The sequence below is a fragment of the Haemaphysalis longicornis genome, unplaced genomic scaffold (genome assembly GCF_048455015.1).
Source record: "Haemaphysalis longicornis isolate Haplotype H1 unplaced genomic scaffold, Haemaphysalis longicornis Haplotype H1 scaffold_7, whole genome shotgun sequence".
NCBI lineage: Eukaryota > Metazoa > Arthropoda > Arachnida > Ixodida > Ixodidae > Haemaphysalis > Haemaphysalis longicornis.
The window spans coordinates 32,345,113-32,415,923 of NW_027526422.1; the positions used below are offsets into that span (position 1 = coordinate 32,345,113).

The 70,811-nt window shown below is 47.6% G+C and overlaps 2 protein-coding genes and 1 long non-coding RNA gene across 6 annotated transcripts; 2 read left to right on the plus strand and 1 right to left on the minus strand.

Moving 5' to 3' along the window:
* Positions 1 to 3,414: 3,414 nt before the first annotated feature.
* Positions 3,415 to 7,586, minus strand: LOC144145123 (inhibitor of Bruton tyrosine kinase). Its single transcript, XM_077676628.1, has one exon. The coding sequence runs from the start codon at positions 7,159 to 7,161 to the stop codon at positions 3,634 to 3,636; it is 3,528 nt and encodes a 1,175-aa protein (XP_077532754.1). The 5' UTR covers positions 7,162 to 7,586; the 3' UTR covers positions 3,415 to 3,633.
* Positions 7,587 to 7,793: 207 nt separating this feature from the next.
* LOC144145125 (BCAS3 microtubule associated cell migration factor-like) lies at positions 7,794 to 52,561 on the plus strand. Its single transcript, XM_077676631.1, has 22 exons — positions 7,794 to 7,995; positions 8,655 to 8,709; positions 15,521 to 15,596; positions 17,075 to 17,160; positions 18,316 to 18,394; positions 19,526 to 19,589; positions 20,642 to 20,749; positions 22,430 to 22,506; positions 22,625 to 22,701; positions 23,452 to 23,535; positions 24,045 to 24,512; positions 25,344 to 25,437; positions 25,941 to 26,087; positions 26,186 to 26,455; positions 27,402 to 27,558; positions 34,231 to 34,334; positions 34,428 to 34,501; positions 38,195 to 38,379; positions 39,172 to 39,269; positions 45,459 to 45,629; positions 45,787 to 45,916; positions 52,122 to 52,561. The coding sequence occupies exons 1-21, from the start codon at positions 7,925 to 7,927 to the stop codon at positions 45,906 to 45,908; spliced, it is 2,667 nt and encodes an 888-aa protein (XP_077532757.1). The 5' UTR covers positions 7,794 to 7,924; the 3' UTR covers positions 45,909 to 45,916; positions 52,122 to 52,561.
* An 11,465-nt stretch (positions 52,562 to 64,026) lies between these two features.
* Positions 64,027 to 66,321, plus strand: LOC144147393 (uncharacterized). Of its 4 annotated transcripts, none has more exons than XR_013317913.1 (3): positions 64,027 to 64,244; positions 64,499 to 64,675; positions 66,139 to 66,321. It is a non-coding gene; the product is annotated as an uncharacterized LOC144147393 (long non-coding RNA). The 4 variants fall into 4 exon arrangements; XR_013317912.1 differs by having other exon boundaries at positions 64,031 to 64,244; positions 64,499 to 64,659; positions 66,139 to 66,316; XR_013317914.1 differs by having other exon boundaries at positions 64,033 to 64,287; positions 64,499 to 64,659; positions 66,139 to 66,309.
* The last annotated feature ends 4,490 nt before the right edge of the window (positions 66,322 to 70,811 follow it).

Here is a 70,811-nt window from a genome sequence, read left to right on the forward strand (position 1 = left end):
GCCGTAAAGAACTCGCACTCCAGACAAGCGGCATAAGAATGCTATGCACAATTCTCTGAATTTCTGCAGTTTTTTTTTTTTTTTTTGAAGCGAAAGCTTTCTTAGTGGGACCGATATGGCCGATGGCATGTGGTGGTGGTGGTTGCTGTATGGGATCAGATAGGGTTAGCCTGGCTGGATATGCCGGCAATTGCTCCGCCCGAGCTCATCCTAATTAGCCAATATAAGGGTCCTTTCACCCCGAGTTTGCCAGTTCTGTCTCCTGAGGGACGCTTAGTAGAAGCTTGGGTGCGACACGTCTCGGCGCAGCACCGATGGCGTTCTGTCAAAAACTAATGCACTTCACCACAGACAGGTCGGTCGACGAAAAGCGCTGATAAGATCTCTGGACACATGGCGCGTGCGTTAAACTGGGCTTCCATTGTGTCAAAACGGTGAATTGAAAATCACGAGAAAGGAACGGTTCTTTAAGAAAATACACGCATCTATCATGAAGAAGGCTTCAATCTCACAAACTACGTATCGGTGTACGTTTAGATCGTTCGAGATGCTTTTACTCGGTGCATGAAAAATCGCCGCTTGGCTTCGTTCTTCGTTTGCGATTTTCAGTGAAGGTTAACACACTTTTTAGCTTTAACGCTGCTCTCAACTTTCTCTAGACAGGGATAGTCAATTTTAAAATGTAAAAATCATTTACAGACGCTGGCAGCTGATATTCGCGAGGTCTTGGTTATGTAGGGAACATGGCAAGGTCGCTGAAAGGTTGTTAAAGGTCAGTGCAAAATAATTCATAGTTGTCTCTCCGGAGGGTGCCTGTTATTGGTGAGGCGTCAGTGCTTGAGGATACACGTACGTTACAGTGCTGGTAGTGATGCCACATCAAGCAATGTCATCGCTGTGATGTCAACGTCGCGCACTACAGGGAAGCAGGAGTGGGTTCCGAACTAATGTTACCCTGCAGTTGAAGAGACTGCGTGCACATAAGCACGCTGCCACAAAACATTTTGAAATGAAGATAAAGAACTGGGGGATTCAAGTAGGGGACAGTCTTAAATGTTCTTGCAGTTGGTCACAGAGGTGAAATACAGGCTGTGGTGCAAAACACGGGCTCCAGAGAAATCGTATCCTTTGAAGTCGGCAATTTGGCTGCATGCACATTAGGATCTGCATTTTGGATGCGCAGGCCGTGTGCTTGTATGCTTCAACCTAGCAATGCAATGCTTGCCATGGTTTCTTTTTGGTTCCAGCATGACTGTAGTCAAGGGATCGACAGAAGCCCACCTTGTAGGGAAGAACACGTTTCTTTTGGTCGGCGTTTGTTGTTTACTTGCAACTTTGATGTACCATGGTTGCCAAGCATTTTTTAGATGCGAAGCATCTCATGGTCGGGGCTATGTCCCTCCCTTGTCGTTGTTGCGCCGTCCACATCCCCACTGCGCATGCTCGGCTTGCTGAACGCCCGGTGGTGTCTTACCCTTCTATGGCTCTTGGAGCGACAGTGTTGCCGGTGTCTTCCTGGCCGGCACGAGACGAGCGCACTTCACGCGCCTTCGACGTTTCATCGTCGTCGGCAGCGGCGTGCGTCAGGGAGTCCCGGCGGGCCGCGATTACAGGCAGCCCACAACCATCCGGGGAACGTGCAGTGACCTCATCTTCGGCAACTTTAGGGTTCATCCACTACAACAGCCCTTGAATTTACATTTCATAGACCATAAGGCGGTCATAATCAAAGCAGAACACCAACCACAGCTCGACGTCACCTACGTTGATCATGATGATAATGCCTAAATAAAGACAAACTCATACCACGTACGTCTCTCTCTCTCTCCCTCTCTTTAATGCCTCTCCACTGTAACACCCCCAACCCCTCTCCAATAAAATTACACCATCTTCCCGTAGGGGAACCCTGAGTAGTATGCGAAACAGCCATGGGGTCAACGCAATTTCCCATTTCGTAGTTCCGGAAAGTGAAAAGTGTGGAAACCAAACGGTAAATGTAACGGTAGCTACGTACCTCAACCTCACGGAAATGACGAACTGAAAACTAATGGGCACTTGAATCGACCCCATGCCTGCTTCGCATACTACTCAGGGTTTTCCTACGGGAAGATAGTGTAATTTTTCCCATTTACTTCTGAAATGGAAAAGTCCGTTAGAAATGCACCGGCCTGTTGCAGTAATTCGAGCACAGTCGCAGCTTGCACTAGTCTGCGACCTTTTTGGTGCGTCTAGGCAACCCGATCCATGATCCATAGCGTCACCTTGTTTGGGTCACCTGTATGTAGCACTGACTGCTGTGTTTGCCTTCTTTCTTTCGTTTGTTTTGTGCCTTCTTACTCTTTTTCCCTTTCTCTTTGCTTTCTTTCTACCATCCAGCGTAGCAAGCCAGTGCAACAACTTGGCTAACCTCGCTGGTCTTCATTAGGGTTTCTCTCTCTCTCTCTCCAAACCATTTGGAAGCATGACAAAGGAGCCCTGCATGTTTTTTGCAAAGATGTCAGCCATCCCTGCTGATGCCTATATCTTGTTTGTGCCACATTTCACCAACACTGTACAGCACAGTGGAAACTGTGAGGTGTAAAGTACCGACAATGGCCACAAAAAAATACTTTTGAGACACGTCCTCTGCTTCGTGTTCATGGAAAAGCATGGCAGTAGTACAGGCACAGCGGAGGGCAGAATGTATTGATTCATCTGTTCTCCTCATAGCTTCCCAAAAATGAGTAATAACACAGTGAGCACACGATACCATCGGGCCTACTTTTCAGCATTTCTCCTGTCAGTAAAATTTCTCTCTTGTCAAACAGCACACATGCTTTGTAATCGTTGACTGCATCACTGAAGACACGGCCGTCATGTTTGTCTTAGCTCTGCCAATACATCCTGCAGTACTCTCCTTGGTCAAATCACTGACCACTGCCTGGGTCATCGCTTCATGGACTTCACTGCCATTGCCTAATGAACCAAACTTTCATAATTTGGACGTGAATTGCACTTAATCAAGTTGTCTCTTTCAATAAGCAACCTTCATATTTTTGTCTCAAAGTCTGCCCGTATGAGCTGAACAGTAGAGGTATGCTAGACAACTGTAAATAACACGAAGGAAACAAAAACAAGGTAGAAGTGTAAATACAGCTTCCACGTTGTTTATTGGATCCCACAGCCTGCACATGCAGTGTAGTGGAAAAGAGATGCACTGTGGAGGCCTTTTAGGGCCCGGCGAAGCTTTTTAAGTTACGAAAGCATCTTATTCTAGCTTGGAATTCGACATAGTTCGGAAGTTGTAGCAGAACATTCAGCTACAACTGCCGCACCTGGAGAGAATACACTCTCGCATGTCCTTCACCAAACCCATAGCTCTTTTCACAGACTCATGTTCTGCATTAGCTCCAGAAACAAACACACACAGAAGCATTTACTCTTTTTTAAAGCTTTACCCACAAAAAAGAAAGAAGAAATCTGCACGCATAAAGGTGTGCTTTTAAAGTCCACCTGTAAAATAGCATTACTAGCAGACATTTTGCCTGCTCAGTCCCAATCATGCAGGGTGTAGGAGTGAGCAGCTTGTTCGGGGCTGTTCTTCAAACAAAGCACAATTTTCTGCTTCTTACGAGCCTCTTGTGCTCATAAAATTCACTGTTTCTTCTTCCACACCGGGGCAGCGTAAGTATCTGGCAAGATTCTGAAAGCGGTAATCCTCTCCTCTGGGTTGTCTTCAGCATTGTACAACTTCAGCAGCTCCTCAATCGCTTTGTCTTCCACGTTTATGATGTGAAGTGCCTTGGGCTTCACCTTCACAAGATTTTGAATTTTTTGTTCTTCAAACCTGAGTATGTCAATCATCCTTGGCGTGTCTTCGGGTGGCGAAGATGGGCCTGGGAAGCTGTCTTCATTAAAGCATAGGCCAGGAGGGGATGAAGCCGGGGCCATCTGCGATGCATTTTGAAACCAGGGGCAGTTGGACGGAGGCACCTTGGGTGCCGGTATGATGGCCGGGGAAGTGACCTTCAGTTGCTTTCTCTGCTTCTGGGACAACTTCACCATTGGCCGCACAGCTTCGGTGGGTTTGCCGTCCTTGGACAGTTTGCAATCGCCTGCCATAACTTCGTTGAGACTCGGAAACGTGAAGGCTGACACAGCTGGAGGAGACACAGCACCTTCGGAAACCGTTCTCGTTTTTTTCTCCGCCAGTTTAATGGGGGAATCGTTCCCGGATGGCAAACGTTGGCGGGGCTCTGGTGAAGCTCCCACCTTGACAGCAGCATTACCACTTGGCTTTGCAGAATCACCGGAACCAGAAAGGGAAGCCCGAACTTCTTCGACGGGTTTAGTTGGCGATGTAGCAAGGCCATTAGGTGCAGAGCCTTCAGAGGTCCTCCTTGGCGTAATTTTTCGCCTCGCTTTGCTTTTTGCATCAGGTGCAGTGCAGGCAAAGAACTCAGTGTGATCGAACAAAGCACCGTAGTCACCTTGGATCTTTTCAATGTCTTCCTTGCTGGGGCCGTTCATGTACGGTGTTATGACACGCCTCGACATGGCAGGCACCATCTCCTTGTAGCTTGACGCAAGGTCTTCAGCCGCAGCATCGCTGAGGGAATCCAAGGAGCACTCCAGTATGGCCGGGAGATTGATGCACATGAACTGCACACACAGCGTTTTCAGCTGGTCTGCATTATACATGCAGCCTATTTCCAAAAGGTCGGCGGCATTCTTCAGGGTCACCATGTCCGCAAGAGTAGCTTCACACATCTCTTTCAGCCGCGTTGCCAGCAGCTGGTCAGCACACACCAGCACTTGGCAGAGGAATTCAACGTCCCTCGAGTGCTTGAGCCTGGAGACATCATCAGTGTACAAATACTCCAGGATAACCTCGAGGACTTTCGACGATATGGGTAGAGACAGCTTGCGGCTTGAAAACTCCGCCCAGCCAAAAGAGAGCATGCTGTGGAAGTACTCCAGTCTGGCCACCAGGATGCAGCGGTGGCAGGGGAAGCTCACATTGTCGCTAGACACCAAAGTGACATCACACAACGTCTCGAACTTGTTCCGGAAAAAACGGTACTTTGCCATCGGCGGCGCACTTCCCAGCTCCACACTGTTGTTCTTGATGCTCGCCTTGTTGAGACAATCTCTGAGGGCGTGGACTCCGAGCTTCTTGCTTGCATCCAGCACCTCTTTTAGAAATGCATTGGTAATTCTCTTGTTCAGACTGTACCTATTTGACAGTCCTACGACAACGTGATTGCTTTCGCATTCAAGGATGTTGCAGCTGTTAGTATACATGAAGCACAGGATCTCTTCAAATGCCTTCGTCGTTACATTGTCAATAATGTGTACCCCTGAAGACTCTTGCTCGCTCACAACTTTGCAGAAGTAGTCGCTCCGAGACGCCAATACGTAACGATGCAAGTGGTACAAGTTGCCTTTCACTTTGACTACAATGTCGTGTGCGACGTCTCCAGCATCCGCTGACTCCAGAAGCTGCATCATGTGTTTCTGAAACTCCGAGTACCCAATGCTTGGCTCGTACAACAGCCCCACCTTGGGGTGGCTTTGGAGCACGGCAAAGCTCTCTCCACCCGAGCTGCAAGTGATTTTCGTTGCCCTATTAACTGAGTGAAGTCTCTTCAAATTGACCAGCTCACAGTCCTTCCTCTCCAGCAGCTTGACCAAGCTGGAGGCATTGGGAGACGGCAGGGTTGTTTTCTTTGTTGGGGGAGTGCTTTCGGGTGCTTTCTTCACTTCCTTCTTGTTCGCAACCGTTCCCAGAAACCCTTCGCCGCTCTTCGAAACAAGACCCATGCTTCTTGTGCTTAGACAGACGTCCACAATTGTGGGCTGCAGCTGAACATTGAAGAGGCAGCGCGTGAGAGAGAGGCTGGACGACTGCCACAGATACAGCTTTCCAGATTTGGTCAGCATCGCCACCTTGAGTGTCTGCTTCTCCCCTTCCGCACTGCCAACGGCTTCACTGGGGTCATCGATTGTTCCGCCGACAACGCAGAGCTGTTTGATTTCAAGCTGCTTGGAAGCTATCTTGCGGCATTTGTACTCCTGGCAGACAAATATGTCGCCCTTTTTTGTAGCACAGACGATAGCGCCATCAGAAGACACAACGTGGCTGAACCTTATGTCGGGGTGGCTAAAGGTGGAGATCTGTCTCGGTGTTGTCTGCAGTCGCTCTCCTTTTGGATGCCCCAGCTGCCCAGCATTGAGACCAAAAGTGTACAAGCCGTCTTCCGTGTAAATGACGCTGTGGTACTTGGCTGCGCAGACTCCCACGGCCTTTTTGTCCTTGAGGAATTTCATTGAAATCGCCCTGGGAGACAGCACCTGGGGAGGTGGCGGGATGAGGCCCAGTTGGTGGTGAGTGTTCAACCCACACGTCAGGACTTGCCCGTCTTCCATGAGCACTACTGTGTGGTCTTGCCCGGAAGCTATATCGACACACCTCGTCTTGTTCAACTTCGAAAGTGGAAGCTGTGTGACACTCAACGTGGTCTTCTCCGAATTAAGACCAAGCCGGCCTCCCAGTCCGTGCCCGCAAACGTAGACGTCGCCAGCGTTTGTCAGAAAAACGGAGTGAAACTTCTGCATCTCGACCTTCTGAACGGCGATGCCGTCGCGGCGAAACGATTCCAAGATTTCTGGATCCTTCGGCGACTGTTCGCTGGCGAGCCCCAAGGTGAAGTTTTTGTTAGAGCCCCATACGTAGACCTCGCATGGATCAGAAGGCGCGTACTCGATGTAGGGAAGTCTGTCACGCACCGCCAGGTCCAGAGCTGTCAAGCCCTCGAAGTCTGACACGGTGACACTGGCGCCGTGCTGAAGTAGGGCTTTGGCACACTGCAGGTGTCCGTAGAAGACAGCCCGGTGCAAAGCCGTCCATCCGGACTCGCGATCGCGCGAGTCGACGTCGGCGTGACATTGCTCAAGCAACCAATTGACGAGTTCCACCTTGCCCACCGACGCGGCTACGTGGAGCGCTGTCCGCCCGATTGGGTCAGTGACAGCCCAGAAGTTGTGGCACAGGTAACGGCAGTACGTTTGAACCTCGGGGACAGTCCCTTTGGTGATGGATGCAAGGACAAGGTCAGCGTGCACCGACGACCTGCACCGCGCAGTGCAGTCGGGTGCGAACTGCAGGATGACGCCATCCATGGCTGTTTTTTCAGCGCTGCTACGATCGTCTTGCGACACAAGACAGCACTTCACTGGCGCTAGTTCAAAGGTGGTGGAAGAGGGGGCTTCATGCAGGCGAGCGATCACACCACAACGTCCATCGTCCTACAGGGCCCCCCCACCACACACAGCACCCATAATGGTTGAATCTACGTGGCTATTCCATGTTGAAGGGCTCGACGGTATCGACGAACAGGGAGGACGACAGCTGCTGGCAGGCAAAAGCAGGCGTCACACCACCGAATGCAGACATGATGGTTATCTCAAATGCTTCAGCATGCAACAAACGGTATCACCTTCCACTTCTGCAAACAGAAACGAAAAAATAGCAGCGCAGCCGAAAAACCTCGCGAGCCTGCGATACCAGCGATACGCCAATCAGACGAAGGCGTAGGCCCTAAACCTGCTAAGCCTTTCGTAGCGCTGCAGGCCGGATTCAAAATGAACAATTTAGAAAACGTAACTATGTTTATTTAAAAGTGGAATAATAATAAATATATGCGGGTAGAAAAATAAAATTTATGAATGGATGTTAACAATTTTGAACGCGTTTTTTAGCTGTTGCTAAACGCCCTTTTTCAGGCCTACACAGCTGCTGGGAGATAGGTGTGACGTCAGTGTTCAGCTGATGTTTGTAAACAAGATGGAGACATCTGTGCGGAAGATCATTTGATATTTCTTCTGATTTTGTGCGAACAACTAGCCAGTCGTATGACAAAATTGGATCTCATTTGCCAGCGACATGGCAGCGGAGTCTCACAGGCGCGGTGTCAAGCCGTGCGGTCTTGTGGTGCGGCCACAAGCCGTGATCAAGTACGTACTCTTGAGAACAATACACCGAAATACGCAGTACTCGCTCTTGACAGTGAAATCAGGTGCATGTGCGCGTTTTCCTGGGGAAAAGAGGTTTAAAATATATTTCGAAGCCCTTTCACGTTGCATTTACACCATAGCAAAGCCAGAAACCTGACCTTGCGCCCGATTACTTAGTACTGTTCTCAAGCTCACTTTGTCTGCTTTGCCTTTTATGCAACATCCGGTAATGCCTAACCCTAAAAACTGTGAAGCATTTAATGAGAAGACTGGAGCCTGTGCTGCATCTGTTTTAGTAACGCCGTGCAAAACCATATCCGAAAAGCCCTGGAAGAGGTTCTCTGGCAGCAGTGATCGTGAAACGGCGCTTGACTTTCGTTGTTTCCGGGGCCCCATTCAAACGAAAACTTGACCTTCGTTTGCATGCATCGTCTGCGGCTGAGCACCTTAACAACAACAAACACGCTTGTGTCTATTCGCGTTTGCGTTAAACATCGCTGTAAATCATCGTGCCTAGCGAGACTGATTTATTTCTGGTAATAAAGAGCCCAGGAATTACAAATTGTGTTTCGGTGGCGACGCTTAGTCACCCTTGGTAACACCCTTACGTCGCACGGAGCGAACGATTTTTAATTGGTTTGCGTTAATTTGCTTTGCAGTGACAAGTCCTACATGGGCAGTGTCGTTGATCTGATCAATGAAGTCATTCCTCAAGTAAGTGAAAGAGCATAAATCACGCGTTGTGGGAATTAATTGACACCGACCGAAAAGTGCATTGCGACATACCCCTCTTCTGCAAAAGTTTTGTGCTTTTTTTTATTTTGTGCCTTGAGCTTTATTACGTCACGCCTTCAACTTAAAAGAGCTTTCAAACCATGGTTTGCTTTATTTTTGTATTCGCTCTCCTGCATTATACCTTTAATTGGCATTAAAAAAAGTGCACGCGAAGTACGCATTTTCCACTCGGCTGTTTTCACAATTCGGTCATACGACCCAGAACAATGCCAGTTCAGGAAGTCACATGAAGGGTTAATTATGTGTCTTGTATAGGCACACATCCTTATGTAAGAAAAGCGAGGTGCTGTTATAGATAACGTTGTGTGTTGAGCGATAAGGCATGTTCGTGCTTGCACAATGGTTAGCGTCCGTTATTAGCTTTGAGGCTGATCCTTGCTTTGTTTTATGCAGAAAAATACCACAACATCAGAAAGTACTGAAATGTACCTGGCTGTATAACGGTGCTTTTTTTTTTTTATTTCATCCGAAAAAAGTATTTGCTAGCACCAATAAAAGCATGACCGAATCTTTGTGAAAAACCCGATTTGAAGATGCTGATGATGGCATTTCATTACTTCATTAGTGTGCAGTGCTAGAAAAATCTATGTGACACTGTAGCTTATTTGGTATTGGTAATTTTTGTTTTGCTCTTGGCACCTACTGGGTACACCGAAAAGCTGTTTCACATGGAAGTATTATTACTAGATATTGTTGACATGACTTGGGGTTCTGTAAATACTGCTAGATCCATCTGCGTGTGTTGCAGTAGACCCTGATGACACCCTGCTAACTATTGATTGATTGTATGGTATTAACACGCCGACACAATGCAGGCGATGAGGCGCACCGTAGTGGAGGGCTGTGGATTAATTTCGACAACCTGGGGATCTTTAAAATGCGCCAAAATCTCGTACACACAGGCATTTTTGCTTTTCACCTCCATCAGAAAAGTGGCCGCCGCTACCCTGCTAAATAGTTTACGCAGAAAGGCATGTCTGAAGATAAAATCCCAGTACTGCTTAAACTGGCTACAAGCGTTCATATACAGTGTGTCTGACCTAAGATCATGTTTTAAAATAATGAGCGAAAACAAAAAAAAAAAAACATAACTCTGAAGATGCCGAGTACTATGTCTGTATTTTTTCTTTGTAGTTTGTAATATTATTTTTTTGTTTCTTCATTTTTGTGAAAGGTACGCTGAAGTGTTCAAACAAATCGGTATATGTCGGCAGATTCGAGTGTCACCAATATATATATTCCACTTGCAGCAGCGGCAGCAATTGCTTATTAATGCAGGAAATGCCAGATGCAGAATAACGGTTATCGTCACCTCATACATTTCCTGCACTACTATTTGCAGCATCACAAATCGCGAGTGGTGAAACAGCAATTGTAGAGCTTGTCTCTACGTTTTTCTGAAACAAACACTTTGACAGGGACATGTAAACGTAAAATATATGTATAGGTGGCCCTTTGTGGAGCATGTGCTTTTTGAGAGAGACAGACCTCAGGTTACAGACATTATGAAATGGGTGCCTCAACATAAATGAAAGGGTTTCTGTCAGTCACAATTTCATTAAAACGTTTCTTTTTTGCGGTACTCAGTGCAGTCAAAGGTGCTTGCGGGTTAATGGAAGAGCCTATTGTACCTACCTGCCACTAGTACCACTTATATACAAATACAATGTCCAGCGGAAAAAGTAAGGAATTAGCTTATCTGGCTATGCTGCTGGAAATCAACGCCCGCATGCGTTTTCTACACCTTTTCCCAAGGGGCAGTACCTCAGTGGAAAGTTTTTTCAGCAAAGCTTGGAAGTGGGCAAGTTATTTTTTGGGTATATTGAAGCGTAACGTGTGCTGCGCTACACAAAATGTACGACAGATAGAAAGGACAAAAACAGACGAAGTCGAGTTCAAACTATCAACTTTTTATTATCATGAAAGGAAGGATTATATATGACATAAAACGAAATAAAACACACACAAAAGAAAACCTTCTTGATAAATTCAAGACGGGACAGGACATCAACTCATGGTATATGAAGCGCCGAAAGGCGGATGGAATAGGCGCTAACACACTCTCTCCCATAGGGTTGCATCAAGGGGTGTGTCTTGATGGCTGACACACACACAAAAAAAATCCTTTCTGATGGGCTCCCAATCCTTGTGGCAAAAATGAAAGGCAACCAGAACAGGCTTTCAAGCAATGCTGATGCTTGAGTGAAGTTGAGAAAAAAGCCCTGGCTCACTTTGTGCACATTGTGACGGGCTCTTTAATGGCAGCTTTAGTGATTTAGTTTCCAGCAAACGTGTTATCGTTGGCCATCAAACAAAGGCCGGGTTAGCCATGAAATGCGTGATCTAATTTTATTTAAAACAAGTTATTTAGCCTTTAGTGTCCCTTTAAGTAATAAGCAAGCATTAAAGTTGGCTTTTTGTGTTTACAGATTGAGAGTTGTAAATTTTGCGTGCACAAAATTTGAATGGGTTCAGACCAAACCTCCTTAGTTCAGACAAACACCTGATGCAGCAGTTTCCTCAAAAATTTATTTTATGCTGATGTCTTTAGGAGATTTCACTATGATGCCAGAAATCTAGCACCACAATATTCCCTAGTTCAAGATATCATTACAAAGTCTTTTTTAATTGTTCATGCTTTTTCTTTATATTTTGAAATCCTGCAAATCTAGAAAGCTGGCTCCGGTTTGCATGGGTTAATTATCTTATCTACACTAATTAATTGATAAAAACAGTAAATACATGAGGTGCTGCACCCATCAATGAATGGTTGTCGGTTATGCTGCTGCAAAAAGGTGAAATTGTGCGCATTAAATGGGAAATTTATTTTCCCTTTTACTTAGGTAAGGCATTGGGTACACAGATCTGTTACCAGCTGGGAAAAACCAGAAATTATGAGGGAAGCGGTCGTAAAGTTGACGAAGTTGAGGGGATCAACGAGAATGACCTAGTGAGCTGGCATTTATGGGAGTACTGACGTTGACAAACATGACGTGCCGTTGCTAAACGAGGTCAGGAAGCCTCTTACGTGGCTGCTGCTCTTTTATTTCTAACTATTTATATTTTCCCCTCCTTTATGTCACAACAACGCAGGAAACTTTTAGGAATTGGACATCATTTAAAGCAGCTCTTCATGGTTGGCTGGTTTGAAGCAGCAGAGGCAGTCACAAACAAAAATATTTCAAAAATATCAGGTTCCTGAATGTGTGCCAGAAACCATGGCAACGCCAGAGTCCTTCAATAGACTCTGGTAACGCCTAAAGTTAATGTCGTTTACAAAAAAAAGAAAAAAAAAACATACCACCAATATGCTACACAGAGGCGTATAGAAGCGCAGCAAAGACAAGGACAGGAACACAGACAACGACACACAGGGCGCTAACTTCCAACTTTAATGACACAAATAACCCAACCACCACATATGTTGTCTTTGCTGCGCTTCTATGTGCCGCTATGTACCAATTCGCCCAAACCAATACTCTCATGCTACACAGAGCAGTTTGATTCAGTTTTGGTATACGTGTGCTGTGTTCAGTGGCTATCTAATTATTACAACTGCAGTAGCCGCATTTATTGGAGGAGCCAATGTTTGAAGTTCTTCGAATGGGTTGCCAGTGCTTACTTATTTGTGTGCATAGAAAGCCCTCATTGCTTGCGACAAGTGGCAAAACAATCACATTCCGGGAAGAACATTGCTTGTTGCATGTATTTTACTGTCAAGCACAGCGAGCAAGGGATACTCGTCAGTTGTACTAGCACCTCATGACTTAAGTCACCTGATTGACTACACACCAACCGTTTATGTATACCCTGTTGAACCCTTAGTGACAAAATGCTTGAGAAAGGTATAAATTTCTTCGTTTTGGTCAGTGTCTAAATGTACTGGGAGATGAGTCTAGCCTATTGTCCTCCCAGCAGTGTCAAGATCAGTGACTTTGTCATGGTGTGCCCAGTGAGCCATTAAACAAACATTCGTGAGTGTATGTAACCGGCTGTGGATGAGCAATGAGGGATGCGGCCAGTAGCAGTTTGGTTATTCAGTGTTTATGCGTCTGTCAAAAAGCAAAATTCGTTAGCAGTGGAAAAAACGCACTCCAAGATGACATGCTCCAACTTAACATGTGCACACCAGCTACCTTGCAAAAGAGCTGTGCACTCAGGCCGCATGCAACCGTCTTTTTACAATTTGCATACATATATACACACATACATGCATACAAGAGGGAGAGAGAGAAATTTAAAAGGAAGGAAAAAAAGAAAAGAACTAGGAAAGAAAAACACCCATAAATAGTCATGATGGTGCTTAGGCGTGCTTCGGACAGTACTAATAACTGAAAAGGGCTGGAACACGTGGAACAGTGTTGCACAAGCTGAGAGTGAGCATGGGACGACAGTACGGTGCTCATGTTTTACCCTAAGTGCGTGGAAAACATTGACCAATGGCAGCTGATCTTTGCTGAAGGATGCAACGGTGGGCTGTAGATGTAGCCAACGCATTGACAGCACAGAAATGCAGTACAAAAGGCGGTGCCGATTCAAAGTAGGCACAGGAAATGAGTCGCCTATTGTGCTGTGTACAGGCCCAGTAACATGGGAGCATTATAATAGCGCCGTACTCGCGCATTGACGTCAGCACATGTAGTATGCACTGTCGTGCACTATAGCGGAGAGAGTGATTAACCCCCTGGCAGCCACCGTAATCATGGCGTCTGCCGTACATCCCAGGCCTAACCCCACAGGACTGGCTTCAAACAAGGCTTGCCTTCACTATTCCTGACCATTAAATTGGATACAAACAACGATTGGCAAAGCCAGTACTGTTTTTTTTTTTTTTTTTGCATGAAAACCCATTTTTCAACCTGGCAAGAAACATGTAGGAAATACATCGAGCTTCGTTCTTACTACCACCTCTATCAACCAACCAGTTGTTCGTTTGTACGCGTGGGAGGAACTGGTTTCTGCGCACAGTGATTTGATTGGCACAGACTTCGGTGTAACAAGCGCATAGCACTGCATGCAGCATACACCGTAGTACATACTGTATTTACTTGCGTAATAATCGCGCTTTTCTTTTTCTTTATTTTTTTCAAATAATTTTATGCAAATTTAGGGGTGCGTTCATTACGCAGGGTAAATTTTTCGCAGTGTTTTCATGAATTAATGAAATGCAGTGTTTTCATGAATTGGGGAACGCATCGGAACGAGTTTGCTTTGAGATAAGAACAGTTCGACCAATAAGTGGCTGCCACTGTCACAGTGCAGGACATCAAAACAGACATGGCTTCCCATGCAGCAACCTGAGTGCGTTTTTTTCTTTGTCTTGTGAGTACATTCTGTGCATTTAGTGAGAGAAATTTCTTCCTCATCAATATTAAACGCATACTGGCCGATATCACTAATAACGGCAAGTCTGCCACAATAACGTAGCCAGGTCATCTTCGAAAGGGAAGGAAACAGAGTTACACACGACCATCATCAGGTAGACTTGGCACACATACGACATACTGCTGCGGCTAATTCAGGGTGTGCTCGCTGCGCGGGACAATAAAAAGAAATTGAACTTTGACGACAAACTTCAGGGATGCAATCATTACGCGAGTGCAATCTTTATGCAAGTAAATACAGTAAATTTTACGCATGCTTACGCTGAGCTACGTCGATGCGTGCGTCATCGATTTTACGCGTCCATGTGGTTCGGCCTTAATTGTGAGCTTGTGTTTGTATTCAGCTGAGGTGACCTTGGCCATATGATCTCATATGACTGTGTGAGTTTATTTATTGTCTTCATATCATGCTTCATTGTCCCTTTTTGGGTACATGGCTCAGAACTTACGCAGGGACTGGCAGTGTCACATTAATAAGGGGGCATTGCCATGACCTAGGCAAAACATTTTGCTGATTCTCCTACATAAAACAGCCGGGGTACACACAACAATTCTGTTTTCAGTCTTCTCTTGTTTAGCACATTTTGGATGTATGCATTGTCAATAATTTTGTGCCCATTGGCCACTCATGGGTCATAGCCTCTGGGGCATGCTGTCCATTAACTCAGCGATGCGGTGATGTTACCCTCTTAGTAAAATGTTTAAGACATATTAAGTGCGGAGCACTTTAGGGGCTCGCCTTGTCGTCTTAGCTCGCTCGCTGGACCGAAGTAGATCTGCACACGGTGTTCTGTCGTCACGGCGTAACCGAGACGCTTTGAAAGCCAAGCAGTTTATGTAGTCCTGAGCGTTCGAAACTCGTGAACCGCTGGCACTTGTCATACATCTCCCCGTTGTTCAGCTCAAAGAAAAATGTAGGTACATTTGAGGTAAATTATATGTGAACACAGGCAGTACTTGCGTTCATTTAGTTAGGAACACTCGTTGGGTTGGTTTTTGCCATAGTAAGCAAAAAAAAGTGGCAGTGCAACGTGGGCACGTGCGGAAGGAAAAGCAAGCACAAAAATAAGGGTTGGTTTTTGCAATAGTAAGCAAAAAAAAAAAAGTGGCAGTGCAACGCCGGCACATGCAGGAGGAAAAGCAAGCACAAAAAGAACAGAACTCCCGCCGACGCAGTTTCAGGCAGGGGGCACGCGAGCACTGCGAAGGCAGGAAACTTGAAATGCATTGGGCGGTAGCAGTGAGCGGATGGCTGCACCACAGCCCATTGTGGCGATTCACTGGTCTGCACTTCCGACAGCTTTCACATTGAGTGAAATGGCTTTAATTTTTTCTTTTCATTTCAGGCATATACACAAACATCAAAAGCGGAAGAAAAAGAAGCTGTTCAATGGGTGCGATTTGCATATACAGAAGTAAACGGTAAGTGCTAAGTAAAAAGAGTGATACCCCTGTCAAACGTGCCTATTTAAGTGCACTTCCGCCGAGTGCACTCGGGCTTCCCAACTGACAGTTAGGCTGCGCGCTGCTAAACGAAGAAATAAAGTGCCCTTGGCCGTGATGTCAGTGACGATAGCCGGCGTAAATATTACGCAAAATTACTTGAAATTCCCCTCTTTATCACGTGAGAAATAATGTAAACATTTCATTGTGTTTGCATTGTTAAAAATCGCAATCGGCGAAACAGAGTCGGGACGGCGACTGAGCACCAGCGCTGATATCTTCACTGTTATTCACTGCGCAGTGAATGACAGCAGCATTATTGTTTGGAGGAAATTATCTGAAAGCGTTGAATACAACAGAAATAGGCTGAAGCACGAACACAATCACAGGGCCACAAGAAACCACCTAGGAGAACGGCTGCCATGGAGCAAAACACCCACCAGGCGGCGCTAGCACGTTGTTGAGAGAGAGGTTATTTTCTTATTTTTCGTCGCTGCTTCAATTTTTGTAAAAGTAAATAAGCAATTTATCCCTAATTAACTTTTAACGTTACTTATTATCATCTAAACGCTCACGGTTTTATGTTAATTTTTCAGATTTTCGGACTTCTGTTCACGAGATTACTTGCTCGGCGAGCTGATCCCGGTAAAGTGTGTTTGGGGACCACACTCAGCTTAAAGTGCGTTCCTTGTAAAGTGTCATTCGCGTTTGCCGTTTAGCTGCTCCTGAATGACATTTTAGCTGAGTGCACTCTGTGTAAGTGCACTTAAATAGGCACGTTTGACAGGGGTATGACATACTGCCTTTATGCAAATTGCACAGAAATTTTGATAGCAGCTTTCACCATGGGGCTCCTGTCAGACAAAGTGGTCTCATTATGAGAATGCAGCGGACTTCCGGTAAAAATTGTCCGATGGAAATTCATTTATGGTGTGTTTTCAGCTGTATTGGGTAGTTCAGCCAGTGTGAGCCTTTACTCCATTGTTTAGTGCAACACTTAGTTTATTCACAGCATGTTGTTATTGCCACCTCTGCCGTGATTTTTCGTCACTGTTGTCTAGCAGAAGAATACTTCTCTCCCTGGAATTTGTACCAAATTTCACTGTGTACTTACGAGGTTAAGATGGGCCCTAGTGGAAACGTGCTTGTTCTTGGCATTCAGGGCCGACATTAGCATTCTATGTTTAGCAAATGCGGATTCAGTACTGAAAACTTGTGGGTTATCATAATACGGTGAGAATTTTCAAGTGGTCTGCTATTGTTGTACTACAGCACTCACCATGGGTTAATATTTAAGAAATGGGTTAATATCTAAGAAAAGACTTGTTATCATGTCTGTGGGAATTACTTCATGCGATAGGCTTGGTGGTGGTTTCTGCTGCATGTCAGTGGTGAAATGAGGGGAGCCTGAAAAGCAACACTGTGACTGATGGGTCCTTTTTTTTTATTATTTGTAGATGGCAGCAGAGACTGCAGTGGAACGGCCGCACCACTTCTACTTGTGGTTGGTTATATGAATGGAGTCCAGGTGTGGTGTGTGTCGGTACGTAACAACCTGTGTATGTGGCAGACTGTTCTTTGGGCAAGAATGCTCTATCGGGGTTGATCGTGTGAGGGGCACAATGTGTGTTAATGTTGACGGAAAGTTTCCAAATTGGTTTTGCCACACCTGTTCTGCCATTCCGTGCATTTTCAGAGCAGTGTTGCATTTGCCTGCCTGTTTTCAGCTCTGCAGTTTTTAAGTCATATGTTGGGTCCGTGATGATGCATATTCGTGGCTAGTTTGGCCTTAAAAGGATGGTGGTGGAGGCTTTGATGAGCAAACTGTGCGACACTTCATTTTCTTTGCACAATTGTAACGGCTCTGTCGCGTTTTGCCTTCGACTTCACTTAAAGGCCAACTGCACTCAAAATTTCAACATCTTAAAGGCACTATTTTTGTATATTCTGCTGAAAAAGAAAGCAAGATGCAAAATACAACAGCTGAAATATGCGCGTGGACGCCACAAGTGGTCAGTGAAAATCGGCGATTTTGAAACCGAAATCGAGGGGAGCGCGGCCATTAAAGTGACGTTGCAGCCATCCAGCGAGCTGCCGGACGGTTAGCAGCTCAGGAGCAAGCCTGCGCACAAGCTGCACGCACGCACTAGGCAGAAATTGGGTGAAGCATGTGCAGCACAGCTCAACCGGCTGTCCAGCTGCGTGGCCGGCCAGATGAACAAGCCCTGAACAGCCGGAGTGTCACATACATGTCATGGCTGTTTACGCCATCCGCTGGCAGGTGCAGCGTCGTCTGTGGCTGAGCTTTTTTGAAATGCTTTTGACTGCTTAACGGGTCATTTAACGGGGCTACCACTCGTGTCCCAGCTGATTTGGTGGTACTTACTAAGCAATAAAAATAAATTTGGTCGAGGTGAAATTCGAGTGCAGTAGGCCCTTAACACAATCATGTTACCCTGTGTCCCTTATTTTTAGGTTGTTTCAATCGAAGGCTGAATTGGTCTAGATGAAATTTAGTGGCACAAGGTACAGAAGTACTTTATTAGCTGCATTATTGAATGCTGTCTATCGGTCTCTTCACAAATTATATGCAACTTCAAAATCCAGTGCTTTTTTTTCTGTGCATGGGATTTTTATCGTATTTAAGACTTCTTCAGAAAAAGCTTACAGGTCTGCCAAACACGCTCTTTTGTTGCAGGCTAATGGTGAAGCACAGGAAGTTTTGTCTTGGAGGCAGGGGCCTGTGAGAGCACTGAACATTCTGCCAGCACCTGACAGTAAGTCGTGTGAACACCTAGGAAAAATCCCGTTAGATTTTTTCTGAGGCTCATGCTGTTCTCTTTACAAATAGAAAATAAATTCCTTTTATCCTTAAGCTACACAGCAAGGAATGCTCAAGGTGGGATGCTTTTTGGGTACTATTGCATACTTGCTGATACTGTGCGGGGTGTAGGTATGGTGGCACAGCGCTTCTTTCGCCGCAACACGCCAGCTATGGCTAAACCATTCTGCTACTAGGCGCGGGGTCGGGCGTTTGAGTCTCAGTCATGGTTGTAGCTGTTGTGGTCATGGTTGCATTGTTATGGAATCCAAATACAAAAGCTCCCATCTGTGTGAGGTCCTCGCTTGCATTAAATGAAAGCTTCAGGTGGTTGAAGTAATTTATAGACTGTCAGCACAGCACAGGTGTAGGCTTGACACTTTTGAGTCCGAATTTAGAAATGAACATGCCGGCCTCATTAACTGTCTTGGCTTTTCATCAAATGCATCCAGCGTGGGTAGCCGAAACAGTGGTTCTTCCGGTGATCTTTGCATTAACTTCTTTCCACTGCATTCTAGCTTCTGTCCTGGGATTTGTTTATTTTGATTGAATCGAGTTGTTTATGGTTACCTATCTTATGCAGTATGGTACATTGCAAACTAAGATTACTATAATGAAGGAGGTCTAAGTGAGATCTATCTTGTTTGTTAGTGAATATGCAAAGTTAGATTACTTATGACAGCTAGCGATGGATGGATGGCTAGCATCAAGAGTACTGTTATTATGCAGATGAAAAATTACAAGCACATCATTTTATTCTACAGTTTGTACTTGCCTTTTGTACCTGTGGTGGTACATGGAAACATACACATCGTTGCTTAGAACTGCATGTGGCCTGTGTATCGCAACTACTACCTTCAGAAGGCAGTAGCCGTACGGGTTACTTGCCCACATTTATGTTTATTTTCTGATTTGAAACATTTTGGAGCGAGACGCTGGTTTGAAGATTACAATGTGAATAGGAAAAAAGGGCGCTTTCAAATGTCCTGTTTACTTCATCAGCTAGGGGCTTGTATGCTGGTTGAAATGGTCGTTTCTGATTGTGACTTTCCCCTCACCCTGTTTTTGTTCTCTTCTGCTTTTGCAGGCAGTTGTGGCAATGACTCGTTTGCGTCAAAGAGACCTCTCGTCGCTCTTTGCGACAGCTCCAGGTAAAAGCTCTTGGAAATGTGCAAAACTTTGCTGGCATGTTTCTTAGAACGTAAGAGTTTTCACAGCCTTAATATTTTGTGGCTTAGGCAACAGTTTGGACCAAACTAATATCCTTTGTGGGCAGGTAATAATATGCAAAACACGTGTGTCTGTGGGTCAGGGCCAAGCCAGAAATTTTTTTGGAAGGGGTTAAGGTTTGTCCGAAAAGGGGAGTTTTGCCAAAAGTCTCGCGTATGTGTGGGCTGGAAAAAATTTCGCGGGGAGGAGGGTTGAGACTCCCAAACCCCACCCTTGCTACGTCCCTGATGTGGGTTTCTGCAAGACTGCTCCTATTAGCGGGATACGAACCTTCACCATTTTTTTTATAAACTGTTAGCACTTGTGAACACACCGAGCCAAACTTGCAAACTTGCACAAACTATATGGGCACCAGGCAGCTCGCTCAGGTTTATGTAGATCTTGAAACCATCCGACATAATGCAAAGTAGCACATATAGGGTAAGGGTTAAATTTGGGTTTTTATACTGTCGGTACCTGCATAGTAATAGAATAAGCAGGTTTCCGAGTATTTTATTTGTTCATTTAAATGAATGCTAAATAGGTATATTAATGTTATTGCTTCCAAAATTATCTTTTACTTTGTTTATCTAATGTAATTGCACATGTTGGTGGCAATTTCAGTAATTTGCAAAATCTCCGTGCACTAAAAGCAGGCAAAGTGATACCCACAGCAATAGTTGGCAAATGTTCACTCAGGTTTGTTCATGCCCAAGGGAATGCAGCGTAATAGTGTGTTAATGTTTTTTTTTTTTTTTAAGACTGCGAGGTTGAATTACACAGTCAATTATGGGGGGTATATTTTTCCGTTGTTGTCGTTGAGGGCACAACATAGGGTGCATGCGAGTTGTATGCCAGGGTGGATTATATGTGCGAGAATATAATATTTGTTGGGGGCTGTGGTATGTGCTTTTTTCCTACATTGATGTCTGTGGTATGTGCTTTTTTTCTACATTGATATCTTTTTTTTTTTCCCTCTTCCATGTCCTACCAGTCCTGGGCAGCAGTTTTGTTCTGTAAGCATCGTTTCCTTGAAGACCATGGATCAAGTTCACAACATCAGGTTTAAGGAGCCCATCAATGAGATTCGTTCAAATAAAAGGTAAATGGCCCCCTCTAGAGATCGTATCATAGACGTGAACGTGTAGACTCTGGTTTCTAATGAACCAGGGGCGGAATTCTGAGTTTTTTTCCATTTCATGCTGGTTTCAAAGTGTCAGTTTTGAGCGAGCCCTGGTTGACTGAAAGCAGACGGTCATGTGTGACACAGCACAAGCAAGGCAAGGCATCACTTTCTGCGCACGTCATTGGTCAGAGGCCTTGCAAGGACAACTACGTCACGACTGAAATGGGCATTTTAAGTGCAGAGCACTTTAGGGGCTCGCCTTGTCGTCGTAGCTCGCTCGCTGGACCCAAGTAGAGCCACACGGCATTCTATCGTAGCAGCTGTCGTCACTGCGTAACCCAGAGGCTTCGAAAGCCAAGTGGTTTATATAGTCATAAGCGCCCAAAACTCGTGAACCGCTGGCGCTTGTCATATGTCTCCCCGTTGTTTAGTGCAAAGAAAACTGCAGGTACACTTAAAGGGACTCTGCAACACTTGCCATCGACTACTAGTACTGTATTTTGGGAGAAAGTCTATTTTCCCAGAAATCTCCTCCCGCAAGAATTACGAAAATCCGTTCACAATTAACGAAACTACGCGCGATGAGAAATCGCGCATAATCGTTCCCTCTCAACTCGAACGCGGACAAGGCGACGAAAGCTGCGCGCTCTCTCCCGGACAGGGGGGCGGCTCGCGGCGTTCTCTTCGGCGGCCTTCGATATATCACATGCCGGGTAGTTTTCTCCTTTTCTCCGCAACGCGGAGGGGCCTATTTCCGGTTTGGTGCCACAAAAAAGCAGGCATTGGTGCCTGCTCGCAAGTGCGCGCTCGGGCTGGTAGGGCGTTTTTGAAGCAATAAACGTTTGTAGTCGAGTGGTCCCGTTGAAAGGGAAGTATTGAGCTCATCACTCAAACTCCGCGCGCACTCAAAACACAAAATAAACGGCAAAACTGTGCCTACAGGTTCAGACATAGAAGAGGTTCGTACACAGCGATGACGACGACGGAAATGGGAGAATCTAGCCGCGAAGTTGACCAGTGACAGCCGATCGGGCAGCCATGGCCTATGTGACGTCCCTTAGGCCATGCATAATGAGGACAACTGAAGAGAGAGCGGTTTGTTTTTCCACATCTTTCACATCGATTTGCGCGCTCACCGCTTCACGTGCACGTGTAATATTTGGCTCGGGTATTCCTGGCAGTGTAATCTAAATGTCGCGCAGGTTTACTTGCACTGCTCAAAGAGTGTTGCAGGGTCCCTTTAAGGCAAAATATACGTAATTAACCGACAACACCCGGGTTCATTTAGTTAGGAACGACCGTTGGGTTGGTTTTTACAATAGTAAGCAAAAACAAGTGGCAGTACAACGCCGGCGCATGCGGGAGGAAAAACAAGCATAAAAAGAACAGAACTCCCGCTGGCGCAGTTTCAGGCAGGGGGTGCGCGAGCACTGTGAAGGCGGGAAATTTGAATTGCATTGGGCGGTAGCAGTGAGTGTATAATGGCGCTACAGCACATTATGGCGAATCACTGCTCTGCACTTCCGACAGCTTTCACATTGAGTGGAACAGGTTTAATTTTTAAAACGGATATAGCTCATAATTCCGCCCCTGAAGCAAAATTTTCTCTTACCAGTGTCCACTTTGCTGAAATATAAAAAACAATTTTGTCTGCAGGGTCCTGGTCGTCACCTTCCAAGACAAGATTTTCGTATACAATGCCTGCACATTTAAAGAACGCTTTTGTATCACCGGTAAGACCTTTCTAGCCTAGTAAAGCATGTAAGGCAACTCACTTTTATCTTGTTGTAAACTCCGAGTTTGTTTCATTGTTGTTCTTTTTTTTCCTTAAATTTTGTTTCAAATGTGCAGGTTGCTTTCCTGTGTCGGGGCCAAATGTCAACCCAATTGCGCTACATACTCGATGGCTGGCGTTTGCGGACAAAGCGGTAAGGAGTTGCTATAGAAAATTTTCGATCCATTCTTTGTCTATCTAAGCCATGTGTACTGTTGAGTGTGTCTGCGGACAAAGAGGTAAGCAGCTGCAATAGAAGAGACCCACTCTTTGTCTTTCTAAGCCCTGTGTGCTGTTCTGTGTCTCTAGTTTGACTTTTTGCTGTCACTGGTATGTTCACCTTTTTCTATAAGCTCACCGGCTCATGCAAGCTATAAAGTTTATGAACAGCATTGCTTAGATCAGCTGAAAAAACCACCAGATACACTCACGGTGACATGAAATGAAAAGCTTAACAAAGGCTTAGTCCTTTGGGTTCATTGTATGAAAATTATTTTTAAGCTAACTGGAAAGCAATGTCGAAATTATTTTCTATTCAATATGCTGAATTTTTGGGCAATGTTGAGGCTCTATTTCTTGGAAAATAGCAAGAATGCTCAGTTTTTGACTCGAGCAGGAAGGCAATAATCATTCCACCTGCAATGTTGTGCAATTTTCGTTGCCATAAAGAGCAAAACAAATGTCGTGATTGATTCACAGTAACTCGAGACCAGCTAGCTTCCCCCCCTCCTTCCCCCCGCATAGCTTCCTCTCCATTGCCACAGAAAGTTGTCCCCGAGTATAGTTGCCAAAAGGTTCATGCTTGTTGAGAGTGTGTTTCCATAATTCTAGAAGGTACGTGTGGAAGGCTGTTGGAGCGTTGTTGTGCCTTGTTGCCTGAGGGACCCTGTGTGCTCTGTTGCAGCTTTTCCCAGTGCACCAGACAAGAGGTGGAGTCGCTGGCGAAGGCACGCAGTCTTACACTGCAACAGTCATACACGCTGCCAAGGTGGGCCGTGCACTCTACCACGTTACTTGAATAGCAGTTGATTAATAAGCTGTGTGTGGGCCTTGCACTGCAATCTTCTGTGTGTCGGCAGTGCGGGCTTTCCTGCAATTGCTCTCATGCCCTCTTTCCCACGCTGCGTGCACAACGCTGTAGGCACATACCCATTGATGGGAATGCTGTCACCTGTTAAGTACCTTTCAGATAATTGGCCGAGTGCAGCCATTCTGAGCATGGGATGCATTCAGTTTTACGTGAAGGCGCAGCTGTATTTTGGTCATTGAAGCAGGGAGCAAGGCCACGGCTATGGTAGGGGGCGAAGGAAATCCCTCCATCCTGAAAAATACCTGGGATGCACGAGGAGGTGCAAAATAACAGAGGAGGAAACTCAGGGCTTTATATGTAAGAGAAAAGGATTGACGGGACAGACGAGTGCCTGCCAACTGTGTTGGAACAATCCTTGTACGAACTCACTGAGAGAGTGCTTACAACCCTGCCCGTGCCCCGCCCAGACGCTGAGCAAGGGCCTGTCCTTCTTTGGCGAGACGGTGGCGTCGAGCCTGACGGGCCACAAGGTGCCGTCGGCAAGCACGGCTTCCAAGAAGGACTGTCACCGGCTTGGGGCCGGCGGGGCCCTGGGCGGTGCCCTGGGCGGCGCCGGCCTGGCCGGAGGCGGTGCTGCGTCAGCGGCCGCCTGCCCCGGGGTGGTGTCGGTGGTGGACGTCCTGGGGGTGCTGTCATCGGCCGTGTTCAGCACCGAGGAGGACGCCGAGCCCGAGGGCCTCGTGGCCCACTTCCCCGCGCACCACGGGGAGCCCCTGTCGGCGCTGCACTTCGACCCCAGCGGGGTGCTGCTGTTCACAGCTGACCGGCTGGGCCACAATTTCCACCTGTTCCACCTGCAGCCCCACCCGGGGGGCCCCACCTTTGGCAGCGTCCAGCACCTGTACACCCTGCACCGGGGAGACACCACCGCCAAGGTACGGGTGGGGCGGGGCTCTCTTGCATGCATCCCTTCTCTGGAAATTGGGGAAGGTCACTGGGATCGACCAGTAGTGGCTAGTTGCTGCAGGGTACTGCTGCAATGCCCTGCTGTCCCTGCTTCGAAATAGTGTCAGGGCGGCTGTTGAAGGGGGGGAACGAAACGACCCATTGAAGCACAGTGTCATGGATGGTGTGACTTCATCTGCTTCTACTTCTGTGTGCAAACTCTGCATTATGGCGGTTGGTTGGGGTGTATGCTTCTTCACCAGAGAAGTGAAGCATTGCTTTTTGCTCACCTCAAGTGAGGGCTGTGGCAGGTGACATGTGAGGCTACGCTTCGGTGCTTGTAAACCGTGCATTTGACCTTGTTGGTATTGCTAGAATGGGAAAATGTTGGTTCAGCTCAATTCGAGTGAGCTCGGCTACTTGTTCATGTTTTAGATTGCGGCTCTTAAGTGCCCGCTACTGTGGTTTTGCGTCGTCTCACGCTGTTGGCCTTGTTGTAACCGAGAGAACGAAGAGGACACTGAAGGTAGAGTGAGCAGGAAAGCGCAAAAGGGGAGTACGGTGAAAGTGTGAAGGGAGCGGCAGTATGCCAAGGGTACCTTGCGAGTTGTGTTCCCCAGCGGCGACACGCTACGAAATAATGCCAGGGTAGTGTACGCCGTTGTGCATTCGCTGATGACATGATCACTTCGTGAGATGCAGCAGCTATGCGCCATCGCCGAGAACACTGCATTTTGTGCTGCGCTCAAAGTTCGCATTAGAGAGTATCGTAATTGTCGGCCAATTTTTCAATTGGCATGCATTTTTTCTTCCCCTTGCAGATCCAGGATGTGGCATTCTCACTGGACAGCAGGTGGATAGCAGTGAGCACACTGAGGGGCACCACTCACATATTCCCTATTACCCCCTATGGAGGTGAGCTTCCTACACCCATCGTGCTGTCTAGCGTAACGGCCGTGGTAATATTGTTGCAGCGATATGGTTAACAGTGGATTTACGGAGGACAGGAGCAATTCTTTTAGAACTTCTTAATTTTTTTCTTCCTTGTAATTTTGGCTGCTTATGAAGATGTGTAAATAGGTTAGAAAGAAGTATTGATGTTGGCTGAATGCACGAAATGGTGCTTTTCAAATGTGGTTTTACTTATGCATATGTGCAAAAATATGGTAAGTCTGGTGGCTTAAGCCCTCGTCACGGTAAACCGGTGTGTGAAAAAAGAAGAAAGAAATGAAACAGACAGACATAATTGCTTTCCTGTTGGCAATCAGGAAGGAGTAGGGATGACTTTTTTCATTGGTGTAGATAAGCATTGTGGCAAGGGTTACTACCCTTGCCCTCGGGCAACTACCTGCGGACAGGGAGCCCTGTCGTTCAATTGAGACCTTGTTCCCTCTCTCCCTCCCTGTTCTGCTGTGCAGGCCCGATCACGCGACGGACCCACACCTCCCCGCGAGTTGTGAACAGGCTGAGCAGGTTTCACAAGAGCGCGGGTCTGGAAGAGATTCAGTCCGCCCCTTCCACTGGCCGCAACAGCCCCGTGCTTTCGGGAAGCCCCAGCTCTTCAAGTGCGTCCGCCCTCCTTCTTCCCTCGCCAGCCTCGCTCTCTCGGCCGAGAAGAAGAAGAACCGGTGAGGCTAACGTGCCCTGTGGTGCTGCTGTGCAGGCTCGTCAGGCAGCAGCCTGGAGAAGTACGCCTCGGGTGGCGGCGGCCTGCGGCGGCTGGGTCCCCAGCCCACGCTGGTGTCCCCGCTGGCGCAGATCAAGCAGGGGGCGGCCTTCTCGGTGGCCGGCATCGGGGCCCCCCAGAGCAGCCCCCCGCGGGGACGCCGCCCCTCGGGCCCCGCCACCAAGGAGGCGTTCAGCATAGCGGCCGCCTTCGCCCCGCCCCGCGCCTGGCTCGTGGGCAGCCCCAGCACCGCCCGTGACAAGAAAGGTGCGCACACGGGGAGTCTGGAAGGGGGAGGGGGCACGACTATCTTTGCTTATGCAGAGTTGCACTGAGGGGGGTCATTTGCAAGAATAGCATGTTATTTGTTCGTCGTGAATAACTACATAAAACAAACCAAATTTTGGTAAAAGAAATTGGTTGCATGAGCGCAGTTACGTCCCCTGCGCTTATGTCGTTTGTTTCTTCTTTCGTAGTTTTTTTTTTATGTACAATTTTTTACAACTAACTCGTAACGACTCGCTCCGTTGGTGTTCTTCTAAGCAGCGTTATCTGCGCCTCGCTAAAAACAATGTCTCTACATCCAGACGTCACATCAACATCACCATCACTGTTATCTTTTACTCTTGAAAGGAGCACTTGAAAAAAGTGGAGAAGAAAGTTTGTTTTTCTCTTCTTTCTGTGGTCTTGGGTAGCTGCTGGCCACTCTTTTCGAGAGGGGAAAGCTTAGGCTGCATCCCCCAAGTAGCCTTAAATGGTAGCTAGCGACACTGCCGTGCAGCAAAGCCACTCAAAGATGGCGGAAATTCAACTGAATTTGCGATTTCTCAAGTTGCCACGAGTTACTCAGACGGGTTCCTTTCGTACTAACTTCTTGTTCGTATTTTCTTAGGATAGGATATTAAAAAATGGTAGTGAAAAATTTAGAAAAGAAGATCGATATTTTCTTTACCCGCATCCCCCTCTCCCCTAAATTGTTTATTAGGCTTGATGACGAGCCTCTGACACTGCACTTGTGTAATACCCTGGTGCTGAAATGCAAGCTTCTTTATCTTCAAGACTGTGAACTCCCTCTCTGTCTCTCATTCTGTATGTGACACGTGCTGTAATGGGAAGAGCAGAGCAGAAATATTACTCTCCCCCTTTCGTTTTCAAGTCCTCATGAGGTCTCAGTGGCATGTCCGTGTTGCCGTCCCGTTCCTACTGAATGCAGAGAAAAACCCGGTGGACTCCCTCTTTATCATGACCTGCACCGGTGCCCTGACCGAGTACATCATTGACCCACGGCCCAGCTCTGCCCTGAACAAAGTCACCGAGGACTCGCCCATCGAGCTGGACGTCACTGCATACGCCCAGTGGAACCTGCTCAGGTGGGTTATTTAGCAGGGAGGCAAAGCGTACGTTATTGACTTCCTATGATGCGCACAGAATGCCTTAGGCTGTGGATTAAGTAAGGAGTAATTGACGAAGGTAAAGCTCTTGGCAGTGAAAAAGCCAGTGGTTAAATTGGCCCTCAGTTGCTCCTCACACATACCACATGATTCCGTATGCATTTTTAGTCCCTTGTTGATAAGTTGTACACAAATCACTATGAACAGTAATAGCTCACTGTAAATCAAATCACATACTATTTTCTATAATAGATATCCTTGCCTTAAGGGGGCACACTAGTCTTGGGGACTTTTTTTTTTTTTTTTTTGCTGTGCAGCCAATTTTGATGTGACTTTATGGGCTTGTTCAGTTTTTTTAGCCGATTTTAAATATCTAGTTAGTTTTGATGTAAGCTGAGTAGTTTCCGAGATAATATAAAATCTTCTTTTTTTGTTCTTGAGAACAATAGGAAATAATTAATCAAGCAATGCATGAATAGATACCAGTAGTTATGGAGAAGGCAATGTTGAAAGCAGTTTTTTTTTTGTTTGGCAATCACATGCAACTTTGTATCAATTCAAACTTCTAGGTTTGATGTACTCTAGCTAACCAATTTTAAATAACACTAATTTAACAATCGTTAACATTTAAGAATGATGCTTAAAAAACTGCTTTTTTTTTTTGGCAGTTTTTTGTTCCCAAGGGCCCGTGTGCCCCCGTAACCCTTTCAGGGTCACTGACGTACATATTACGTCCTCTGCAAACACCTTCAAAATGGTCAATAATGTATATGTACGTCATCGCTTGTATGTTTAAAAAGCGCGCCTATTTCGTTAGCTTCTCTTTCTTGGCATGTGCTGCCACACTGCGGAAATACGTCAAATTATTTTCTTGCGCCGATGGCTCCCTCTTTTTATTTTAGATGCGATGGCATCTCATTCACTCGCCTTGTCCCTCCATACGGCGTTGTCGTTGTCCGTCCACACCCCTCCCCCATTCTCCTAGCCGTGCGAGCTGCGCTCTCCGCCGCTCACTCCCTCTCCGCCGCTCACCCCCTCTCCTCTCCGATAGCGAACACTCTCCCGCGAGGGGCATTGGATTGGATTCGATTGGATTGGATTAAAGTGGATTGGGTTGGATTGTGTTGCATCATAGCCGCGCCACGTTGCATCATAGCCGCGGCAGGGGGTTCACGGCACGTTTAACGCGATGGGAGAATCAACCTAACGGAAACAACAACGGAACCCCCTATGCGTCGCATGTACACGGGTTCCCGCGAGGGGAGGTGGGAGTAATTTTTTTTATGATTTACTTCAGCGGCGCGCTGGCTATCGCTTGCGCATCCGGTAACAAGGGGGCACGCTTGGTATCGCCCACCGGGCACCCGGGCGCCTCTCGCTTCTTGCGCCTGCCACAGACCAAGGGTGCCAGCGAAACTGATGAGGCTCTTTTCTAGTTCTTGTTTTTGTATGTTATAGGAGCGGTGCACCGTCTATCGCTGGCGCATCCGGCCGCGTGCCCGTTTCGGTATCGTCCTTCGGGCGCTTCCCACTTTTTGCACCCGCGAAACTGATGTCTATCTGATTTCTATTCACTCAAAAGGTGCCGGCTTGTTACTCTCTCATTTTTATTCAGAATTTTTCTTGTGTTACTCAGGAATAAACCACATGTATGTAACAATACAAATGATTTTTTTGTCACTTTATGGTCGCCCTAAAGAAATTACGAAAATTTTTTCTCGAAATAGATTCATCCGAAGAATTTAAATCAGCAATAACAAAATTCGACCCTCAAAGGGTGAAGTGTTTGAAGATTTTGGGCCCAGCTACAGAAAAACAAAAAGAACAGGTCACCTTGGCAGACAGGACTACATGAGTGTGTGTTCTGTTGCATTGAGGAAGGCATCCCCGAGCTGAGCTTCATCGTCTCCGTGATGCGTCTGGTAGCATGGTGAAGCGAGTGGCCGGCAAATGTTGCTGCCTTGAAGGGGACAAAAAGCCGAAGGCAAACTTAACTTGTTTACTGCATGGCGAGAGATGAACCGAGGCAAGACAAGAACATTGCCCTCATGGGCAAGGTTACAGTACAGGACTTGAGCAGAGTGACAGCATTGATTCACTTCCCCAACAGGAAATGAATTTCAGCACTTAGGGGGGTTTTATTTATACGCAAAGCACTAACTGTCAAACAAGCGTTCCCTCTAGATTGTGCACACGTGCGACATGGTACAGACACACACAAAGCTCTTTCCATCTTTCCAGAGTTTTTGAGGGGTCGGTAGTAGCGGTGCACGCTGAGTCTAAGAGAAGGGGAGGGAGGGTTTCTCCGCTGCGGCTTCCGCGTCCTGCAGACAAGTCTCTGCATGCCTCATCTGCCACCGCCAAAGTCTGAATCACGCTGACAGTGAGGCGCCAGCGATCTGGCCTTTCCAAGGTGCGTTGCAACACGTTGGGATCCGTTGGCGGTCGTCCGCTGCAAGCTGGGTCACGAACACAGAGGCGCCCACTCGAAAGGGGCACGTAGTGGAGGTTTCACCGCAAAGCCGAAGAGGGCTGCCCAAAGCTTGAAGCACAGTGGCGTGCTGATTCGTAACAGTTCGTATTCTAGTGCTCAAGGAAAAAAATTATACAAAATCGTTGTAGAATAAACGACTAGGTGAAGCACTGGAACAAAAAACTTGGCAGACAATGCCATGAAGAAATTCAAGATCCCCCATATGTTTTGAATGCAGGGAGCATCTTTCACCAGTTTTAGCTTATCCAATCAATGAAAAGAGATGCTTTCTGACCATGCTCAGGGTTGACAGGGGGGCATATCATTACAAGAACAGCCAATGTGCTGTGGCTCTTGGTTACTTGTGATGCTGCTGAAAAACTACCTCTTTTCAGTTTCTAAACATTATGTGCTGGTCATCATGCTTAGTGTACAGTGTTGGTAAAGGCGCACTGACACAAAATTTCAAAGCTGAGATAACTGTACAAAGCTTCCTTTGTAATGGAGATATCTCCCAGGAAGTTTCAACAGTAACCGTTCAGTATAACATATTTTAAATCAATTCCAATCTTTGCTTGTACGAGAGTGCCCAGAATGGATAATGGATAACCCTTTCTCGTATAACGGATAACGAGTTCCCATGACGTGGCCAAGGCGCTGGCTGCCACTGGCGCGCACTGCTCAGCCCTGTGTGTCATGTCACAGTTTCAGGACTGACGTTATGCTGCCCAAGCACGTGCGACCACCACCGGTCGGGACGCGTTTGCTCAAGCTCTAGTGTGCGCGTCCAGACTGACTGTGGTGCAACGAGAACAGTGACGCCAGAGTGCCGCCCTGTCATGGCGGCTGCCTTGATGCTTATTTGGTCTAAATCAAAACTGATCAAATAAACAAGGCTGTACAAGTCAATATTTATGCTTCGGTTGACCATCTAATGTTCCATTTTATGATTACTGGGCTGGTAGGCAGCCCAGTAATCTAACCCGCCCAGCTGGTAGGCGGGTTAGTGCTCCCGTAAAGTTTGTACATGGGTTAGGCTTCTTTGCATGCCTCTAATGGCGTGCAAAGAAGCCACTCCAAAAAACAAGGAAAGGAACATGCACTGTGCAACAATTTGAAAAAATGCACGTATCAAGTATTCAAAAAATTTTAATTGTAAGTGACCAAATTTTAATAAGAACTTACTTTTTATAGTAAATTCTGCAGATTGCCTTAACTCGCAGGTTATAAAGTTTGGGAACGAGGGCCTTTTTAATGTTGAACAATAGTATTGGTTGGCTGTTTTCTCGAACAGATATATAAGGAAAACTTGACTTTAAAGTTCTATAAGGGATTACGACGCAAATTTTTAAGCTGGGCTGGGTCAAAAATACAAGAACACTGTGCGGGTAACCTGTGGAACAGACGAGAATTTTCTGCACCAGGTAGCACACATGACAGAGCCATTACTGCATCCTTACTTTTTTTTGAGCTGCGTGTATAATTCTGTGCAGGCACAGTAGCTCTCGGTTCTTTTTTTTTACCCTGTAATCACATCCGGTTAGTCAATTTGCACTTGCTGGAATATCAAGAGTAACCAATTTTAGCTTACCTGGCTTTCTGAAAAGCCGGTCAAGGGAATATTATGAGTATAGATGCAACAGGGCAGGAGCTTTCTTGGGCTCTGATTGTTTCTTCTGCCTTTGTCTTGCAGAATCTAGCATGCACAAAACATGAACTGCACATTTAGTTTAGTTCATGGAGCTCGCAAATACAAAGACCATTGCAGTACTTTGAACAGTAAAAGTCCACCGTGAAGGAAGCCGAATCACAAAAATGCATTTCATCAAGTATTCTGATTTTCAGTCTCGCCCCCGATATGTGTAATGGACAAACAGCACACAAGCAAGAAAATCATGCACCTCTCCATCTAATGGCGACGATGGTTGAACATGAAGCTTTCTTGTGAAGAATTTCTTGGTTGTTGTCTGAGTTGGGACTTTGACTGGCAGACGGTCTGTACTTTGACTCATTGAGCTACGGCTGACTTCCCTGCAGTTTGAATATTTGATCGCAGTGGCTTTGAGTTTGATCCTTTGCCATTTGATTGGGCATAAAGAAAGCCTCGCGTTCAACTACCGTTGTTCAGTGGAAGAGGGGCATTATTTTGTTGTCGAATTTTGTACGTCCGTCCACCCCTCTCCAAATTTAAACTGCTTCAACCGTGCCGGAGTGCCGCAGTGGGATAGACGTGGGCTTCATAACGCAAGGGACCCAGGTTCGATTGCAACCACCAGAAGCATTTTTTTTTTTCTTTCACTTCACTCACGGTAATCATCATTGTCAGAGAAAGTTGGCTTTCCTGCAGTGCATTTTTGACGTGACACACTATATTTACTCGAATCTAATGCGCCCTTGATTGTAACGTGCACCTGTTTTTCGCAGTCCGAAGAAAAAAAAACGCTACCGTATTTACTCGCATAATCCTCGCACTTTTTTTTCGGAAAAGTCAATGCAAAGTTAGAGGTGCGAGAATTATGCGGGGAAAAAAAAATTCCGGGGCACAGTGTTGCCAATTTGCCTTATGCCAATCCCGCTAAATGTAGCGGTCATTTTTTGTTATGTAAGCTCAGTGTTGCCAACAGCAGCTATTTCGTTTTATTTTATTATTTGCAACGTAAACAGTCTCCCGTCGATCAGCGATCATGAAATTGCCGCCTTTGCTTTCTGGCGCGCGCCCTATCTCGTCGTCGTATGTGCGTGCCCTACTCCAGTAACGCACGCTGAAGTCGGTGATGCCGAAGTGCCTGCCTGCGGCACGGTTGCCATGTTCGATCGCGTACTCTTTCGCTTTCAATTTGAAAGCGGCAGTGTAGCTGGCGTTCCTCCCCATGGCGAAGCCGCACCAAGCACAAAACAAAGAGATCAAAAAGTTCTCAAAATGGCAGCGAGCTATCCACGACTGACGCGAGTGACTCACTGACTGCTGCCGCTCAACGACGGGACCACGACGGCGACCCGACTACACGGCAGCGGGCTGCGCGAACACCGTCTAGTTGCGCTCACGCGAAACATGCGCGAAACCGGCTCAAGGACAGTGTGAGTAGCGTGTTAGGGCGCCTGTTAGGGAGTAGCCACGCAGGTTGTTAGGGCGCCTGGATGGCCTTGGATACACAGCGGTCTCCGCCGAACGGAGAGGCGGCGGGGGAGGGCGCGCGCTGGAGAGCGCGTGCACCATGCGAGTTTCGCGAACAGGCAACTTTCGCCGCTGCAAAGTTGGGGTGCGAGGATTATGCGAGGAACCAAAAAATCCAAGTTTTGGTGGCTCACATTAGGGGCGCGAGGATTACGCGAGTGCGAGGATTACGCGAGTAAATACGGTATGTCCTTGATCGTAATGCGCACTAGACTTTTATTATGTAATACAAAAATGCAACTTTTTCTCACTTGGAACAAGCACGGTTTATTCCAAAGGTGGCATGAAACGAAATGTGCCGGTTATTGCCGGGAAGACAGTCACCACGAGAACGGTCCGGGGCAGCGCCGTCGCTGCCCCGGCAGCTCTGTCGTCACGGGTCTCTGAGCCGCTCGCTGCTGCTGCACGTACTCAGCCAGCGGGTCTTCTATTTGGGGGATATCGCCCCCTCTTTGGCCCGCTGAACCCTTTTTGTTTCGCCTTGCTTGCAAAAATTTTCTCTTTCTGGTTGCGTCAGTCCCGCACGCAAGTGCTTGGAACACTGAACGCACCAGACTATTGTCTTCTCAAACGCAGCATCATGGTGAACACGCCGTGTCTTCGCAGTGGGAAATTCCATGGCGGAAAGAACAGAGGAACGCAAAAAAAGACTACGCAGACAACAAAGGCAAACATGCGCCAACTATGAAGCGCTGGCTGCGTGTTCAGTATTCGAGCGGCCATCTTGAAATGTTGATGGCGATACGGCGCCACAGTTTTCAGTCGTACTCGATTGTAACGCGCATGTGATTTTGGACCTATTTTTCCGGAAAAAAGGTGCGCGTTAGATTCGAGTAAATACGGTACACCATCAGTGAGACATACTAAGCTTCGCTTTGATGAACGTAAAGGAGGAGGCAGGTCAATGCAATACACCGGTCATACGTACATCTTCAACTCTGTTCAACCCTTCTTGCAGTGGGTTGTTTTCTGTACTTGAGTGTTGTGTTTGTGGAACTTTCAGGCCACCCATGAGCTGTGACACGAAGCAGCCACTCACGAGCAACAACCCACTGATGGCTGGGCAGGTGGGCTCCAGCGCGTCCTCTGGCAAGCAGTCGTTCAAAGGTATGTTGCGTTTGCTTGAAGCAGATGCCCAGTTGGCGTTGTTCGAAACAGGCCCTAGTGAATGGTCTCATATGTGGATGCTTCTCCAAACAGACATCAACGGGATGAATCACATGGAAGGCCCAGGGATGAACCACAAGGAGAACGACGACAGCTGGCTCTCACAGGTAGGGTGACACGCTGAAAATTGCAAAGCATCATGCGTTGTAGTTACTGTAATAGTTATGTTTTTAAAGGGGCACTGACACAAAATTTTGAAGGCGAGATAACTTCGGAGATAGATTGGTGGGAACACATATACATCATCTGCAAAATATCAGCGGTGAATACAGCCTAGAACATATTTAAAATCAATTTTGAAGTGTGCGAAACGCAACCGAGCGGCGAGCAGAGGACCACGCGCAAGTGTAAATAAACAACATCCAAACACGTCACGAGTTTGTGTTTGCCGCTTCCGCACTGCCGGCTCGCCGCTCCAATCGGAGGGCCGGAGGGCGGAGCTTCTGCTCTCGAGAACGAACGACCCGATCGTTGGCGGCGGAGGCGCCGTGATTTCGTCAGCTCATCGGGCAGCTGGCCGCGACCAAAGTTCTACTGCGATTCCAGGCACTCTGTTTCTATTACTGTTTATTACCATTGGATGCGGAAACGCGCCGGAGGCACGAAAAGGCCACTGAGCAAGCCGCACGGTCGCTGTGCAGGCGGCGGCCACGGCCGCGAAGTGGCCCACGCCGGCGCAGGTAGCTCGAGTGATAGCTTGTTACCGCTGCACGAAATTGTCCCCAAGTCCCGACCATGGTGGCTTACATGAGAAAGGAGTTAATGATGCCATGGCGGGTTGCATTAAAAATTGTCATCTGCACCGCTTACGAGAGCGGCACTCGAATATCCGCCGCAGTGCTAAGCCGAACACATCTGTAGGCGGACCTGTAGGCAGACCGGCCGGCTGCTCCCAGCGCGCGTCTTGCCACCCACCGTCTCGAGCGTCGCGCGTCGTTCGTTAGCCGCGGTAGCATTTGCACTCGCAGCGCCTGCGTCACATCCACGGTCGCTTTTTAATTAGGCGCCTCACGAGATCAGTACGGGGGGGCATTCGCAGAAACTGCCGTCGATGCGGATTCGACAGTGCTACGGCGGCTCTGCTCTGTAACTGTGATATCCCTCCCACGGTCACGTGGTCAGCTTTGTTCACACAAAATCCACAAAATCCATCGTTTCGCGGCACTCGCTGAAACCGAAACTGCTACTGGCCGCATTGAAAATGCCTCTAATTAAGGGGGGACACTGGTCTTGAAGACCGAAAATTTGCCAAAAAATCAATTTTCTGTATTAATTTTATTTGCAGTCTACAGGTCCCAAAGAATGTGCCTGCAAAATATCATAGCTGTATCATAAGTATTCACAAAGCTGTTGCCCTTTGAAGTCGCCTAAATGACCATTTTTGCCTATGCTTGCAAACTTCGTGCCCTGTTTTCTCAGAACCAATTTTTTTCCCACGTGGTCAGCTGTCGGGTACAGTATCTTGGGATGTACTGGTTCGATTTACATCATTTTTGCTGCATTCCAAAGGTTATGAACTGAACAGCGCAATAAAACCACAAAAGTACAGAATCTCTTTTTGCTGGCACAAGATTTCATGCAGTTAGTTTTACAAAGACATTGTAAATTGATGACCCGACATTTACGAATTTTACAGCGTTTGCAGAAACCATGCTAAAATTACTGCAGCGGTATAGTTGCACTCCCTGGTCCTTCTAGAGCACAAAGGGATAAAAGCTATTTGAGTATTTCATAGGTACATAATGAAACAATTGCCCGAAACAGAGTGACATAACATGTTGCACAACTCTAAACTTACACCCCGTAGACGAAAACTGACTGCATATTTGTGCTCAGGATGTTGAAATACAGTTAAACCTGCGTATAACGAACCTCCATACAACGAATTCCTCTTTATTACGAAGTTTTGATATTCCCCGGCGCTACTGCATAGAAGCATGTGTATTTCTGACCTCTATGTAACAAACTAGCAGCGGCGGGCACCCTGGAAATAACGAATTTTTCCGCCAAATACCTCGCCATTTTGCACTTTTTTTTTTTTTTGCTTTTAGCGTGATGTACAGCCGCATTCATCTGCTGCGCGGCTGCCCCGGCGCCGACAGCGCGAAACGCTGTGATCGCGCACGGCGCGCACAAGCTGCGGCAACGGTCTCGCTGCTGAGCTCCCGCGGGGTGCCGCGGTGCCACCGGCGCCGGCGCAACCAACACCCTTTCAGTAGAGAGGGTGTGGGTTGCGGAGAAAGAGGAGAGGGCTGCAGAACGGGTCTGCCGCGCTCTCCCCTCTTTTTTCAAACTGCATTCCGTTGCTCCCTGACCGGTGCTACTCGTGCTCGCGGGTTTTCAAAGGCTTTCGCACCGGCTACCGGAGTCCTCTTCAATCCGCTATCCCCACACCACGTGACACTAAAAGAAAAGCTCCACGGAGAAAAAAAAAAAGGAGGAGGGGTTGGGGGGGAGCATGGTGTCAGGCGGCCAGCTTTCGCAAGCGAACCTCCTCTGGCACCGCTTTCTCCTCTCTTCACGATCGTCCCGCGCTCTCTCTGTTCTGTGGCTGCGTACTGGAGAAAACACACGCCGCACTCGCTTTCCGCGCTTTCCGTTCTTTGCTCCCTTCTGCGCATCAGTACTCCGGCATTTTTTTATTCGCGCGTGCGAGTCGGCTCTTGCGTCCTCGCATCTAGGAGGTGTGTGGTTGTAAAGATGAGTGCCTCGATAAAGAAACGAAAGACATTGACTCTTGAAGACAAGGTAGCCGTTTTGGACGCCGTTGCCGCAGGTGAAAAAAAGAAGGACGTCGCCGCAAGATTTGGCATCCCGGCCAGTAGCCTGTCGACCATAACTCCGTTTTTTTCCGCCAAATAAATGTTCTAGGTAATGCCGACCTCCAGTTATACTTTTGTTTCATTTGTGCATTTTTCACCCGAATTTTTATACCGAAACTGCATATAACGAAAACCTCCTTATAGCGAAATTTTCCGAGAATTTGTCAGCTTTGTTATATCCAGGTTTAACTGTACACTCAATGTGTAAATCTCAAGCACATAGGTTAAAAAATAACAAAAATGTCCTCAAGACCAGTGTCCCCCCTTAAACAACCGTCGCACGCTGAAGCAAATGAGGTTTCTACAGGTTATAAGTAGGTCACTAGCTACTTATCGCAACAAAAAAAACAAGATGCAAAATTTTTGTGTCAGTGCCCCTTTAAGGCTTTTGTTGTAGTACTCAGAAGTTTTGTTGTAGGTTTAATCAGGCTCGGGAACAGGGAAAATGGACTTCCTGTCCCATTGGGTGCTTGCTCGCTCTGTGTTGTGCTTGGGTCCAGTGACAAAACGTAACCACCAGTTGTGGCAAACCAAACAAAAATCATTAAAGGAAAGTCACCATGCTTTAGTTAACTCAGAGTTACCTGGAGAAATTGAGTCAAAAATCACAAAGCGCAAATACCCTGATGTCAAAAATTCCACTATGAATTCGAGAGCAAGCAGTGTTGGTGAAGTTTTTGGAGTTTGGCACATGCGTGCACAACTACTCGTTAAGCCTAAGGAGTTCAGGCCTGGGGAATTCCAGGCCTAGGGGAACTGTTATGCTGAATAAAACAGAGGGCCCTATCATCCCATTATTAAATGGATAAAAGAACTGGAAGCATTATGGTGTCTTTGCTGATGGGTGCAGCATCCGTGGCCATCGTTCCACACCAGCATGGCAGTACCTTTGGAAGTGTTCTGAACAACCTGGGGGTGTCGGGAATCTGATCAGGGTGCGAGGCTGATCTTCTCAGCGACCGGGCCGTGCCGTTGCAGGTGGAGATCATCACCCACGTGGGGCCGCACCGGAGGCTGTGGATGGGGCCCCAGTTTTCGTTCAAGACCCTGCAGACGCCCGCGGGCACCCCGCTTGCAGCACAGCAGTCACAGCAGGGCCCGGACAAGTACACGCCCCTCTCCCCTGACTCGTACAGTGAGGACTCGGAAGTGCACAGCCCAGGGTAGGGCCCCCCTCCCCCATCTGGCTTCCTGAGACCCTCGCATTCGTCACACCTGAGCAACATGAGACTGCCATGCATGCGAGGGCCGAGTGCCAGATCTCAAGCAAAATTTCTCTCACAGAGCATTTTTGTCTGAACAGAGAGACTATCTATATATAGTTCATTTCAGAAGCTGCACGCAGCACTGTGGAGGCTACATTGTTGTCAATAGAGCGTCCACTGAGGGCGCGTAACTCACCGTGAAGGAAGAGACAATAGGCGCCGGGGCCTTGCGGTTCCGCCTGCAGAGAGGGGAGACGGAAATGTCCTTTGATCGCCCCCTTCATGGTGAGTTATGCGTGCTCAGTGGGCGGACTGTTGACTATAGTGTAGCCTCCACAGTGCTGAATGCAGCTTCTGGAATGAACTATAGTCATTTTTTCTTATCCGGACACGAGTTACTGGAAAGTAGTTCACAATGTGCCTCTAGAAACACCAGTGTATGGGAGCCTAGGTTAGGTTTGGATTGGACTGCGAGGATCAGGCAGACAGGTGGTTGAAATTCCAAGATGTGGTCTGACTCCCAGCATTCACCTAGTATCTGAACTCCCATTAAAATTGGCCTTCAGGAATTTAAAAGAGCACAGTGCATAAATACGTTCTCCAGCGGCTTTTTACGCTATGCATTTTTCCGTTCTTGTTTTCTGTTGCTCTGCTCTTACGGCACACTCGTGCGGCAGTTGGCCGTAGGATTTTGCTGTGGCATTTTTCTGTGGCCCCTTGTGTGGACGACCCTCCTGTGTGCTCTTGCAGATTTTCGGGCCCCATGTCGGTGCCAGTGGCGGTGCCAGCTATGAACCACTACTTCTCGGACAGTGCTTTTCCTCCCCTTCTAATAGAAGCCACATCTGGTAAGCTCACTCACTCACTGTGGGGAACCTCACTTTGTCAGGGTGACGCACAACAGATGCACCACGGTTGGTTCGTAAAAAGGCAGCATGGAAGATATACAGTGTAGACCGCTTATAACGTATGTCGCGGGAGCCGCAAAAATCCGCACTATAAGCGGTACCGCACTATAACCAAAACACGCGCGAATTCAACCACATCGCCACCTATCTCTCAAGTCAACCTATATTTGTCATCACTCAAACGCAGAGCACTTAAAAACGAAGGCACGGTCTATATTTCGTATTATTTCTAACATCCGCCGCTGCTGCAGGGCAAAAGCGCAGTCTCACAAACGGCGAGCGCGGCTTTAACTTCCGTTGTATTTGTTTAGAAAGACCATGACTGCGTTTTTAGCGTCTATGAACAGATGCCGCAAGACGTGATAAGAACGCCAGCGGGATTTTTTTTTTTTTTTAACCCCACTTTGTGTTCACGATGCCGAAGGCGGCTGCTTATCAGCGCAACCTACTCTCCGGCTTCGCGCGGCTCGAATGTTCGGAAAGGGAAAGAGCGGTGGCTTATCTGCAACAACGTTCTAAAGCGTGAACCGCGTGGTAGATTTGGTATCGCGAAAACGTGCAGTGCACGCCAGCGCGGATACAACTGGCGTGGTGTGGGCGGCGCGGTATGAGGCGGCAACATGGCGTCGGCACTGGCCGTGAAGCGGTGCAGGCAGTCCCAGTAAGTCCCAGCGACCGCTTCTAACCGCTCACTGAAATGCCGCACGGGGCGCAAGCGAAGATGCTCATGCAAGAAAAGAGCTAATAATGTGGGCAAAAAGTGGAATATAAACTGCCATCCACGCTGCTTGTGAAAGCGCCCATCAAAAAATACCGCGGTGGTAAGCCTAAACATCTCTGGCGCGGCTAGCCGGCTCGGAGCGCTTCGAATCTCCCGCCATTAGGTACGCATCTCCCCATTTGTGCAAGTCGTCAGGCTCCTCCCACTGCCACGCGAAGAAGCCACCGCGAGCGTGGAATCGTCGATAGGAGCACGAAAAAAACAAAACAAAACAAATACTCACGCGCAACACCGATGTGCACGATTCGTGCGCGAAAACGGGCCATGCGGTTAACGATTAATAAATTCAACTTGCCGCGCGCGGATGGGGAGTCTCGCTATCTTCCGAGGTGCATCAAGCAAGGTCAGTTGTGGTTATCAGGTACGCACGAACTAAAGGGTGCCTATTTTTTTTTTCTTTGGGTGTCTACGTTAGAAGAGGGCAAGGGGTGCACGCTGCGTCAGGTGGCTGATTTCATCCTTTCTTTTTTCTTTTGCTACCCTAAAACGATGCCTCAGCTGCACCGGTCGATCAGCAGACCCGCCGAAAAACCGCACTATAAACGGTATTGCGCTTCGGCCAACCGCATCTTAAAGGAGCCATGAAGAGAAAACACAAGTTTGGTTCATTCAAAAGATTGTGTCGTTAGAATCATACTGACACCACTTTTAACGTAAACTTCGCTCAAATAAGCTACATAATTAGGAAAAACGGGAATGGTCATGCGACCCACCAGCTCATTTTCCGCAACAGAACCTGTGATGTCACATGGGCTAAGCTCTGCGATTGGCGGAGGCTGGCAGAAGCAGACGCAAATTAGGTAGAGCTTACAAACTAGACGAACGAGCGATTTGCGCTTAAATTTAGGGCACATTCTTTACAAAGCAATACGAATGATGGGACAAACAGTGGAAGTTACGAAAGCACATGTAAACACAGAAGTACTGATGCGTTCTGCTGTTCGTACTGCGCACAGCATACTTTGGTTTAGCTGCACAGCACTACGGGGCTTGGGGTTGTCTCAGACGACACTGGCCGATTGACGCAAGCAACGGTGTCTTAAGTGACCCCATTTGTCGAGCGAGCACTGTTTCAGGGAACGAATATTTTCTCCCAGAACAAAAACAAGCCAGGTTTAAATGCGGGCAAAAACAAACCAAACGCTTGCCACGGTATGGTGGCGCCATCTAGGTTACGGAACGTAAAGAAACGCGGGAACAAACCAACACCACTGTACAGGGTGGAGACAACCTTTGAACGGTCCCGTGCCGCCGCAATTGGGCCAACGGGCTCAACGCGTTATTATTTTCGTTTCCCACGAGACCTAGCAACGCGAAACAGACAATATGATTCAAACTTCTTCAGTAAACCGCGTTGCGGCGATAATTTTAGCGCGGTTTTGACACAATGACTTGCTTCGGCGGCGAGCGAGCAACCGAACATGGCGGCGCCAGCGTTACGTGTCTCTACCCTGTACGGCGGATGCGTGAATGAAGGTACTCTAGGCTGCAGAGCGGCGGTTCCCGTGATGTCACTTGGGGCCACGAAAACGCACGATTGAGCGGGAAAATCAAAATTTTAACCTAAATTGTTTAATTTCTCAGTGAATAAAGCACCGTTTGTATCCGGACAAGGGCTGGGGGCACTATAAAACACGAAATCTTTCAAATAAAACCAACTTGCATTTTCTCTTCATGGCTCCTTTAAGCGGTATGCTTATGCATTAAGTTCTATGGGAGGCAAACCGGTGGTCGCAAAAACCCGCGTTATATCCGGTCCCGCACTATAAGCGGTTACGTTATAAATGGTCTACACTGTATGTCCAAAGCTACATTCAGACTAGAACTTAACTTTGGTGTGCCTGATGGAGCTAACAGCATTTTCAGATAATACAGGCATGTACACAATGTCAATCGACCAACTTTAGGGAAAATCCCAAGGTGGAGCAAGTTTCTGCGAAGGAAAATTTGACATCCACCTCAATGCAGCCGTACAGCAACAGAGGAAAGCTGTACAGCTTTCACAGAAACTTTGCAGTTGAAGAAAAATTCATCCTGGTCCAGGATTCGAACCTGGGACCACAGCCTAACTAGTGCAGTCGCTCTACCAACCAAGCTAACCAGGAGGCCAGCTGTTTGTAGCGCGAGAGCGAATTGATCAGCAACATAAAGTGAAGTACAGGTGTTAATCGACCAGATTTAGGGGAAATTTTCCTTCGCAGAAACTTACTCCACTTTGGGGATTTCCCCTTAATCTGGTTGATTAACACCCGTCCTTCACTTCGAGTTGCTGGACAATTCGCTTTCGCGCTACAAACGGCTGGCCTCCTGGTTAGCTCGGTTGGTAGAGCGACTGCACTAGATAGGCTGTGGTCCCAGGTTCGAATCCTGGACCAGGACGAATTTTTCTTCAACTGCAAAGTTTCTGTGAAAGCTGTACAGCTTCCCTTTGTAGCCGTACGGCTGCATTGAGATGGATGTCAAATTTTCCTTCGCATGTACTTAATGTTCGCTGTGTGTTCAATGATACCAAGTACAGTAAAACCTCATTGAGAGAAACTGTTACAAGAGAAACTCGTTTATAAGAGTAATTTCAGAGTGGCTTGGTTGGTTTTCCTGTGTCTGCTATGTTAGCCACATCACATACAAGAGACATGGTTGCAAGATATACTCTGTTACTAAGGGCAACGTTTTTGGGTCCCTCGAGTAAATTCTTCCCTATTTAGAAGAGACATGATAGAAGGAAGGCATTATATGAAAGACCTTGTGCAAAGCTGCCCTGAAGATAAAGTTTGGGCTAGCAACCAAGAGATGTTCCGCAACCGCAGATGTTCCGCAACCTTTTGAGGAGTTATTGTCTTCAGATGTGAACCTTGTATGCTCTGAAGAGGTTACATCATGTGATTCTCGCGCAATTAAATGGTCACCCAGAGGATGAACCAGAGAAAGAGGACGACGACAAGGACATTGCTGGGCAGAAAGTGTCGACAGTTGAGGCTGACAAACATCTAAGAGTGCTTTAATGGTACTGTGAGAACTTAAAGGAGTACTGACACGAAATTTCAAAGCTGAGATAACTATGTAAAACGCTTCCTTTTTATCAGGAGATATCTCCCAGCAAGTTTCAACAGCAACCGTTCAGCGAAACATATTTAAAATCCATTTTAATCTTCGCCCGCACGAGAAAGCCCAGAGCGGGCCGACGTGACATCATCTGCTACGTGCCCCAAACTGCCGACGTCGGGGCTCCCGTGACGAAGCCGACGCGCTGGCTGTGGTTGGCGCGCGCTGCTCGGGCGTGTGTACACGTCATGGTTTTGGGACTGACGTCATGCTGCCCGGGCCTGTGGGGACGGCGAAAACCTCGGCCGGTCTGGGCGCGCGCGTGCGCTCGCTCGCGCGCGCTTCCAGAGAGGCAGCGATACGGCAAGAATAGTGACGTCATGTTATACATGCTGTCATGGCGGCCACTCGGCGTTTTTCAGTCGAAACCGAAACTGGCACGAATAAACGACGCCGTAAATGAATGTCTACGCTGCGCTCGACCGTCTAATCTGTCATTCTATGATTAGTGGGCTGGTAGGCACGCATAGCAGCGAAAAAAACGTAACATAAAAATTTCGTGTCAGTACTCCTTTAAAGGCTTGCATAGTGAAGTGGTTTGCCTACAAAAGTTGGAAAGGGAGCTAATACAATCTGCGGCTCCTAAAGCGACTGTGAATGACTTGCTTAAGCCATAGTGAGCATTTTCTTGCACTTTGATGCTGATGTATAACAAAGTTGTCATGTCCACCTAACCGGAGTAGTGGTTTTAGAATTTGTGGTTACAGGAGACATGTTTCTCGGGTCCTTGGAGTGTCTCCTGTAATGAGGTTTTACTGTATGGGCATCCCAGCTATTACGCAGTTCATCATCACTGATGTGCTTTAAACCGATAACGTGCAGTATTTTCGGCATGAGAAATGCACCAGGGATGTTAGTATTGCTTTGTTAAACTCTCTAACAAAGTCTAGTCCAGTTATAACAATATTGAAGTGCCAAGGAATTTTTGTTGTTATAACTGTTATAAGTGGGACAGAAAAAAAAGACAATACAGAGATCAAAACATTCCATTCGCATGCAAGCAAGGTCGTGCTACTAGTTATTTGCAGAAAAGATGCCGTAGTTGGTGGGCTTTGTTTGCTTCATGTGAAGCTCACGCACATCTTTTTTGAAGAGCATCTATAGGTGCTTCACCAAGCTTAGCAAAAGGTCCTTTGCGGAAAGGAAGTCCCTGAGGGTCTGTATCATGCGTTAGGCCTCCTGCGAAGACCCTGCCTGAGTAGACTGCTCAGCCTCATCGTCCGATTATCACTGTCAGCGCTGTCCGCAGCACGTATTTGCGCAACAGTCGCCCCCTCAGTGAGGCACTTGGCCATTTCCATAACATCGGCCCTGATGTCCTTTCTGCGGAAAAATGGAGGCAGTTGAAGAAGCACCCAGTCAAATTCAACGCGGCACGCACGTGATAACAACTGGTGAACGCAGGTGAACGCGCGAGCGAGCGGCGCCGGCACTGGTGGCGCGATTTCACAAGCGGGCACGGGGAAAATGCCAAAGTGGCGGCCAGGAGGGCGGTTCGGAAGGAAAACTGCTCTCCTCCTCCTCTCACTTCCTCATAAGTAGCGCAGTCGACTCGTTTTCTGAGGGGTAGAAGGGATGCGAGGCGCATCGCGGCTCGCGGCGCATGCCGTCGGTGTGGAGAGCCGGCGCCAGCTCAAATTTTTGGTGCACGCTGTAACCAGATTCATTCGTTATATTTGATCACTGGAGCATTGCAATAAGTGGTTTAGTTTACCATAGAATGCATACCAAAGTGGATGGTGCAGTAGCTGTTCATTGTTATGTCCGATATATTGTTATAAACGATATCGTTATAAGTGGACTCGACTGTAGTGTGTACCTAATGTATAGTTAATAGCACTCACCAAGAACCTAGTGTCCACACAACATTTGGCTGTTGTCACAGACCGGTGCGCCTATGTTGTGATGTATACTGCGCTGGTCATGCCACCTAAGCGAGTTCCACTGTTAGTGTAGCCATTGCAGTGTACTTGACACAAGAGTTTGTCATCATGTACTCCAGGTTGAGCGTTTTTCATGCTGCATTTACTAATAATGAATCGATGTTCAAAATGCACTACCCCTGACATGAGAGGTGAACACGAAAAGGAACACATGTATGTTGTTTATAGATTTGGTAATCTTAAACGGTCTCCTCGGTGCACCAACTGCACTGGAGACCTTTGGTGCAGTCTTGGTGCAGTCTTCCTACAAGCTTGCTCACACCTTGCCCTATTCGCACCCCTTTCCGCTCCCCTTGTGTGCAGGTAGCTTTGAAGGTCCCCCTAGCCTGCTGGAAGTGTGCGGCCACTGGTCGGACAGCTCGGGGGCGTCCTCGCAGGCCAATGGCCAGGAGCAGCTCATGGAGAGGATCGCCGACGCCATGAATGAGTCCCCCTACAGGGAGCGCCAAACCGTGCGCACCTCGAGCGGCAGCGGTGAGTGGGCTTCTGCTTGGAAGTTAGACCAGGCACAAGGGCGGATTTTCACAAGAACTATGAGAGACACTTTTCAACGTTGGCGTTCCCAATGGCTCAGTTCTGTCTCCTATGCTCTTTATTTTTCCTTTCTCTCTCTCTGTGTACGCAACACCAGAGCTGGCCTGTTTTGAGGACGTGGGCTCGCGCTGCAACTCTGACGTGTCCCTGTACCACTCGCCCAGCCAAAGCACAGAGCACCTACTGGTCTTCTCCTCCACCCAGCAAGACTCTATGTGACTCTCGCAGTGAGTGTCAAGTGCTTTCTGCGCACGTCTACTTGTCTACCGTCTGCCTGTGCAGTACAGGGGCCTGGAGCTTGTGACATTTTTTTTTAAAGAATTTTACATAAATTTCTCTATGACACTGTGAAAGTTTTCTTAGCTCAACTATCAGAAGGATCCTGAAGCTCTGCCGGTAATGTGGAGAGCATAGTGCAGCTCTCCATATTATCCATATTATGCAGTACAGTGCAGCTCAGTTCATTGCCTCATGATGTTATTTTTGTTAAAGCTTGTGTGTTAGCAGAGCTTTATCAAATAAGCACTTCATTCGTTTCACCTGCATCATTGTGAATGCTGGAAAAGTTGGAACCCATGATAAAGGTCCATTCTTGTGTACATTTTCTTTTACCTTTATTTTCTTTTGCTGGCTGCAATCAAAGGGGTCATGAAGAAGAACACTATGGTCCTGTGCAGTGAATCTCACACTTTGCATGTGTGGAAGGCGGTTAGAAGTGGTGACTGCGAATGCCCGCCACAGTCTAGCAGTCGTTGTGCCTAAGCTGTACACTTGCACCTGCGACACCCCCGAGGGGGATAGCGTCACATTACCCACAAGGTGGGTCCATGCGGAGTCGAGGGGAGAAGAGACAACACAGGTTTGGCTATAGAAATAATTTAATTAATAATGAAGTTGGGCTGGTGCCGATGCACTCACCTCACCTGGCAAGATAATGTGACTCGTAGGAGCGAGATAAGGAAACGGCTGGCGCCGGACCTCGGAGACAGGATTTCTCCCTCTGTGGCTGGGGTGCACGGGGTACGCTTGCTCTGCAGGCCCGAGAAGGTCTGGGCTCTCGTTCCGGGGCACGGTGATGTCCACCCATGCTGCAGAGCCGTAGGGACAAACTCAAAGTGCTGCTGCGGGCTCACTGGTCTGCGTAGATGGGTACAAGGGATGATTGTCATCTCGATCTCGGCCGGGATTCAGGAGCACTTTCGGATGTCTGCTACGGCATCTCTGACAACGGCGGGTGGTGAGAGAGAGAGATTGAGGGGCGCGCGGGCCTTCCTATCACCTGCACCGGTGCATGGAGGGAAGACAGAGCTGGGTGCTGGTTTGGGGAACTGGCGGCTGGCCGGTCATTGTGCGCGGAAGGTGACGCCTCCACTGGGTGCCGGGGTCACCATGGAGACGTGTCCCGCAGGGCGGTGGTGCGCTCATCGGCTTTTCCGTAAATCGGTGGCCCGCAGTCAGCGGCCGGTGTCAACATCCGAATGTCACACACCCGTTTGTTCTATCTGAAACATGAGGATACCTGACATGGTCGGGCGTTCGCTGTACTTGAGCTGGACTCCCACACTGATTCATTACTGTGATGATTATGCCACGCTGTTTAGTTTTAACCGGGCATTCGTTATAGCTGCAGCTGTTATAAGTGGGCTCGACCGGGAGTACTGTAGCTAGCTAATGCCAAATTAAATGCATTTGTCAGAGCTGGCAATAAATGTGGCGTGTGAAGATGGAAATTTCTCAGTCAAACTGTGTGTTAGTCTTACGAGTGCATGTGCACACTTGCCATGGGAAGGAGATCCCTACCAAAAGTACCTGCATGTGAATTTGGCCCTTGGTCCAGGTAGTGCACCACAGAAAAGGAACATCTATCTGTATTCTAAGATATTCAAGTTTGTTTCTTTGCCCTCTGAAGCCTGGAAAATCAACTGAGAATGTTTTGTTTTCAATCTGTATGCTGAAAAACAGTATTAATCACTCGGCAAAAACTATTATGCCTCGAAGGTTGTGGAAATAAGATTTCCCACCAGTGTTGGCCGAAAGTTTTGGTTGATGCCACAAACACTCTTGACCACCACTTGTGAAGAAAAACGAAGTACAGTATACTCTCTATAAATGGAGCTTCAAGGGACCGAAAAAATTGGCTCCGTTTAACAGGAGTTCCGTTTACTGAGGTAGATGTGTGACAGTGCGAATTTGTGTGCGTACACACTCTTAACACCATTTCTTGGAACACTAAGCATGAGAAGGTAAATGTAGCTGATTGTTTTTCAGAAAGCAAGAAAACTACAAGTGGTTTAGGTTGATTTGGCAACAATGAGTCACTGTGCAATGCAAAATGCATCAATTTTTTTCGTTTGAGTCCTTGTAGCTGCATCTTTGCAGAGGCTAGAGGCCTCAACTTCTCGAGTGCTTACAAGCCACAGAATTCAGTAGATAGCAAAGCAGTAATGAATCGCAAATAGCACCACGATGGCACGAACGAGGCGGCAGGAGCAGAGCCCTGTAACCTCGCTGTCTTCAATCGAGACTGAACGGCTGGAACAATAACGCCGACGTTGCATTCGTTGCACTAACACGGCTGACCAGTAAAAAGATGAGGCTAAAAAAACATTGAGGAAGAAAAAAAACAAAAACGAAACGGACAAAACCGTAAAAAGCTGATTCTCGTGCCAATGGGTTTCACAACAAGTTCAATTTCTGGTTCTGTTTACACGGTGACGAGAAAATTTTAGTTCTGATTACCGAGAGTTTTTTTTACTTTATCTGAATACAAAACCAACCAACTTACAGGGCTACTGTTCCGTTTAAGCGGCAATAAGCGATTTCCATTTGTTGAGATTCCGCTGTAGTCTTGTTTTATAAATGCGACAAAAGATTTAATCAATTAGAAAATTAAAGTTTCGTGTGTGAGTTCATTTCCGCATGATCATAAATCTGCAGTCTGGTCACACTAAGCTCCAATCATGTTCATGTGTTTACATTAAGGGGGGACGCGGCTTTCAACTTCGGAAAAATGACCAAAACATCGTTTTTTTGAAACCCACATATTCGGCTTCTATGTTTCCTATTCTATGCGTCTGCAAAGTTTTTAGGCTGAAAAGCGCCGCAAAGTGGCATAAAAAAATACTTTTGTCAGGCGCGGTGACAAACTATCAGCGCAAAAGGGCGAAAAAACGGCAATTTTCGGAGCGCTCTATCTCCGCACCGGTGCCACCGGGCGCGGCCATTTTGATATGGTTAGATCGGCCGAGCGATCGTCTTTCCGGTTCTGCTCGTCTCTTTTATCTTCGTTCATTCACAAGCACACGAGCGGCAGAAAAGAAACGACGCACAAACGAAGCTAGAAATAGATGCTGAAGCGCTATTGGTCCTCGGTCGGGGCGCGGAACACCGACCCTCCTGATTGGATGTCACGGGCGCAATGCAAGATGGCGGCCGCCTGAGCTGCGTAGCGAGCGGTTTGAGTTCATTTTCGCCGCTTCGCTCGGCCGAGTTTCTGTTCAATCTATGGCATTCAGCACGGACGTTATCGCGGTGGGAATGCCGGAGATAACGAGCCAGATTACGGGAAGTTGTGTGGCTCGAAAGGAGGAGGTCATCGAACGCGTCGTGGTGCGCGTGACTCTACCGTCGCCAGACCCCGGAGGGTGACGCGGTGTGCGCGCTTGCGATAGCGGTTCGTGAAGTGAACTTTTGGTCGGGTTTGCGATGTTTACACGCTTAGTTATTGCTGTGTTTTGACTGTGGGCTCGCTAGCCTTGAGAAAGAAACGGTCGACGCGTGAAACGCTGCGGCGCGCACGGCATAGCCGACGCGCATTGGGGCAGCACATGACTGGGCAACCGGTTACGATTGAACGCCAGTAGTTGTAATTAATGCCTGCGTCGTTAGATTTAATCCTAAAAGCGACCTGACCAGCCATATCAGCTGTAATCAAAGTTCGATATGTCGCGGTAAGCGTGCGCTAAGATGCGCGCGAGCCATATCGCCTTTCTTGCGCAACGTTTCCCGTGCACTTGTAATTTTCATGCAAACAGGTTTGAGTTAGTAATATAGGAATAAAAATATGTTCTCCGCATTAAAAATGTACGTTTGTCGCAGCATTTAACAGTGATTTTTTAGTGAAATTATTGATTCCATTGCTCAGGGCATACTGGCTTTGCTGCGAGAAATATTGGATGCCTTGAATGTCAAAAGTAGTAAAAAAATATGCTCTTGCATTGAAGTTGGGAGTTATGCAGAATACTCTACCAAGCTTCAAAGTAGCTCATTTTCATCCTTGTGGTATGCAAACTTTTGGCAATGAACACCTGCACGTATCAGTACTAAGTTGCTGTGCCAGGCAAGATGATAAAACATAAAAAAAGCCAAAAATGTTCAAATTTAAGTAAAAAAAATGCTCAACTTGTTGCCATGGTGACAACAGTGCAAAAGGAGGCTGTTCAGTGCGATACAGCCAACCAGCTAACCTACTTTGCATTGAAAGCCCATTGAAACCCATCTCCCCCTTCATTTGATCTGCAAAGTGGGGTATGTACTCTTCACAGAGGAGCTGAAAATGATATTTTCTGGAAAGAGAAAGGCTGTGAAAGGCACTCCAATTTCAAGGCAAGGCATTCCAGAAGCCCCATGTTTAAAAGGACATGAAAGGCTACAACCGTGACGACTTTTGATAAGTGAAACCTACGTTGCAACTTTGGAAGCCGTTTTCTCAAAACAGTTTTTTTTGCCACCTGTGTCGCTTGTACCAGGGATTTCTTTGTGACCGCTGGGTCTATTTTGATTCCGTTTCTTGCATTACATTCCTTGATGAACAGTTCAGGTCGTGACACTCTTGGTTTTCCAGATTTGTTTTTTGTGATTTTTTTATTCACATAATCGTTCACAGTCAACATGCCTATTGCACATTAACCTCTAAAAAAATGAAAACTAAAAAACATTGTGTTGTAAAAAAAAAATTCTAAAACTGTCACGACCTCGTCCATTCATTTGGGAATGCAAAGCACTTCGAACAAATTTTCTATCATGTTTTATAAGCCGCTCAAGCTCGGTACAAGCGGAACAGAAAGAAAATTTAATACATAAAAAAGTTTTCAGAATATTAGCTTGAAATTTTTATGATGTTATCACGGAAGCATTTCCAGTTGCTGTGCCAATTTTCATCAAAATCCACAAAGAAATAAAAAAGCCAGAAAAATGGATGAAAAAGGGAGGTCTCGGTACAAATTTTTTTTTTACAAAAAGCAAAGGCACCATCCTGCCTTAGCATATACCAAAATGCAGCTAATTATATGTTCTTTTACATAAAATACCAAGTTTTACTTCAACACTGACGATAGAACCATGAAAAAATCTGAAACTAAGAACTTCGTAAAAAAACTACAGAAAAAGATAGCAAAAAGCGTAAATATAAAAATATTAAAAAAGAATAAAATTATTTCAGGATATACAAAATCTAACACAATGCTTTGTTTCTTCATTGAAAAAGTTTGATGCGGCTAGGTGTAACTGGTTTTTTGTTTTGTGTGTGATCTCTTTGGCACTCGGGCCATGGCTACGTCGCCGCCCAGGTACACGCCGGGCTCTTGTCTCGGCGAAAACTTGATCCGTTTCTGCGCTGGTGGCAAGAGATCACCACCATAGGTGGTTAACACCCTAACGAATAAATATAAACCAGCCAGAGCATAGTTTGAGTGCGCATACCTACTCCAGAGCCAATTGAAACCGAAACCAACACCCACCTTTGAGCGCGATTTGATGTTCCAGGCTGATCGACACCCGAATCCTCACTCGAGCTGAAATCCGATCTCTAAAGCCGTATTTCGACTCTTCACTGCCACTCTCATCGTTAAAATCCACAGTAGAAGGCGAAGATATGCGAGCCGAGACGAGGCGGATTTCTTATCGCGCTCGCACGAGTATGACGCCATGTTTGTTTACATTCGAAACCACTGCCTGTCAGAATAAAATATCTGACGCGTTGCCGCCTGGCGATAAAAAAAGAAACTTCACAAAAGAGAAAACTCCAGTTTTCAAACTATCTCCTAGATGTCGCTAGGTGTTCCATCGAGCGAAAATTTGTATTCTGCAGGCTCGCGAAACCATCGATCCTATGTGATCGAAGGCCTATGGAGCGGTCCCGAAAGAGTTAAGCTCATTTTGGCAATTTCATTGAAGTACTTCAGATCGGTAATGGTTGCTTTGTGCATATGTTATAGCAAGCAGTGGAGCATGTTGGGAAATATTTCTACTCACCTTGGATATCAATATTAGCAAACTAAATCCCTTCCGGAATCATATCTGTACAATCATTTTAATAGTGCCTCATATCTTTATCGCAAGCCTGTGGTAGCCCAACAAAATCAGTGATTGTCAGTAACAAAGCTACCATGAGAAGAATCAAAGTAATTTTTGTTCTTTCTGCTTTATTTACAGCTTGGATGCTCAATTGGGCCTGTGGACCACAAGAAGTCATGAGTGGTTTTTTTAGATCACCAAACCTGGGCTGCAAAGCACACTCCAGATAAATGTTATTGTGTTTGTTCTTGTGACAAAAAAAAAGTACTATATTTACTATCGTCGTGTACAAAAATGAAAAAAAAAAAAGAATTGATAATTTTGAATCTTCAAGACGACACTTTCGAATGGCGCGTTAATGTCGCATGTGCCGATATGCTTTTGTACTCGGAGCGAGACAACAAAAAACTGAAAAAAAAAATGCTTTTGAGTTGTTTTCTGCTAGACATGGTGAATCTGTCACGTAGCAGATATGAAGCCTGTGTAGAATATATAGTTTAGCACTTAAATATATATATTATATTATATATAATATGCATTTCATCGAGGAAGCGCAATAAAAATTTATGAATGCTCTGCATGAGGCTCTTCAACTGCAGTGCCTTTGTTTTATGGCTGGTGGCTGTATTTTGTGCTGTGCAAAAATTTGCTCCTTATTGAGAAAACTGCATTTAGCCAACATCCGAAATTTCCTACATGCTACTTTGTCAGGGGAGGGAGAAATTCGCAAGGGGGAAGGGGGCGTGTTAAAAGGATGCAACTAGGTTGTGGTTGTAGCAGGAATCTTAAAGGAGTACTGGCACGAAATTTCAAAGCTCAGATAACCACGTAAAAAGCTTCCTTTGTATATGCAGATATGCTTCCGAAAGTTTAAACCGTGACCGTTCAGTAGAACATGTTTTGCAGTGAAACCCCGATAATACGACCTTCAAGGGACCGCAAGAAAGCTTCGTGTGACTGGGGTGTCGTACGACTGGGGTGCAGGTAAATGCCGGCCTTGTAGACTATCTCACGCGACAGGTGGGCTAAGAACCTATTTAAACTACTACATTTTGCGCGTTCTTGCGTGATTTGCGAACCTTTAGCTGAAATCCCAAGTTTAAAAAAATTAATGTTTATATGTTGCACCCCCCTTCTCTCCATGCGCCCGAGCTAGCCCGCCAGCCAAGCGCTGCATGCTATGCGACAGACACCCTGCGCCTTGCGCGCGGGATAAGGCTGGTGTGGTCGAGCAAATTGAGAGGGGGAAAGGCGAGTGTGAAACTGCCAAGGCCTAGCAAAACGAACGATAGTAGAAGGTGGAGATGAAAAAAAATTAGCAGTGGCTTAGTAGAAGGCAGAGATGAAAAAAATTAGCAGTGGCTTAGCTCAGATATGCCAGGATATACGTAGTGTGAGCTGAGGTTCAGCAATCCAGTCCAGTCCAATCCAATCCGGTCAGTCCAGTCACTGCTCCTCGCGCATGCGCAGCACGGCTCTCCAGGAGCCACGCGAAACGGCTATGAAGCGGCTCCGGTGCAGCGTTAGACTTGGCTACCGCGCAACGGAGGCGCACAGCTGGGAATGCGCCGGCGCTGGTGCGTCTGCCGCGGCTATGACGTCACTCCTCTGGAATGCGCAAACCTGCAAATGTGCAGACCATGGAGGAATGGTGCAGACTCAATTCTCTACATACCCGTACCCCAATTGGATTGAATTCCCAATCCAATCCAATGCTCCTCACGCTTGTGCAGCACGGTCCTTCAGGGTCCACGCGGAACTGCTCAACCTCGGCCAGTGTAGCTTACGCTACAAAAAAAAACGGCATTCCTGTGCATGGTGGAGACACCCTTTGAACGGTCCCGAGCTGTCGCTATTGGGTCAAAGTGCTCAACACGGAGCTGTTTTTTGTTTCCCACAAGATCCAGCAATGCGAAATAGATGATTCATACTTCACCAATATACCGTGTTGCGGCAAAAATTGTAGCGCGGTCTCGCTATCCCGCCTCCACGCTGAAATTGAGCAGTACTCCGCCCAGCTTGCCGAAGATCAGTGGCATAAAATCTGTAACCAAATGAAAGGAAACCTCGGAATGAAATGCACTTGGTACCTCCTCAGGCATCTATTAGACCCCACTCGTGTGAAGACCGAGCAGACCCATCGGCTACAATGGTCACACAAAATTTCCCGGGTACCAATGAAGAACTACTAGACAAAGTTTGCTCTCTGTATGTCCCCACTAGTGACACCCAACAGCTCCCACTTTATAAGGGACCACCCAATACTGATCTTGATGCAGATATTACAGAAGCAGAGGTACGCAGCGCCCTCCTTGCTCTCGCCCCGGGTCAGCGCCGGGGCGGGATGGAATAACCAGTAACATGCTCCGTAATCTGGACTATTCCTCAATATCGGCTCTCGCCGATTATTTTAACCACTTTTGGAAGCTTGGTTATCTCCCCCAGGCATGGAGGCACGCCCCGATCACCCTCATTCCGAAACCAGGGAAGCATCTTGCCATCGGTCACCTCAGACCCATCTCGCTCACCTCATGCATAGGTAAAGTCATGGAGCACATCATCCTCTCTCGCCTCACGCTCCACCTTACATCTACTGATGCTCTTTCGCATTCAATGATTGGCTTTAGGCCCAGGTTATCCAGCCAGGACGTCCTGCTCCAATTATCTCGAGACGTAATAACACCTACTACCAAGCGCGACACAGTGGCGTAGCCAGAGGAGGGGGGGGGGGGGGGCGCTGACCGAGCTTCAGCCCCCCCCCCCGAAATTTTTCCGGCTGTCGCCGTGCTGCCTGTATGCCTGGTATGTCGCCTGTGAACAAAGCTGCATATCCTTCGAAAGTGACACTAATAGAAGCATTCACGACTCAATGTCTGCCCTACCCAAGGGTGTTTACACAAAACCACGGCCGGACTCTACTCGTTTTCCGCACTGCGGAAAGGGAGTCGAGTCCGGCCGTGACAAAACGATGCTCCTGAGGGGTGCGAACAGCTGAGGGATGATCGCGGAGGGGGCAGCCCCGAAAGCCACGACGCCTTCGGGTAAGCTCAGCGCACGGGACTCCGAAGGCATGCGTTGTGTCCCTTTGTGCGAGACATGTGGCAACACAGAGAAGAATTGGCCGGCTGAGTCGTTCTCAGCAGAGGAGATTGACGCCGGCCACTGATGGTTGAAGACTGGTACGATGCAGGCCCGAAAGGGAACAGTCGACCTTTGTATGTTAAGCAGAACAACGTGCAAGCGGCGGTGGCTGGCCGCGGCTGCTCCATCTCCTAGAAATGGGGAGATCAAGTGGCAGTGGGCACACATTCAAGACTCGTGCAAGGTAACTGAAGAATGCAATGGGGCTACGTAATGGATGAAACGTGCAGTTTAGCTGGATGAATGGCGTGCGCGGGCAGAGGGCCCTTGCGAAGGATACACAAAGCAAGGTATATGCTCCTCTTCCTCGCGTCAGCCCTTCATTCTTCCTTTTTCACGTTTCTGTCGAGCCCGGGAGGGTATTGTTGGAGTGGGCTCAGATTGCGCGCACTGAGTGTCTTCTTCCGACGGCGATGTTGCGACAATCAATTTCACCCCTGCGATTAGGCAGCTTTGTTCGGCGGTATTCTCCCCGAACCTAGGAAACTGGAGAACAGCGGGTCGACAAAAAAGGCGCGCTGCGGCTCCCCGAGCTAGTCCCAGACTTTACCCTAAATGTGAAGGCACGACGGTCACCAGCCCTGCTACAGGCAGACGGCGTCGCGACAGTAACAACGATCAGGCCATATTCTACCTCGATCACAACTAAAGCCCCTCCATTGCGTCCACGGCCGCTTTTTCCCTGGACGGCGGCTGCCCAGTGCAGTGTACATTCATGGGCCTGAAACACAACGGCAATATGCCGCGAGGATAGAAGCGCCCCTGGCAGGGATTTATACACCCCCCCCCCCACCCCCCCCCCCCCCCCCCCCCAGAAGGACTTCGACAACCCCCCGAAAAGATTCCACAACCACAAGCACCCTGCCTAGGGATTTATACAACACCCCCCCAAAATCGAAATTCTGCATAAACCCCTGGCCCCTGATTTTGAGAAGCTCATGTTCCAAGTGCCAACACCCAAAAGAGGCCTCGAATTGTAAGTCATTTTCTTCCAGTGATTAATCCTTGCATGATCACTGATGGGATCCGGACAGTTTATCGAACGCCGTTTTATCGAACGCCGTTTTATCGAAGTCGTTTTATCGAACGCCGTTTTATCGAACGCCGTTTCATCGACGGACGTTTTATCGAAGCCGTTTTATCGAAAGTATTCTTCTCGGCCTTTTCGAGTAACAGAATTTCCAGTACGTTTTTTTAATTTCCTCCTTGCTATGTAATTTGCAAATTTGTAATTTTTTGTTTTTGTGATGCGCGAAAAATGTCACCAGAATTTTTTGTTGCGTTCATTGCGCAATTGGCACTGCCATAACAAATCTCCTTGTGTCTCTATCCTCTCTGATCCGAAGCATATCACGTCATTGTGGCGTATTGATTAAAATGCCTCGATATGCTTCGTACCTTTTTGTATACACCACTTTTGTGTCGACACATAATCTAATTATTTCGCCGCGTATGTTGTACATAAAAAAGGCACTTCTTGGCGCTTGAGGGTCCAATGTCAAAAGCTTAACTTGAACGCTAGCAAAAGTCTCTCCTGATTTCTGCATTCCTAATTTTTAATTACTTAGTTCAATTGCTAAGAGGTTACCAAGCCTTGTACAACTGTTCTCCATGCCTTGCATGAACTAACGAGAAAAACGTTAGTTACAAAATTGTCACCGTACTGCAGGTTGGTTCGTTTTCATCTTCCTCCGGTTGCACCCCACCATGTCTGCTGGGGTGCATACTTTTGCCTTTTTATCATAAAGCATAAAAATACTAAGATCAAAATAGTAAACACCAAAAATAGAGAAATCATGAAGGTCTACTCAAAATACAACGCCATGACCCGATTACCTGTAAATGAAAATGGAAAAAAAAAATGGGGACGAGCAATACTATGGCCCATGCGATTACCTGAACAAAGTACACAAAAACCAACGAAATGCGTTTCCTGGTCGGGCGCGTTCCTTTAAGGCCACCACGAAAACGTAAGGTTGGTGAATCGAAAGAGGGGCGAAGAGTGTTGATGCAAAAGTAGAAAAGTATACGAAATCCTGTATTTTTTTTTATTTGAGCATGATTAACAAAAAACGTAAATTGTGACGGGATGGACAATTGTCCAGTTGTACTAGCTTACGAGTTTTCCTAGTGCGAGATGACCTCTGACGACTTGTCCTACTTGACGAGTTCATCTATGATGAGTTGGCTGTGACGGGTTCCCTTGTGACGAGTTCTCCTAGACTCCACCACCTCTGTTGGGGTCTCACTATCACGGTCGGAACGCCCCTGTTCCAGTCGTATAGCACTAATCTTTCAGAAGTTCTTGGCCCAATATTTCTCCAGATGCAAACAATGTGACCCCAATGTCCAAGTAGGAGTCGCGTGTAAACCACGTGACTAGAACAATTAGGGGGGACAAGACTCTGGATGACGTAATGATGAACCATGGCGCAAGGGATATATTTGGCACCACTAACCTAAACACGCCGATACACATCTAAGGAATATTGCGCATCGGGGTTAGGGTTGGTACTATAGGGGCAAATTCTGTAATATAAACAAGGAGGTCATACATGCTTGAGTGAATTCAATAGACTCAAAAATTAAAAATAATTTAATAAAACAAAGGTGATCGAAAACAGCGTAAAGGCGCACGGTAAACACGAAAACACGGTAAAATGTAATGCACGACAGAGACAATGTAGAATGAAGGTTACTGCAGTTTAGGTTAATGCGATGGAGAGTAAAACAATATAAACACCGAAAATTACAATGAAAGCCGCAAACCTGCACTTTCGATAAAACGGACGTAGGTGGTTCGATAAAACGGCATTCGATAAAACGGCGTTCGATAAAACGGGCATTTTTTCGATAAGACGGCGTTCGATAAAACGGCGTTCGATAAACTGTCTGGGAACCATCACTGATGTCTTTTGGCGATGGAGGTTGCATTGTACGCTAAGTTCTGCAGTGCAGATCAGTTATGCATTCTTTGATATTTAAATAATCATTTCCTTATATTTACACGATGCCACAGTACCTTGCGTCTGCGAGCTAGAAATGTGTATCGTTTTATTTCGAATGCAGTATTTGCGTTTGAATTGGTCGTTGAAAGCGCCCACGGTGGAGCGGATAGCTGATTTTTAATGAGGGAAAACGTATATTCAACCCCTGTAAACGCCTAAATATTTTATTATGCATGTAGTTGGAGAGGGTTACTCAGAGTGTATCGGGACAGCGTTAGTATGAGTACATGAAGAGTGAAAAATATATTTGTTTTGGCTGCAGTTAATAGTTTACTAGGACTACCTCCATGGGAGGTAGCCGCTCCCATGAAACACAAGTTGTCTTGAAGACGTCTTGAAACAGCCTGAAACAGCTACAATCGTCTACCTCTACGTGAAGACATCTTGCAAACGTTTACCGCTAGCAGTTTTGGGAAGTTTATTTGTAAACGTGTAAAAGATGTCTTGCTGAGAACAACACAAGCATATACTGCACCAAGAGGTTTTAAAAACGTCTCTTGAGAGAAGTTTATCTGGAGACATGGTAAAGAAGTGTTACCCGAGCCTATTTGTTTTTTTATGCGTCTTGACACTTTGAAAACCACTCATGATAAATTTAACACGCCTTATCTCAAAACAAATTTAAGCACACACATGCTCTACACTTCTACAGTAAAAAATCCCGACATCTAACTTCAGCAAGAAATCACCCACATTTTCTATCTCTACTATGCTTTTTTAAAAACATCCAAGCCAGATTCTTTCTTTGTGATCCATTTTACCCGCCGTGGATCTTCAAATCTGCCGATTCAATGAAATCACTGCAGCTATTTTTCAAGTGTAGGCCTTGATTGTTGTAAATTGTGCTGCTAAAACCACATTACTTTTAATTTGCGCTATCTCTGGTCCTCGCAATTCATGAATTGCACCGTATGCAGTACTGTGAGGGCTGGGCGTGGAGGCTGGGGCATTCGGGTGGCAGGGCGAGGCGAATGGGAGTTATTTAAAGGAAAGCATTTATTTGAACATTATACAACACGATTGTCCACACCGGAGGCAGGCACAAATGAAGCACAAACAAGCAAGCGTGTCCCAGACCTCGCATTGGCCTGGAGCTGCGTGGCGTAATGGCACTGAAGGTGACGCTAGTGATCACCCAATGACTACAGCACATGTGGCTGGCTGCTCGCACCCCGCCCCACTTTGGTTGACCACGTCTCGCGGACAGTAATATCCGCACATTGTCCACAACAGGCACAACACTCATACATGCGGGGGAAACACTGCCGCACGCTTCACTCGTGCACCAAGTCATCTAGATGGCTAGACAGCCAATAAGCGCATTGTACCATTTAAGCTGTGGCTGCACTGACTGCAGAGGTGAGTCTACACTGTCCTGCTTCCTTGCACTGTCAGTTTCATGCACACTGAAGCGTGGTAAGGGCCTTAGCTTTGGCTTCGAGGTTCGTGAAAGGCGTGCCAGTTGTCCTTGGACAGGAGGTTGCCGACACCCTCTCAAATGGAGCTGCATGTGGCACACAGTATGCCACAATTGCTACGCAGGAAGTCCTTGCTCGTGTTGTAGCCAAATGCTGAATGGTCGATGCTGCTGCCAAACTTTCGGGCATGGGCTTTGTCCAGCTGAAGTACATCGATGCCACTCACGAAGTGGTCAGCCAGGTGCGGCACAAGTTGTCCTTGGTCTCTTATGGTACCACAGATGGCTCGAGTTGGACGTTGGCTGCTGCACAGGTCGCGGCTGGTTGGCGCTGTTGACGGGCTTGGAACGTGTAGGTGGCTCACGAGCGTTTTTCACTTTTTCTGTCCATGGGCACAGTTTTCGGCATGCTGGGCTTGCAATTGGCTGGGCTGAAAGTAGTTGGCAGGTGGTTCACCGACAGTATGAACTCTTTCTGAAGGTTGAAGGAATTCTGTATGCGCTTGACTTCCTTTGTGAGAACTGGCCTGACAGAACTTGGTTTCGCCACCCACCCTCGTCAAGCGTACGGCATCCGGGAGGCTCAGAAGGAAGCGGAGGGGGCCACAGAAGCCGTATTGTTTGAATCGAAGCTCCTGGCCTTTACTCGTTTTGAATTCGCACAGAAGCTGTAGAGTTAGCGGTTGCTTGGCTGCGATGAGCAAGGCACGGATGATGGCTTTGATTGTAGCTCATTACATTCCCCTTTGAAAGCCATGGTTCACTAGGGCCCCTGAGTTTTCAGGAACTGCTTTCCTTCTGCATCGTACTGGTATGAGCTCCGACTGTAGGGCAACGCGCTAGCAGGTAAACACGGAGCTTCATATCAGTGATATATATATATGGTCAAGATCATCGCTGTGGCAAGCAAAAACAGCTCTGTGTTCGGCCAATGTACCTTTTATAACTGCGTGCTGACTGGGAGTGGGCTGGCTGCGAAGCGGGACGATGGAATATTGGGGTGATGGCGCGCGAACACCGCGTCGGATGCGATGGTGTCATGCGACAGGGGCACTTCTTGAGGGCAATGTTTGGGCTACTAACATTTGCTATGGCGGCTGCTCTGGCAAAGGCAACGGATCATGTTGCAGGCAGTCTTTGGCACTGTGTCTGGCAAGGCTAAGTACCGTGGCTGGGTCTAGCTTCATGCTGCTGCCGAATGTCGGCTTCCAGTCACCGAATGAGCTCTTCTTTGAAACCGGCAGTGTCCAGCTGTCGCCGTGCCAATTCTTTCCGTATGAGGTCGATGAATAGGCGCGACATTGTCACTGAGACGAGCCGCTCCCACACAATTCCCGGCATGATATTCCGCCGAGCCGGATACACGCAGGCGGTAACACCCAAAACACAATCTTGCTGGAGAGTCCGCCAGCAAGTTTGGCGGACGCTCCAATCTTGCTGGTGGTCTAGACCACCGGCACTCTCAAGAGCACCAGCACACCTTTGCCCTCCCTCCTCTCCCCCCCCCCCCCCAAATGTGTGTGCATCACATCACCCACACGCGCGCTGATGTAATTCTGCCTGGAGCCACAACGGTTACGTATACATTCTAAAATGTCACATGAAGGAAATTTTGAGCAATCTTCAGCGTTACTTCAGTAACCAAAATGACAGAGAAATGATCAACTCTGCAAGTTTAAGCCACTCTATCATGTTGTAGCTTCTTCTGTGTCTATCATGTTGTATTCTGTAGCCATGCTTCAGTTTGAACATCAGGCCCGGGCCTCTGTTATCCAATGGAATACTTTAACTGTGTCATTACTGTCCGTTTCATGCTGAAGCGTGGTAGTCCGTAGCATTTATGTATGCGTGACCATGCCATTACGCATGTTTTAAATGCGAAGGCATTTCTTAGCCGCAGGTTGTCTTGCGTCGTTGAGCGGCGTGCGCCTAGCAACAGCTGTGGCGCGTGCCTAGCAACCGGAGCAGGTGCGGAGTAGCGGAGGGCAAGGGGAGAGGAGGAGCGCGCTCGGCGTGTGAGGGCGCTCGCATCGCGGAGCTCGGGCGGAGTAGCCAACATTAGAGAGTTTTAGCTGACCGTTTCTGACGCTCCGCTCCGCTCCGATAGCAAGCGGGAGTGCCATTGCGCATGCGTGGCACGCTAGCGCGCTACCGGCGATACCGGAGCGGGGCCCCGCTCCGCTAACCGGGGCCTCTTAGCGGACCGTCGTGGCAGCTTACGCTACCGGGTGGAATTCCAACATGGCTGCCCCCGCAATGCGAGCGCGCTCCGGCGAACTTCGTTTCTTCAGTTGAAACACGACCGACGAAGCCGCGAAAGCGCTTCCGAATAGGCAATGGTGCCACATACCTTAAAGATCTTTAGAACGGAATCGAAAAACGTCGACCGAAGCGCGGGGCTGCTTCTATGCTGCGCCGGGAAAGACAGCCTTGGCTTGGGTATTCCAAAGTTTATCGGCTTGTTTATTGTGATTTAGAAAAATTATACCATTTCAGCGACTACATTATACAAAAAAAGGTTAAATGAGGCCAAGAAACACGGTATTTTGCTGTTTAGGCGACCAAATACAAATTCTTCTGTTTCCATTATAGGTTGAAGTGTTGGTTTACAGGCGCACGCGAAACGACCAGTTACGGGAATGCTTCCCCGTCGAGGGAGATACGGTTATCGCTTCGCTAAAAGCCCTTCGGCTGCTGACGCTCCGGTTGTGCTGAGCGGGACGTCGGGAGCATAGCGGAGCGCCAAAAACGGTAAGCTAATTATTTTCTTCCTCCATGGGAGTAGCGGAGAGTGAGTGGAGAGGAGGAGCGCGCTCGGCGTGTGAGGGCGCTCGCATCGCGGAGCTCGGGGAGAGCTCGCGCGCGGGCTGGCGCGGGTCTCTCTCTCCTCTCCGCGTACCCCTCTCCGCTCGCTGCGCATATTAATGCAGGGAGCGCGCGCCTCTGTCCGTGACTGCTTGCCGACTGGCGCCTTGATAGCGATGGAAGTCGGTGAAGTCGAATCCCTCGCGGCAACGATACCGTAAAGAAGAATTCGGTGCACCCAATGCATTCGCATTTCCGCACGATCCCCTTCGGGGAGGTGGGGGGATTTTTTTTTTTTTTGGTGGCCTCCGGGAAACAAAATGCTGACTTGTTTCGAGCATCGCATCATGCCAAAAGGTCGTGCTGGGTCTGTACGACTGTCCAATGCTCTGTTTTTTGGTGGACTAAGGAGCTTCCCAACTTAATTTCCATTTCCCGTGTCACTAACGAAAACTACAAAATTCTTATACGCCCTATACATTCCAAAACCGTCCATGCTCGTACACTGTAAAGACTAAACCGGCAGTCTGTATTCGGCTGAACAGTGGCAGTGCACGAGTGCGCTAAAAAGTTTGTCATTTCATTAATGTTTGAAACCAAACTGGTAGAACCTTATTATGATTCCTTCCTCAGATCTTACGACAGAATTCCAAATGTGGCAAGATTTTGCTCGACTTGCACAGGACATGCCTAACCGCAAGAGCATGGTCAGACACCGCCGTCTTTGTGTATTATTTTTTCTTGCTAAATTTAATGTTTGATATGGCATTGAATAATGAACTTAGCAGTGGCTTGCTATGCCTTATCCAGGAGTGGTTCTTACACTTAAAGGGAGGGCCGCCCCAGAAAAGTTACTGTATAGTACGAGCCTTCAGGTAGGCTATAGGGCATTTATGCACGAAGCATTGAATACTTGACAGAGAATAATGCAACTATTTCAGAATACCAAGAGGGAGCTCAGTACAGCAGACTCGACATTTGGGCTGTATTGAAACGTCGACCAGCTTTTCATGTTCGCTCAGAGCTCTGATAGAAGCTACGAGATGGGCTGCGTTAGAGACTCTAAACAGAAACGGAAATCACAACTAGCATGGCTTGACAAATACGGATGACTGAATTATTCCGCTTTGCGTGAGGGGTAACCCTGCCATGTTCATGTAATTTTCGCCATTAACAGCGCTGTTCTTGTGCTTATTTCTGTGTGTTTGTTGGTATTTGCTGAAATTATTGCTAGCGATATAACGCTTCTTGTATGCATGATTCATAGCCTGTCGTTTTTTTAACAAAACACCTGCGCTACACATATATTTGTAGTGCAGGTCTTATCCTAAAAAGAAAACGAGAGGCTAAAGTAACGTAAATTATGTTATAACGTAAGTGCATAAATTCGATGCAGACTGCACAGAATGAGCTCCATTGGCCTTACACTGGAAGCTGCTGTACGAGCGTAGAATGCTTATATGCCAAAAATTTTCTTTTGCATTTGAGACAAGAACAACTAAATGAAAAAATCTCATTCTTGCTGCAGAACTGTAACCTTCCCAAGAGAAAATAGTAGTTGGTACCACTGTTTTATGGTTAAATTCCCAGCTGGCACCAGTTGGGACCAGCAAGGACCAGCTGGGCCCAAATGGGAATTTAACCATCACCACCTGGGACCAGTTACATTTTCTCTTGGATTACCCTTGGAGTCGAGGTATGGCGATGGTCCCGGGGACGTGGGCTGGTCACAATCGGGTACACCGTGGTTCACCTGAAGTCGCTCTATATATACATGTCGCAGGGCCGCCTGGAGGGCTTGGAGCTGGGCGTGCCTGCTGCCTGTTTCGGGCAAAGGTTCTGCGCCTGGGGAGCCCCGTGTGCGGACGTGTCGGATCGCGAGCACCGCAGGTGCTTGCGCTAGGCGAGGGCTTTTCACTGCTCGGCCCAGAAGGTAGTGCTGGTAGTGCTGGTAGCCCGTACATGCCTGGTAATGGAGACAGCTCATTGGTGTGAGTACCCCCTGCCCTTGCCAGCAGCTGGTTCACTCCCTGTGATGCACGCGATGTGGACCAGATGGGCTGGTTCATAGCCATTTGCGGCACTGTTGCGGCAATGGCAAAGCTTACGTAAAACACCTCTCTGTGGTTACCATGCACATACAGGCTCTCCATCGTGGGCGTCAGACTTGGACTGCGATATGCGAAGGCCCTGCACACGAGGGTGGGCGCTTGGTCGCCGCATCAACAGCCTCCTGGGATGCTGCAGAGGCGCCTGCCAGCTGGCCCCCTCTCTGCCTTCTCGACCTTGTCCAGGAGGCGCATAGGTACGATGCTCCTTTGGTGCGCTCCAGTTCCAACGTATATAGTGAGGCTCACCAACCCCGTATTCGGAAAGCCAACTTACCGAATGACATAAGAAATTCTTTCGTAAGGGCCGTAAAAGGTATCATGAGAGAAAGCCAGCGTGCATTTCAAAAGTCATCCATATGAGAATTCAGTGGCCTTGTCGAATTGGAGCAGTGAGGTTCAGTTAATGCAGGAGGAACGAAACTTAGGGGGTTGTGGATAGACAAGCAAGTTGGCTAAGGCGGTGGTCTTCGAGGGGCTGGGGGATCGTGTTGACGGTGCCAGTTGAGAGTACGCGTATTGTAGAGGGGTTGGCTGGAAGGCGAAGTGTTGCTCTGTATACCCTGCGCTGTAAAGCTTGATTGATTGTATCGCTTAACGCGCCGACGCAACGCAGGCGACGAGGCGCGTTTTTTACGTGCGGAGCACCTTAGGACCTCACAATGTCCGTCCGCGTCCGTGCACATAACATTTAAAACCGCAGAAAATCACACAGGCACCGGCAGGATTCGAGCCTGTGTTTGGTAGACCAGACAGAGGTAGTGTCAGTCGTCTTACCCATTGGGCTACGACCGTGAGTTGGTACCCGAGAGCCAAACGGCTTACTCCCTCGCCTGTAAGGGTGCGGAGTACCTTAGGACCTCCCAATGTCCGTCCGCGTCAATCCGTGCGCACACCACCATTGAGCGAAAATCTGTGCGGAAACTATCTAAAAGGGTACAAGAGCACTCCAAAACACTCGAAAACAGGCGCTAACATAACCTAGCAACGAGAAAACGCGTAAAAGCACCGGTGTAGTCAGGTTGTGATCAAGTTGTAATGCACAGTGACCGCATCGAACTACGCAAGATGGCGCTACGCGGAAACACGAGATGGCGCCGCGGTGCACCGCGTATGTAAGCGGGTTCTGAAAATCCCATACCCTCTTCCCGCCATGGACGGAAACGAACGTAAGACGCGTCACGCTGCTGCTAACGTCTACGAAGACAACGAGCTTCCCCGAAAATACGAAACCGCGGCAAGCGGAGGCAAAGTGACTAAAATCGAATGACGGTCGGGGCGCAAATCGGATTTCACTCGGGGTGCAACTTGGATGTTACCGTCCCCGTACTCCGCACCCTCGCCATTATCCACGGAGTTGAGATGCTGCCATTTTTTTTAACGTGCGCCTAACGTGCGCCGAAATCTCGTACACACGGGTGTTTTTGCTTTTCGCCTCCATCAGAAAAGCGGCCGCCGCGGCAGGGAATCGAAGCCGCGACCTCGTAGAAGCATGACTGCAAGTCTATAAAACTAATTTCATGTAATCTATGGTGCCTAAGGATGCTTATCGGCCTGCTCCCTTCCCTACTATGGAGCTGTAATAAACCGGGTCGCCAGCCCGCAGCTGCTTCCGTTCCTGACTGCTGCATATGTGTAACTTTGGCTTTTTCTTCTCGTTCTTCTTTGTTTTTCAGATGTTGCATTCACTTAGCTTCAGCGCGCTGGCCTTGTTCGACAAGTCAGGACACCTCTTTGAAGTTCCAAACCCGAAGCGCGTCCAAGCCTGCCCGTGTTCTGTACAAGCTTGCAATCCTTCACGCCGCCAAAACATGACGTCGTATAGCATCTCGCCATGTCGCTCATACTCCTTGCTTCAATTGCGAAAATAAAAGAGTTTTCTAAATATTTTTTGCCTCTATCAAGGCTCCTAGCTCGCTGGCTACGCCAGCTTGAGCACAGTGGCGTGCATGTACAGAATTGAAAAGAAAAAAAATTAAAAATATGAATATAAAATGGAATGGGAAACTACGTTTTAGAACAAACCCTCACTCACTAAGATCTCTGAATACGAATAAATAAGATTACATGAAAACTCACGTCGAAGAGAAAACTTACACACGTGATGTGAACGTTTCCTTCAAAAGGTCTAACATTACGCTGCACGCAAGGGAGCAAATTCTGACTTTCCTAGGCCAACCTCTCAAATAAACATATTTCTCTCTCTCTTTCTCTCTCGGGTGCAAGGACTGACACCCTTCTGCGGGGCTTATACTTCCACAGTTCAAGTGAAAAGTTTAACTAAAGAACGCTTGAAAAGACCCCCTTTATCAGCAAAAGATTTGCCCGAAAACATGAAAGTTCTCACCCTTCGAGCCGAAGTATTCTGCACTATGGTAAAAAACACGGCAAGTTTGCTGAAAGGTCCGCGGATTTCTAAATTACTGTCTCCATTAATTAATTACGCGAAACTCGGTAATGCGTGGCTAATTGCAGCTTCGCAGGCTTGTGGATATGAAGGGGCGTATATTTTGAGCGTCCCGAAAATCTTTGGCCTGAACGGGCGTTGTCTAACCATTCTGAAGGCACCAAAAGGCGCAAGAAAGGCGCTAAGAGGCACGATTTGCGTCGCCGTTATCAAGAAAATCTTTTGCTGATAAGGGGGGTCTTTTCAAGCGTTCTTTAGCGAAACTTTTCCCTCAAAGGGTGTAGGCATAGCCTTGCAAAAGAGTCAGCACGTACACCCTCAAGGGAGTCAAAGTTTACACCTTTTCCCGCAGCCTAATGTTGCACCATGGTTACACCTTCGAGTGAAAAGTTTTGCTAAAGAATGCTTGAAAATACCCCCCTTATCAGCAAAAGATTTTCCTGATAACGGCGACGCAAATCGTGCCTCTTGGCGCCTTCCTTGCCCTTTTCGGCACCGTCGGAATGGTTAGAAAGCGCCCGTTGAGGCAAAGACTGCATGCGGGCTGAGTTGAGACGTACGTATTTCGTCCCCATTAGTACACCCGTGGCTAGTAGCGCTAGTTCTGAAGCTTTCAGCCTTAGCTTGACCAGGCAAATTACTTATCTGTTTAGTTCCACACGTATTAGGGAACATTATTAGAGCCATTTAATGGCGGAGACTGTCCGTGACATGGCGTTTCTCTGCGCCAATGACGTGTGGAGGTTAGATGGCGGTATACAGTGGCCGGCAGATTTCGTCGTCTTGTCAGAGATTGAGCCCCGCGCATAAGCCGTAAGCCTGATTCAGTAAATTTTCAGCAATTTTTTTCACTTTTGTTCCTTTCTCTTTCATTTCTTTTACATGGTCTGTTATAGCATTACTGTTTCTTTACTTAATTCAGTACATGTATTTCTATCGCCGTATAGGACTCCTCTGGTTTGAAGCGAAAATATGGCCGTATGTGAACATTATTTGTTTGCCGCTGTGCTTTCGGCGCTTCTGATTAGTGCTGAACGCTTTGGTGAGTGGAGCAAAGGAGGACAACAATCATGAATCATTTTATGCATTTTAAAGCAAAGCTTTTTACCTCTACCCCCCAAGGGTTCTTTCGCGACCGTTGGTGTCACCAGAAAACTCCAGCGAACAAATAAAAGAATTTACTGGCATTGCCGTGAATCGAACCTGGAACTACTAGACTAACAAAGCGAGAGCCCGTTGCCTTACCGATTTACCTACGAGCCCACGCGAAGACGGCGACGACAGGTGGTGTACGCACCAAGCACATCTGCGGGTTTACCCCCTGCGTTCTCGCTGAATGCCACGTGAAAGCGTCACGTGACCGCTCACACCCGTCCAGCGGCCCTGTGCGCACCTTGCTCATGTGCTAAGAGTAACAAAAATTAAAGGAAGCTCACACCAATACATGACATCGCACTTCTAGTACGCCAATGTGCTAAAGCCTGTGGCCTCCAGTGTTCACGTAAACAAGCACAGCTCCTTCTCGTCCGCCCTCATGCCAAACCAAGGCATACATTCAAATACTCCTTGATGGCCAGGCCATCACTCCAAGCCTCAGCATCAAGATCCTGGGCCTACATCTCGAGGCTAAAACCAAGAGTGACGTCTCCTTGCAGCGCCTCAAAAACAGCATTAATCAAATCATACACATGATCAGGCGAGTTGCAACCAAGAAGCGAGTCTTAAAGTGTCCTCTCGATAGTTACTTACGTGAACCCCCTGTCTTCTCGACAAGGAAGACATAGAGATGCTTTATATAATGATTAGAAAAGGGGTCGAGCAGGTCATTGGTTTTCTCATGAGTGCGTACACACAGAGGCTGCTTAGCACGGGGCTCCACAACACGGTGGAAGAGCTGATAGAAGGCCATCTTTCTAACCAGAAGGTCTGACTCAGAACTGCGATGGGTAACCGCATGCTTCACCAGATTGGCTGGGCAGCCCAGAATGTCACTCCGATTGACGTATTCCCAGACTCTTGGAGACTAAAACTAGAGATGCTCCCTTTGCTATGAATATGAACCCCTCACATGACGAGGGTCACCGAAAAGCACGGGCTCAAGCGCTAAACACCACCCTCGGTGGGGATCATGCAGTTACCTACACAGACGCCTCCAAACATCGTTGGCAGTAATACGCCATAATCGTGGCTACCTCCAGGACCAACCTCCTTGCATGTACCTCGCTTAGGACCCAAGAAATGGCGGCAGCAGAAGAGGCAGCAATCACCTTGGCTCTCGCTCAACCAGGGGTTCAGACGGTAGTCATCGATTCCCAGCAAGCCTACTGGAATTACCAGTAGGGTTGGGTGTCCTGACTTGCACTGCGGGTGCTAAAAAGCCACTCCCCAAACGGTTCCATTCAGCTCATCTGGACACCCCCTCACGCTTCAATGGAGGGCAACAAATGGAGGGCAACGGCAGCAGAAGAGGCAGCAATCACCTTGGCTCTCGCTCAACCAGGGGTTCAGACGGTAGTCATCGATTCCCAGCAAGCCTACTGGAATTACCAGTAGGGTTGGGTGTCCTGACTTGCACTGCGGGTGCTAAAAAGCCACTCCCCAAACGGTTCCATTCAGCTCATCTGGACACCCCCTCACGCTTCAATGGAGGGCAACAAAAACGCCCACCAACAAGCCTGCGCTTTTACCTCTCGTGCTATGGAGCTGCACGAGGGAGCTTGTCACGTTCAGGGAGATAACCCACCATTATCGCCTTCTGAGACAGACCATACCTTCGCCTTACCCTGACCTTTCCAGAGAACAACAAACCGGCTCACACAAACCGGGCTCCTTCCCACAGCCTACGCGTCTTCACTTAATGTATCCGAATCGCTACGACGCTGAATGTAAATTTTGCTCAGAAGTAGGAACACTCCGCCCCGTAATCGGGGTGTGCGACTTTTGCCCTGAGCACCCTCCTCTCTTTCCGTCAACTACCCAACAAGAGCAATGGGAGATGCTGCTGTCCAGGCCCTCTCTACCTACCCCGCTTGAGCGGGTGGACAGAACACAGGCCGCGCGGACTTCTTATGGACCCCACACAAGAAGGAATTACTCCCCAGGGCTGCACTCTGGGCAATTCAGAAATCTGAACAGAAATATTTCTTCCTCCTCCTCCTTCTCTGCCGCAAATCCAGTCGCCTCCGTCCGCGGCGCAGACGGAGAAGACAGACCGTCTAACACCGGGTTGGAGCCTACTTTAATTTTATAAAAAAACGCTCCACTCTTGTGCTACACCAATACAACTCAACTAAACACCGTTCATGCTTCCTGCATTGATTTAACCTTAGCAAGAATATCTCTTTGAATTAATAAATGGTGTGGTTAAGTGCATTTCACTTCTCTCTGGTTTTGCTATTTATAGAGCGATGTGAGTGAATTTAAGTGACCTCGCATTGGTAATCGTTATGGGTGCCGTTTACAGCTTTGCTTTCCAACCACATTCACGGGGTGGATTGGCGCGATTTTTTTTATTGACCACGAAGGAAATATGTTCTCTGCCAGGGCACACTTGCTTTCGAGATGAAGGAGCCCGCTGGCCAAGCAAGTAGGCGGGAGACATAACCAAACGTCTTTTGACTCTTGGCAGCGTCAACAGACACTGACGCCGCCATCACTACGAACACCGGAACGCGCGCACACTGTTTATTTTCGGTGAGTTTGAAGCAAACGTCCCTCTGGGGGTGAAAACTCAGTCGGGGTTCCCCACAGGCTCACATCCTTCGACCACTCTGGCAGGGCTGCTAGGCTCCTCTGTGACGATCTGCTTGGGGCTTAGCGTCACTGAGGCGCTTTGCGACATCCACCATGCATAATCGAGCCCTTCACTGCACATTTACGTAGAACACTTGTCGATACTGAATCGCTAATCTTTGAGCAGCTACATCTGATAACACTCCGGTA

Bases quoted from the DNA above. Each gene is read 5' to 3' on its own strand.
- LOC144145123 (XM_077676628.1), bottom strand. From the start codon at position 7,161: ATGGATGGCGTCATCCTGCAGTTCGCACCCGACTGCACTGCGCGGTGC.
- LOC144145125 (XM_077676631.1), top strand. From the start codon at position 7,925: ATGGCAGCGGAGTCTCACAGGCGCGGTGTCAAGCCGTGCGGTCTTGTG. The intron at 34,335-34,427 runs GTATGTTGCGTT...TTCTCCAAACAG, and splicing joins TGGCAAGCAGTCGTTCAAAG to ACATCAACGGGATGAATCAC. The intron at 39,270-45,458 runs GTAAGCTCACTC...CCTTGTGTGCAG, and splicing joins TCTAATAGAAGCCACATCTG to GTAGCTTTGAAGGTCCCCCT.